Raw genomic sequence first — 72089 nt, 5'->3', positions numbered from 1 at the left:
ACACATATGCGATTACCCATAGGCAATCAACTAGATGGATACCTAGCCAAGCAAAGGGGTACTGGGCCTGGCGTCAGACTGCTCCATCCAGTCTGACTGGCGGGGGTGCAGGAAGACATTCAACTAGGGTTTGTTGTATGAGGAACTTACTGGAAGAGAAGGTAGGCACTCACATCCCTGTTAGGGGTATGGTGCAGCAAATGTGAAACCGCCCAGCTCTTTCCACCAATTACCTGTTACTCAACACACGTGAAGAGACTGGCTTAACACGGAGACTGTAAAATCTTGTGAAGGTATTCGGTGTCGCCCAGCCCACAGCTCTACAAATGTCTGCCAGAGAGAGCGCCATGAGTCATCCCCAGGGGCATGGCTCGCCTTGGGCCTGGTACGCCAAGATGATGGCATCCACTATCCAGTGAACCAACTTCTGCTCGGAATCAGCCTTCCTTTCTGCTGACCTCTATAACAAATTGCTTCAGTCTGCTTCTTAACTGCCGAGAACTCCTGGGCAAAGTTCTCAACAGAGTCGAATAGCTCAGCCCTGGAAACAGGGGTGTCAAACTTCATAGCGTTCTCCATCTCAGTCAGGCTGAGCCATAGATGGCACTCTTGGCCCTCAAGTATGGACATAGCCATTATGAGGGGACTGTGACTGTGACTTTCATCACCCCTAAGGCGATGTCAGTCTACGAGCATCAACCTCGGGTTGGGACTACCCTCCTGCATCTTAGCACCTTGGTTCAGTATTCTTGCAGGACAGTCAGGCATGCAGGGCAGAGGCGGACCAGACACTCAAGACAATGAACGTGGCTGTCGACGGGATAGGAAGCGACTGCAACCAAGAGAGCATAATTGAAATGGCCTCTTTAAGAAGTTGATCGTGCACAAAAATTGCTCTTTTAGATGATACACTTAGGAAATCGCTGAACATCTCGTAACGCCACCAAGAACAACTTCTGTTTCCAGTTTTTTCTCATTTCTGAAAAAGGTGAGCTTTTGCGTAGCAGCATGCAGAAGTTCATCTCCAAAGCAAAAATCTGATGAGTGGTTACACCTGTCGCCTACTACACTCGTGTGATGGGAGTGGCTCCAGATTAGTTAACCACTTGCCAAATTTCATTGGCATTTTCTCTTAATCAGAGCGAATCAGAGCTCCAAGCAAGACCCCAGCCTGTCGACATAACTCGTGGCGACTGACAGACAGGAACTACTGTATTGTAAACATACTGAAATATTCCTTCAAGTCTAGTTTTTTTCTTATCTTGTCAGACGTGTCTCTTCTAGAGTTTCAGAAAAGATCTCAACAATATCAAGCTGTGCTTAGATTTGCCAAGATACCAAAGTCTGCAATGAAAGGACAGTTTGTTTCAATTATCTCCAATTTTTTGTCTAAAGAGTTTCAGACCTTATTTCCTATATTACTATTACAGTAAATGAAAAAGAGGGTAATTGGACTCTCAGTTCAACATCCCAAAAGCAAGTGAAAACATTAATAGGCAGGAGAATAGCTGGGTTATTATTATTATTTTCTTCATCTACTGAGGCAGCATGGGAAAAATAAAGCTCATGTTACACCAAATCCCCAGACGTAACTCCATCCGTAACTCTCCATGCCTGAATAATGTCTTCAAGATTGTTTTATAGAGTAATTGTAACTTTATCATTTCCTGTCATGTCAGCACAGGATTGAGGATGATAGAAAACAGCACCGATTACACATCGGTCCGTGTGAGTTTGTGTATGAGCATGAGTGATGTCCAGATATCCCGATTATTACCGTGATAAATGATCACAGATGGAAAGCCACGATCACCATCATTCGTTATGAGTCAGCGTGGTAAACAGTGTGGTTGTGAAGTAAACATATCCAAAGAAGCCATGAAGTGGTTGACAAACATCATTTTCTGTCCTGTGTGACATATTTGTTGTTTTGGACATCTCTAATTAATTGTCACGCTGTACGCTAGTGAGCATTAGTTTATAAAAATACAACAATGTGATTAGGGACAATATATTAGCCATTCACAGGATGATAAGATACAGATTAGTTTACTAGTTTAACTAGTAATGAGGTACGGTAGGACAAGCTGAAAAGGTGCCCATTTCCCACTGGATTACACAAGTACTTGATGTACGAGTAGAACAGGCCATTAGTCTAAGCATTTCAGACTTGTTTTTTTCATATTCACGGTTCTGAAAGCATTTTTCCCAAACCAAATATTCATAGGCATTTCTTCCACAGGTATTTCAAAACATTCTGCAATAAAGAGTTCTGAGCCGTCAACCAAACCAAGCAGCTGAAATCAATCACAGCTTTATAAACGCACATCTCCAAAAGGGGAAAACAGGGAACAAACTACACTGAAAGAAATACAACAGTGAACTTAAAAAAAAAATATATATATACTGTCATTTGTTACTGACAAATTTACATTAATACATTTGAAGTGTGGATCAAACATTAAAATTTAGATATATGTTTTTTTTCTCTAAGACAATTTTTTTTATGCTGTACTTCATAAATAAGTTGTTAACAAATACCTATAATATCAAAGTAGAAAGTTCTCTAATGACAAACTAAAAGCGTTTTGTTAATCAAGGTTTAATTTATTTGTTTCCATACTAAATAAAAAAAAATCATACAAATAACTAATAGGGATCATATTTTGTCTATTTTATCTGCAAAAAGAAATCTTTAATTTATTTTTATTATAATTTAATGGGTGGATTTATTTACTTATTCATTTTTATGTTACACTTACAGACATGACATTATTTCATGAAATATATTTTATGTTTATTGCTATTTAGACTTAATTATATGATATAAGTGGGTTTTTGTGGAAAATGAATGGGATTTTTACTTAGAACCCTACTAAAAAACTGTTGCAGTTTTCTAAATAAAAAACTAAGTACAGATTTGGTGTAAGAAAAAATATATGCATGATAAAGCTGTATTTTAATATTTTTCCAATGCAGTAGTATTTGTATTGTTTTTGAAGTGCTCACCTTCTCTCGTGCGTAATGTGCTTTCCAGAAGAGAGGTGAATGTCACATGACTGAGCTCTTTATACCAGCAAACCATGATTACATAATTCGGTTGCGTAAGTCTCTGGATTCGAGGGGTTATGGAATGGCTGAGGCTGAAAGCTTGGTCAGAAAGTTGGCCTGGTGTGAGTTTTGTATTCCAGGCGTCAATCAATCAATCACATGTTCGCACCTTAAAGCCGGCTGTCGTCAGAAAGACTGCTCCAACAAGGCCTTGTGGGCCTGTGACAATAAAACTGAATGGGATCCAGATTTGCCGGAGGTCAGCATGCCAACAAATCCGTCTGTACTGCAATATGTTGTTGAACAGCCACTGGAACCTAAAGACCTCATTTGTCCTTCCTTTATTAACTCGTTAATAATGACCAAAATACTCGAGCTCCATTGGCATTAATCACAATGTTCAATTTTTATATATATATAATTTTAAGTATGTTTAATTTTGAATAACACCCTTATAATCCAGTGTTTCACATTGAATGTGTTATGGTAATACCACATCAAAATAAATGTAGTTCACAAAAGATTCATTACATTTAAAAGTAAAATGAAATAGCAATTATTACTATACTTGCGTGTGTTAAGAAAAACAGTCAAAAATGTCTTTGGCGCACATAGGTGGCCTTTTACTTCATTTTGCCATATTTCATTCATGTATAAAGAGAGAGAAAGGGCTGTTTTGGAATCTGTGTGGAATAAAGCACTGTATGAATAAAGAAGACTTGACTTGGCATGAGTTATTTTAAATTGAGACGCTGTACCTTTAAATGAATACCTTCACACATTCACTGATGTACGGGGAGTGTTTGTGACCATGGCTATTATATAATGACATAATGACACATAATTACCTTAATTAAATAATGAGAGAGTTATTATTTTTCGTAGGAGGGACAAAGAAACATCTAACTTGGTATTTAACAAATATTGCCATTTCCCTCCACGCAAGTTATTATTTTGAGCTCAATAGATGTATTAAAATCGAAAGGAAAGTAGCAGAAAGGGTTCTTCGGATGGACTGGATAATACAAGCCCGACTCCTTCGGTCTCTGCTCAGGGGCCCCTGTAAGATTAGGCCTTATTAATATTCAGAAGGCATTCGCTGCATATGGGGCCCGAGAGAGACGGACAGAACGAGCTTTCAGAGAGGCCGTGTTTAGATAGCGGCACACAGGATGCTGGGAAGACAGGGTCCCCGTCCTTCAGACCAACACGCTTTCACACATGCTGCGGACATTCGCGGGTTTTCTGTATTTCAAATTTGATTTAAACTGTTTTTCATTTTCGTTTTTGGTACGTACCTTGAGCTACGCGTGTAATTGGTTCGAATGCACAGAAAAGCGTTTAGCGGTATGTGAGCGTGCGAGTCTGTTTTGTGCGTGTGCGGTTGTAACTTCATACGAGCGTGAAATCAGTCGACCGGTCGTCACGCTTCTGAACTGCCTGCATCCGCAAAATGACAAACATGTGAGTGGATTGTGTGCATGAATCCATATTCATAGCTCAAGCCACTGAACACGGAAAAGCTCATACAGTATTAATTGTCTAATAAATGAAACCAATCTGGCTGTTTTAAGCAGGGAAATAAGAGAGTTCAGTTTATAGCACTTATACGGCTCATTATGCAATATGAAGACTAAAAAGTTTAGCGCTCAAAAATATCGATATGCCTGTATTGCATGTAAAAGTACAGAGAATCATGTGTCTGTGTTTGACCGCCTCTTTATTGATCGATAGATGCATGCGTTACTTATCAACTGGCAGGCAGATTTTCTGTTATTAATTTCTTGTATAGGTTTTTGAATAAAAGGCCGTATTTTAAAAGGGCATGGTGATTATGCCGGCTCTGAATCAGTGCTGACCTTTACTTCTATATGTCATAGTCTTAAAGGGATATTCATGCTAAAATATATTACTTAGCAGAACACAAACTAGGAAAAGCACAAAATGTAGGTAAGCAAGCTGTTTGTGTTTTTAATTATATATATTTTATTTTTATTTTTTTAAACACACTGTAATGTCTTTTAAAAGTAGTGTAGAAATAAATAAAACATTTTATCTTACAGATTTTTTTTTAATAAGGGGCCTTTAGAATTCATTTTAAAATAGTTATGGACCTATAAACATGCATTTTTCTTATTTTTTATAGACTTAATTTATTACTTTTTATTATTATTACTTTACAGATATGAATTTTAGAGTGCACAAAATTGCAAAGTAGTAATTAACTTGCAATCTAAATGTTTTTTTTACTAATTCCACTTCATGCATTTTATGTTAAATTGCCATTTGAATACTTCACAGTGTTTTACATTTCAGACTGTTTTTAGTTAATAATTAAATACGTTTTGGTTCAGTGATCTTGCTGTAACTATAAATATATCGAGATCAGATTCGCTTTATCAAATGGAAATAAGAGGAGCTGGCATATCACATCAGTCTCCTCATTTAACATTATAGTCCGTTATTAGAAAATAAAGAGGTGTATCATGTTGCAATTTGTTGTCTTTACATTTCGTTCAGACGATTTCTTTCTGTTAACCGGTGGTTCTTGGGCAGAAAAAGTTCAGAAGTGAACAAGACTTGAAGAAGGTACTGAGGTCAAAAGTTTAAACGGGAGCGCTTGGACTTCCTTACATTTTTTTTCTCTCGCTTAACGCCAATGCGCTAAACGTCAACAAACACCTGTGAACTTTGACCTTAAAAACAGAAATCATAATGACAGGCATAGTGCTCATCAAAGTACGTTTAAAGAAGGCAAGAAGGTGCTAGCAGCCCGTAGCGTGTTTGAAGCTCGACTTGAGTTTTGGTGTTGTTTAGTCTGTGTTTGTTAATTTGTTTTATTTGTTTTCCTCGGTTACCCTGGCAACCGCTTCAAGAGTTCTAAAGCCGGATGAGGGGCGAGCACCGAAACGGTTTAGTTCTCGTTGCCGTGGGAACGAAGATTCCTCTTCACACACACACACACACACACATCTGGGAATTCCTCTACATGTCATCACAGGTGGCTTTCCTCACGGAATGAGTGGAAAAGTCATTAAACTCCACATTCCCCAGAGAATGAATGTTTTTCACCATTAAACACACACACACACACACACACAGGCATGTGTCAGTGACACTGACTGCAAAAAGTGACACTGCAGATCAACAGCTGATACGCCGTGGTAGAAGTCGCCCACCCAAGTGGCTACAGAAATTGCTTCCTCCTTTTTTTGTACAGGGCTGCTTTTCCCAAAGTCTTCTTAACGCTCTCCTGTTCTTAAGTTATACCTTAAGCTGAACCTTAAATATAGTATGTGTTTCCCAAAATGTTCTTAGTAAAGCATACCTTTTGAACCACTCTTAGCTATGCATTATCACTGTTCACAGTTCTTCGCATCTCAAGTCTATATGAATATAAATCTTAAGTCGTATATTATATCATAAAATAAGGGACATATTAATGCCTTGTTCTACGTGACCTTATTCTATATCCCTAATCCTACCTAATACCTAAACTTAACAACTACATTACACAACTATTAATAAGCAGCAAATTAGGAATTTATTGAGAAAAATATGCAGTTAATAGGTGTTACCTATTCTAAAGTGTTACCAAAAGAATATCTAATTTTATTAATGCATTGTTTTTTGAAATACTGTTGGTATACATGAGGCAATTTGGATGATTTAGGGCAAACATAACATTTTGCGACTGCACATTACTTTAGGAAGAGCTTATGTCCTACTAGCTATGTCCTGCATTGTTCACAATGTTGTAGAATTGCTCATAACGTTACACATTTTAGATAATTCAGTCAAATTACTTTTTGATTACCTGGAAGATACTCTGCCACATCTACGCCATGGAAATCATCCCTTGAAGACTATGTGGAGGAGTTTTGTGGGAATTTTTGGAAAAGATTAAGCGACTTCCTGCATTGCTTGATGCCTGATTTAAATCTTTGGAGGAATATATTGCCTTGAAAGCTATGTGGAGAAATACAGCTCCTGAACACCGATAGCTGCTGAGCTTGGTCTATCTTACTGTTCACTGCCATCTTGGTCCATGCGCTCCCTATTCTGGTGGCCGGAGGTCATTCCACTGTCCACAGTGTTCCTGGTAATGACCACCGCTATTCTTTGTGTTTGGGTTCTACTATAACTCTACCACGTGGGACGTCTGCTTGCTCTGTAACGCCATGGAGGCCACCCATTAACTCCCTGTGCTCCATGTAATGGTCGTGGAGGCCATCCTTGAACTCTCCTTTGACCTCAGAGGCTCTCCACACCCACACCTGTTAAAGCAGGGCTCACACTACAGGTGTTTTAAGCCGATTTATCCCTTACGTTCCCCCTCCTGTGAATAAAAACCAATCTTGTTGAAGACCTCGTTTGGTTCCCATGTTTTCACCATGATTTTCTGGTAATGCGTGGCATTCACAGATTAAACCTTGCACTTTCCAGACTGCTCTAGCACAAATCGGTTTAGCCCAATCATATCACCTGATCAACAGACCAGGTCTTTTGGATAGTGAAGATAGAGGAAACTGCTTGTGGAAGTTTAACAGTAACATGACTGTTTGTATATTGTGCCGAAAGCGCACCAAAACTATAAAGACTAAGAGAAGCGATGGCTAAATCCAATTGAACAAAAGTTTGATTGTTCTGGATGAGTGTAGAAAGCTGCTAGCACACTGCTGACGTAACATTTGTAAACATTAAGTTTGTTCGAGCTGCTTCAACTCTGCACAGACCGATATATGACGTCCCTTATGAAAATTAATCATGGATTTATTCTATTAAAAGTGGCTATGTTTTTTCTGCATATTCAATTCCACTTTTATATGCATAGTTGTACTATAAATATGATGGTAAAACTATGGTTAGTGTAGAAAAACCATGATTATTTTGTGTGTGTATATAAATATATATACTGTGCCGCTCACTGATATTGGCATCCTTGGTAAATATGATCAAAGACGGCTGTGAAAATCTTTTATTTATAACTAATAACTGTTAATAACAGTTTTTTCTCAAATACACATTGGGCACAATTATTGGCACCCTTAGAAATTCTTATGAGTAAAATATCTCTGAAGTATATTCTCATTCATATTCACAGTTGTGAGCCATGGATTACCAATGCAGATTCATTTTCACAGCCTTCTTTAATCATATTTTCCAAGGGTGCCAATATCAGTGAGCGGCACAGTATATATATATATTGGACTTGATATCATACATCAGTCTGACTGCAAGCCCCAATGCATCCCAAAGACTATTAAGTTGCTGAAACATCAATGGAATTATTTAACCCAAAAAGCAAACTACACTCCCTCTCGACCTGGTTGTCTTTAAAATACAAATCTTGCGTAATATCTATAATCAGAAGCACATTTAAAACCGAAATACAATTCAATTTCATCCACATGTGTTTCATAAAGACATAATCCTTTTTGGATTACATTCTGGCATCAAAATGATACATTTAATTATTCTAGCTGCTGTGAGAAAAGTCACTTGCAGGATCCTCGCATGCTTTAGTCTGGTAGCCAGGACAGCTTCTTTGTGTTTAGAGACGTAGCGTAATGATGCAGTGCCACGCTCGAATTTCCAGCGAACATGTACCGCTCAAAAGAGAGAATACATCATTATAAACCAACTCGTTTTGAACACTGGCTGGTTATGCACTTGCTCAAATATTGATTTTTAGCCAAAAAGCGAGAGCTCAACCTCACTAATTAGACTATCTCATCAGTTGCACTTAGGGCTGGGCGATATGGCAAAAAAATTATCACGATAATTTTTTCCTTATCAGTCGATATCGATAATTATCACGATAAATGTCAAATCTTTATATCTAGCGATTTTAAAGGCAGGTTTTTTCTCCTGAATAAAAGAAAAACCAGACAATTAATTATTATTTATAGTTTATTGTCAGAACATGACAAATAATTTTCAAACAATGATCAATTGAGGTAGATACAGATTTGAATATTACTAGTTACATCAACATCAATAGAATAATATTATTAATATTAATAGAATATATAAAACGTTTTTATAAAAAAATAAGAACTGTAAAATTATACAACATTTGTAACATGGCTCTGACTGTAAATGTAGAGTTAAAGTGATTAAGTATATTTATCTTCCAACAAAAAATGAGAATAGACAAATCTTTTCAGCATGCCAATCCCTTTGTGCAGCTGATTTAACACATTTTGTAAAATGTTTGAGCTGTCTGACAATATAAATAAAAAAATAATAAACAAAAGAACAATCTTAACCATTTTTCAGCATTTACTGCTCAAGTTTTCAACAGCCAAAGACATTTCCCTACAAGTTACGTGCAAGAAAGACAAGTCTGTCTACAGTCTCAGGTTTTAAAGCTGCTCTATGACAGGTCACAATGTTTCCTCCAGTACTAAAAAGCCTCTCGGAAGGGAGCTGGTAGCAGGGATACACAAGTAACGCCTTGCTAGTTGGCTTACTTTTGGAAATTTTTTGTCATACATCTTCCACCAATCCAGGGTTCTGTTTCACTGTCTGCATCTGGAGCCATGAGGTAGTGCTCCAGCTCCATCTCCACTACCTGCATGTCAGTGAGTCCTGTGTTGCTGGGGGATGGCCTCTTAAAAAACTGCCAAGTGACTTCCTCTGCTTCTTGGCAGGAACAGCTGCAGCAGCTCCCCTCTGCCTCCATTTCTTCTGTTCTGTATGAAGCCTGTGAAGTGGATGGACCTTGGTCTCCTTCCATATTCAGAATCTCAGAAACTGCTCTTTGTTTGATTCCCTCAATTTTCTCTGGCCTGATATATTGAGTCTTGAAGCGCGGATCAACCAAGGATGCCATATCAAGCAGTTCATCTGTTATCTCCTCATCATACTTCTCACTGAGATAGTCTATGACTACTGTCTTTATGTCCTTTGTGAGCTGTGTGTCATCATCAGAATGTTTCAGGACCTCTGTTTTGAAGAGGTGCAGCACAGGCTTAAGGTAGGACACACTCACATAAGATTCACCAGACAGTGAATCTGTGAACTCAAGAAGTGGTTTCAAGCCCTCATTTATTGACTCCAAAACGTCAATGTCCTGCCAGGTAGGCACCAAGTGTCTGGTTTTCTTGTCAGCAGTGAGTACCTGACTGATAGCCTTGTGCTGTTCAATCACCCTGGCCACCATCTTTTGACGTGAGCCCCACCTGGTAGGTGATTCTGTCACCATCTTGTGTCTGGGCAGTTTAAGTTCTTCCTGAGCAGTCACAAGGTCTCTTTTCTTTTTCAAGAGAAAGAGAAGGCAGCCACTACTTTTTACACAGCCCGACAGCTCGTTCCACCCTCTTGTCCTTCCCGCTTTCTCTGAGGAAGGAATGGAAATAGATACTTACTTTGTCTTTTTCAACACAATATTTTTTCAAATGTATCCACAATATGTAAAGAAAAAAATATATATAATATACTGTAGCAACAATTGAGCAGCACAAGGCCATCAGCACTATATAAATTAGCTTTTATATCAGCATCATTACTACTACTACTCCACATTAAATATTTAGGCTAAATTATGCATTTCAGTTTTAAATATGGCTTCTTTCTTGTAATCATTAACATTTAAGAACACATCAATAATACAACTGGGGCTGCAACTAACAATTATTCTAATAATCGATTAGTCAGTCGATTATTTTTTGGTTAATCGATCAATTGGATAAAAACAAAAAAACAATTAAAGCATTAATTCTTTATTCAAACAGAACTAAAATCTTTAGAAAGTGCACTCCAAAAAAGAATTTAAAGCATCTCAAACAGAAGTTTTAAGCATCTCTTAATTTTCTCATGCCATTTTTTCTTGTCTAGTAATCTTGATTTAAGATTTTTTTAATATATTTGGACTGGAAACGAGACAAAATTACTAAGTAAAAAAGCTTTTTGCAGTGTAGGAGTGAATTTTTTTAGGCGACCGTAATTTTAGAACGTTCACCTTTAATGTTTCCATGGCTACGCGTCATGTTTGTCACGTGACACACGCAGCCACAATAACGCTGTATGACAGATGTATCCCTTTTATTTTATTTTTCCGTTTTAATTCAAAATTTTAACACACAACGCAAGATTCAGCACGTAAATTCATAAGTTAACGTTACTCCCAAAAGTTACTACTTTTAGTAATCAATTTTAATCGATTTAATCGATTCGTTGTTGCAGCCCTAAATACAATATTGATTTAAAATTCATCATCATTATTATTATTTCTATAACTTTTTGTTATTAGATGGAATACGGAGACTAATGCTTACCAATAGCCAAGTGTAGTCGATGTCCAAAACACTGAAGTCGTGTCCATTTATTGAGCGATGCAGCTTTTACCATGTTTGCACCACTATCAGTTGTGATACATACTTGTCTGGTTTCACTCAGCCCCCAGGAGGTGAGTGCTTCAGTCATTCCTTGGGCAATAACTTCACCTGTATGATCTTCAGGACAATAAGCTGTTTGAAGGCATTTGCTCTGAAGATTCCAGTCTTCGTCTATAAAATGAACTGTAAGGCTCAGATAAGGCTCCGATGTGCGACTGGACCATATATCCGAAGTAGTAGCGAAGAATTGTACATTTTGCAGATGCCGCTCTACCGTCTCCCTACACTCAGTATATAGCCGTGGAAGCGCTGTCTGCGAGAAATGTTTTCGGCCGGTAGTTCGTATCTGGGGTCAAGAAGCGTGGATAAGATTCTTAAATCCTTCATTTTCGACAAGACTAATGGGAAGCATGTCTTTTGCAATGCAATATGCAACTGCTTTTGTGATGTCTCCATGTCTTTTTGTTTTTTTCTCATAAGGCACGGCTTTCGAAAATGACGACATGAGACTCTGCTGGGTAGTTGCGCTGATGCTTGTAGATGGTCCACGACGTTTACCAACACTTGTTTGGGTCTGTAATTTCTTTGCATCTTCGTATTCTGAAGGGTGACGTTGTTTTAAATGATGAAAGAGGTTTGTGGTGTTGCCTGTTTTTGATGGCACGAGTCGTCTGCACAGTTTGCAGTGCACGTCGCTCTGTTTTGTGTCGGATTGCAAAAAACCAAAATAGCTCCAGACTACTGAAGTTGAGTGACCTTTCTTGTCAACTAAGTCTGTGACCTGCGAGCTAGTCGTGGACGGTGCATTTTCTTCACTGTCGCTCATTTTTCTTACTCCTCCAACACGTGCAACTGACACTGTATGGCTGTATAGTACTAACACTGCGTGTGGCATCCAGAAGCGCAGGCTGCAAAATGCGTCGGCGCAGCGTTATTATAGTGCGTAAACATTATCGGCGCTTATCGAACTGTCATTATCGTGTTATCGAGAAAATTTATATCGTGAAAATTATCGTTATCGAATTATCGCCCAGCCCTAGTTGCACTCTTATAAGTCTTCACAAAGTGCATTTAATTGGATGAAACTAAAAATCTCCATAAACACCTCCTTATGGAGAAGAAAGTCAAACAGGTTTTAAACCGTGATGAGGGTGATTTGTGTAAATGATTTGAAATAAACAAAGCTGATGTATCTCCGCTCTTGGACCGGTTTTGACTACAGTAGGTTTTTGCTGGTCTAGTTGGCCAAAACACCCCAAAAAAACACATATGCTGATCTTTTTAACATCTCTGTCACTCTGGGAGGGTTTCCCATATTTGCTTAAAACTATGAATCATGTTCTGACCCAATTAGTCTCCAGTTCCAGACAGAGTAAGAGGAAGATGAAAAGAGAAGCACACACACGAACGGAAAAGATGATAGGCTGATGACAAAAGTTGCATGATTATTTTATATATTTTTTTTTTACCTCAGGCTTAGACATTAACCAGATGCCTCTTCGCAATCTTATTTACACCACTTGCAGAAAACGGCAGTGAGCATGTAAACAATATTCTGAACTGCAAAGCATATGGTCCTCCATCTCAGCCTGGCTCCCTCGAGGGCCCGCTTTGTTTCCACAAACAGTCAGTTTCATGATTTACGTCACGATTCCAGCGCTTATGAACAGCTCTGAACAGAAATATTTGGACCGAGTTATCAAAATAAGCTTCAATCCGATCATTGGAGAATCAGTAATCAAGCGTTTGTCACAGCAGGCCATGCTTCATGGTACACATGCACGGCTGTCTGAATCTGACATCAATCTGACAGCGAGCTGTATTCATGCTTCCCATAAGAGTCTTAAATTAATATCACAGGGAACGATCTGTCACACTCGAACGGTCGAGGCGCCCTGCTAGCCATAGTTTTTTCACCAAGTGGTTTTTACCGTTCCTCTATTAATTACAATTCCATATTCTATAACTCATGCTTTGCTATTACAGTGAGTCAAGAAGACAAGGCCTTTGCTGCCCAGAAATCATTAACTTGTTTGAGAACTAAGATATTTTCTGTCTAGCGCACCGGTCTGTCTTTCCTTTTATTTATTTTTATGTGACACTCTCAATTTTAATGGATGATTCCAGGCCAGAGTTTCGCATTACTGTATTACTAAGGGTGAGATGATTTCAAATGTTCAATAAAATTAAGAGCTTAAAAACTTTTAAGACTTAAGAATTAAGACAGAGTTTCAATTGTGGATTTTTTTGAAATCTTTGACTCTTTTGTGATTTCACGTAAAAACAGCTTTAAAAAAATCGCTTCCAAAGCAGGTAGTAATCTAATACACATTAATTCCATCTTTTCTTGAATGTTTTACAATGTTAATCTTAAACTGGGAAATTAGTATTTACATTTACATTTGTAAAGGCACAGCTAAGTCAATTAATAGAAGAATTTGAAAAGAAGCAGATTGTTCATTCAGTGTCTGCCATCCCCAAAAGTATATAAAATTTTTACTTATTACTTTCAAAGAATATACTTTGAATATACTAGCCAATTGTGTTGATTTTAAACACTTAATGGCAAAATGTATGGAGGTTCACAAAGCTCAAAAATGTCTTAAAGCGATAGCTCATCCAAAAATGAATTTTCTGACATTAATTACTCATCCTCATTTCATTCATTCATCTTCGGAACACAAATTAAGACATTTTTAAGAAACATTTCAGTTCCATTGCTGTCTATAGAGAGTCAGAAAGCTCTCTGATTTCATCAAAAATATCTTAATTTGTGTTTCAGTGATGCACAAACGTCTTATGCATTTAGAACAGGGGGTGAATAATTAATCACAGAATTTACATTTTTGTGTGAACTATCCTTCAGGAATCATAACCATGAACTCTCTTTAAGCAAACGCAAATGGCCTTTTATTTAATCATCGTTATATTTTCTTTCTTTTTTCAATATCCTCTACATTCGTCGTATTTCTTTTTCACAAGGGTTAGAAGCAGTAAGCGTCCATTCTGAGCTGAACACATGTGCTGCACACACCTGATATCTCGGTTTAAGAACAGCCCGTGGCCCAGCTTCCTGTTTGTCGCACCGAATGATATTATTAGTCAGTGGTACATTAGGTACCATGACGCCAGTGCTTGAACGATGGCCTGTAGCATATACACAGAGTACAACATGTGGAGCGTCTGTTTCTAAACTGCATATTCAGCAAGCAGCACATTCGCCGCTCTCCTAACAGCTGTTCATCAGCTGTGTCCTCAGCGACAATGAGCACAGCACGGCCAACACAAGCACAGCCTGCCCACAGACCTACATCAAGAGTATTTAGACATTCAAATATCGGAATTTAGTCACTGATTTGAAGACATCTGTACTCAAATGCTATCAAAAACTATTTTCCAGAGCCATTTTTAAACATTTGGCAAACATTCTTTCAATCAACTAAATTTTTAGTGGATATGTGAAGGAAGTTCTCGGCAAATTCACAGAGGTGTCCTATAGAGCAGGACGGGTTCGTGACATTTGCATTGAATTATTTCATTAGTGTCATAATACTTCACTTTTTTATCTGGTTTGCAAGGGAACTAAATTAGTAATTAAGTGTCCAAATACATATAGTAAAAATAGCACCCACTGTAAATTGTTATACACACATAAGTTATGATTATTTTGTAACATTCAACGAATACGATTATTCTCCTTTGTTTTGATACGTGTGCATTGTGAATATAGACAAAAAGACTAAGAGCAATTTTAGCTATATTTCTTTTTTAATGATTTGGAAAGGAAATGCCCTTACCCTGAAAATAAAAATACTGTACTATACAGTAGCCTGGAGAACGAAACAATAAACATTTTTAATTTACATACACGTCAGTTTGTAGTTGGTTTCAGGCACTTGAAGTCACAGAAGTAACATACCACTTAAACTGCTACAACTAAAATCTTTGGTCCTCAGTTTTTCAAATAACGAAAATAACGACAGTCAGAACTGAAAGGTTTCCCAGCTTTACCGTTTTCTTGATTTTGTTTTTTTCTTTTTTTTTCATAACTTCAACAAAAGGCGTTTCATAACTTAAAAATGTTTCACTTATAAAACAAGAATGGGTTACACGTACATAGAGTAGAGAAGTGCTTTAGACATTTTCCCACCTTCCTCCCAATGTTCATCCTTGTCGTTTCATCCGCACTGGACAAAATCTTCCAAAAAGTCTTGAGAGCAATCTGAAATATTCGAGTCTTCCAGTATGGTAGAGTTCAGTGAAACTGCGGTGGATTGGTGGCATTCACATAAAGACGCAAGATCTCGTATTTGGTCTCTATCCAATTTTGCACAAAATAAAAAAAAGGTAAACCGAGATAGTGAATCTCATGACACCTTACCAACAAAATGTCTGGGTCATATTTCAGCCCAAAATCACAAGGAAAAAATAAACAATATTATGCATAAAGAAATTTAAGCCTACTTGTAAATCCATTCAAATTTTTTTTGTCATCGTAAAATGATTTTAAGGAAAATCTAAGTACATTTTTCAAATTCTAAAATGCGTAGTCTTGATTTTCACTTCAATTCTCATAAAAAATGTGAAAGTATAACAAGAATCACAACCGACAAATGGAAATTTCTTTACACAAAATATACATTCTTTTTCTGTGAATTGTAACGTCAACATGTTTTAAAGATATCCCCCCTGGAAAGGATTTTAACCAAACGTCATCTGAAAACTGCAAATATTCCCCGGCAATGTTTTCGTCCATTTATGGCTCAGCTACACGGCAGCCATGTCTGATAGGAGTTGTTACAGGTGGAAATTGGCGAATGCACATGTGCTACATAGTAGTTGCTGAAGTTGACGTCTCTGACGTAGGGCGCCGGCTGGTAGTAACACGTAATGTTAGACAGTGCAGGAATGGCGTTCTGTTCGGCTAACACACGTAGAGCCAGAGACGAGATGAGCGCAAGCGTCTGCCTCCGCTCGTGGCCCATGAGACACACGGTGCTTTCATCCACCACACGATGGAGAGTCACCAGGCAATCGTAGCGCTTGTGCTCCATGCCGTTAAAGTGGTTCTGCAGGTAGGCCTCCAGCTTCCTCTGCTGCTCATTGATGTCGGGGAAGTCGATGAAGAAGCGCGAGCACATGTAGCGCTGGAGCGTCTTCATCTGTGCCTCGGACGCTGGACGGAAACCTCTTACCAGCAAGTGGCAGTACTTCAAGAGCCCGCCGCCGCGGATCTCTTCCGGACTGTGCGTGGCGATGATTTTGGCGTGCAGGTGTCCCAGCGCTTCTTCAAAGTCTCCGTACATGCTCTCTCCGAGCACAGTGGGATGGAAACTCTCGGACATGGGCGTCTCGGAGCAGCGGTCGAAAAGGAGCAGCGAGTCCAAGCCGATCTGAAAAGAGTCCACGCTGAACTCAAACTGCCGCCGCAGGGAGTCCACAAACTTCAGCTCCACGTTTTTGCCAGTGTTGTTGGAAAGTGAGATGAGGCTCCAGCGGTCCGTGTCGTTGCAAACCTTTACCAGCTTCTGCACGTAAGCTTCCTTCAGGGTCAGGGCGGTGATGCGGTCGCGGCTTACGCCGATGGGCAGGAACTCCAGGAGGCTGTCCAGGACCACGTCCTTCACCAGACGGAAGGTCCTGTCATCAGTCAGGCTCAGGCCGAAGATCAGGTCCAGGTCTTTGTAGCCCAGGCCAGTGTCCTGGTGGAGCACGTAACTGGCAGCTGAGCCGTTGAGCTTCACATCCCGCACCGCTACGCCTCGCTCCTCCAGACGAGCACGCACCACCTATAGGTGGAGAGACACAGAAAGAGACACTGTTAAAAGCAATTCTCATTAAATGCCCTGCAGTTCTTAAAGGGACAGTACTAAATATGTGCCAATTGTCATTAAAGGGATACTTCATCTAAAAATAAAATGTTATTATTTAATAACTGTCATGTTGTACCATATATAATGTGGGTAACCAAAATATGGGAGAATGTCTGTAAGTGGTCCCCACTGACTTTGATGGTAGAAAAAAAATAAATGCGGACAGTAGAACCTGTTTGGTTTCCCACATTCTTCAAAATAATTAAGTTCAACAGAAAAATAAATGCATTCAGGTTAAAAACAACTTGTGAGTGATAAATGATGACACAAATTTAACTTTTGGGTGAACTACCTATTCGTTTAATGTTAAGAGAGAGAAATAAGAGAGAAACATCTCACTCTTGTCTGAAGAACTTTGATAAAGTCGCTTAAAGACAGCAAATAATCATATCTTTTTGCACCAAATAGTATTGATAACTGTATCAATAAGTACAGGTATTGTTAAGCAGTATCAGTATTGATAAAATGTAAGCGATACCCATCCCTAGGCACAGGGCATCAATATAACGTCAAACTGACATTGATATGGGACAGATGTAGTATTTTGGCTGAGAATGAAAATCTAATCAAATCAAATGAAAATCTAATCAAATGAACCTTTACATTAGACACTGATCTGATACTGAACTTTGGCCACCCAACGTTGCAACTAAATATCAATGTCTTATAGGGCCTGCTGGATTGACTGAAACTATGCAGACCATTCTGTGGTATTTAATGACTACATTTGTGCTATTACGTATCTCTGGACCAAAGTACCCTGTGTGAAGAGGCTTGTGTGACACTGGCACAAAACCAGGCTTTATATACACAGAAAGGATATTTACACTGTCTGAATCATTCAGACCCTCTGCTGGTCTGTCTTTGGACCTTTATCTAAGTCAAAACCTAGAACAGAAGAGGCTTGAGTCCATTATTCAACCCTCTTCTGGTCTCAGTCTTGACTCGGCTTACTTGGGTCCTGACCTGGACTCTTGACACAACTGGTCTTGACACAAACCTACTAAAGCCTCACGGACTGCACGGTTTTAGCAGTCCTATAAGATCATTGCAAATCACACACTAGATCTAATAAACTTGGGTAAGGAAGGGAGGAAGGGAAGAGCTTGAAGTAAGCAGTTTTATGTTTTTATGACATGTTGATTTCACGTCACATTTTTACCGGCTGTTCAGTAAATGTGGGATGTAGCAGCACTGTTCACTACACGATCATTATGAATTTCCCACACGTCAGAAATATATCATAGGCTGTGTTTGATTGCAAGACAGTGACAATGGATGTCTTTGAACCAAAGGGTTCAAAAGTACGACGTGGGGCCACCACCACAATAACAGAAATCACCACAATGATCGTTTCACAATGTCAATGTGAAAGGAAAAACTATTTTGCATGGGGTGATTTTGTGAATTGTAAATAATGGGCTTACAACTTTGTAATGCTACAAAAACTGTGAGGATCAATGCAACCCTGGTCTCTCCTTATTTGAAATGTTTTGCCGCATCAAAATTGTGCATCCACAAAGCACAAGCATACAGTTTCACCACTAAATGCACTACAAGTCTAGATGTTCCAGAGGAATCACGTCGGTTTCAGCTACAATAGAAGGAAGTGGCAACCTTCCTTTCTGAGGTTCATGCAGTGCAGTCCTGTAATCTTAGTAAGCTTCTGTTCTCAGAAACAAACACACACCTCTATCAGACTGGACACAGGTGAGACCTGAGATGTAACTCTTCACTAGAGAAAGGATTCTGTTTTCCTTGGGAAACTGATTAGCCCTGGGAAATGACAAGTCACTGCTGGTCTTGGCAGCTTCCTTACTTTTTTGTCCTTATAATCTGTACATCCTTCTCTGCACACACACGCCAGAAGGCCTCCATGAAGACCCCAAAGCCAGCTGACACCAGCTAATGAACGTTTTTTAAAACAACTGACATTCTCAGTGATTAGACAGAAACAGCTATAAAAAATAAATGGATTGAGAGTGACCCACATATTTAACAAACCCAGTATTGCATCCAAGAGCTCTGAAGAAATGGAGAATCTCCACTCAACTTGACATTTGAAAGTCAAAGATGTGATTTAGTCTGGATGAAAGACCAAGAAAACTGAGAATCTGTGAAAGTCTTTAGTTTAGTACTCTAGTCTGTTGGCTGGTCAGAAAAGAAAAGTAAGTGGATCCAGTGGAGAAAACGTCACTGCCATGATTCTTAGCATGTTGTGGGTGCTTGTGAGAGCATTGATATGAGGTTTCTAAAGAAATTCAAGTGGCTTTCAGAGCATTGCTATATGGTTGCATTCTGGGTGGTTACCAGAGTATTGTTATTCAGTGAATAAGGTGTTAACGTGTGTTTTTATATGTTGTGAGTACCCTCACACCACATGATGCTGGTTGACCTATTTGTCTGCAGAGTTACATAATCCCAGCAGTGTCTGTACCTTTCAGAAACTAAATGCCAAACTTTTAATTTCATCAGCAGATATCCGTCTGACCACTTCTGACAACCAGTCTAAAAAACAACCAGGTGAAGAATCAGAGTTAAAAAACGAACTACTAGAAACTGGAAAAGTGCTCAAGATGAAAAACGACACAGTGCTCCAGAACAAATGTTGGTTTTGTGGGATATAGCAAAGGTCGGGACATAAAATGAAGCTTTAAGATCCTTTTCCACAATGGAATTATACATTTGAATGATCGTGAAAAAGAGCTGCAGGAAAATCTTTTTTTTCCAACGTGGAGAACTAGTTAATGTCATAGGAAACCAAACACTTTCAGACAGATAGCTAACTAAACTAACATAAATCTGAGACACAAATAGGGATTTTTCTAAAAAATTATTTAAATCCCTTAATCCCCACCATACCTTAACTCAACAACTACTTTACTAATTGTTAATAAACAGCAAAGGAGTCTACAGAGAGTCATAGTTAATAGTTAAAAACAAGAACTAAAGAGTGTTCATACACAGGACATTTTCAGACGCAGAATTTTAAATTAACTATTTAAAATGCATGGCACAATAAACAGGCAACGGTGATTGCTGAACCCCCATCAAGCCATTGACGACAAAAATAGTGCATACATATTGTGATTACAATCTATATAATACATCTACCTAATTAAATCAATAAGAAGAATTGCATTAGGAAGTTGGAAACAAGACCTCATTTGTGATCTGTACAGTTCTGACCATTAAAATAAGAGGTGCCCAATCTTGTCTCTGGAGGTCTACCTACCTCCAAAGTTCAGCTCCAATCCCAAGCACCTCAAACACCTTCACTGGATAAACACAGACAGGTGTTGGAACTGCAGGTAGGTACTGTAGACCTCCACAAGTAGGATTGGGCATCCCTGGTTTAAACCAAAAGATCTGGTATTCAGTACAAAGTAAAACCACAAGGCTACTTCCTATGACCTTACGTAAAAGACTTGTAAAAAAGCCACAAATGCACTGGTCTGACTACAGCTGACAACACCTTGGTGACACGTAAACTCACGTCCTGTTTTGTTTTCCAACCTAGCCAAAAAGAGATCCTCTGTTTTATATTTGTGGGATGACTGTAAGGCACATTTCCACACTGCATTTTACAGGTTCAGGCTGGGGAACAGGCCAGCAGAACAGCATCATTGCCCCTGGACACCGACAACCGCTGTGAGCACAGTGAACTGCCAAATGTAAAGGGATGAATGAACCACTTACGAGTCTCTGACACTGGCCAGGACATGAGTCAGTGAATCCACTGTACTAGAATAGACTATGAAGAGTTTTGCCCTTTAAATCTTTCCCAAAAATTCGCTTAATGGAATCTTTGAAATTCTAGCTATTGGATGGCCATGTGGATAATCCTAGGTGTTACATGAAGCTTGGATAAAGCTTTAAGCACTTACTCATACGTAACTTCCATTACACCATTTCTGTGCTCCATTAGTAAAGGCTTTGTTTAAAGAATAATTCATCTGATTTTCCAAACAACAACCCAAAATGAAAAGTGTGTCATCATTTGCCCACCCTTGTGCTATTCCATACCAAGACATTTTTTAATGTGGATGACAAAAAGTCCAGTAACACATTAGAACAAGTAACACTTGTTAACTATTAACTATAACTTTTCCTTCAGTAAATGTTTAATGTGCTGCCAATCAATAGTTATTTAAGTAGTTGTTAAGTTTAGGTAATGGGTAGGATTAGGGATGTAGAATAGGGTCATGTAGAATAAGGCGTTAACATCTGCTTAATTAACACCAATAAATGGCTAATATTTTAGTAATAAATATGCGAATAAGCAACTAATAGGTGTAACTGTACTATAAAGTGTTATCAAAAATCCCAGTGCACACAAAGTATTGGGGATAATGCATCACAAGCAACCTGAGTTACATAATGAGATTACTTTTTCAAGTAGTGCATTACTTTTAAATTTAATTGCTGAACAGTTTTGAACTTTCTTTTTGTGCATTCTGGGGTTTTTTTACAGAATAATGCAATATTGCAATAACTCATTACTTTTAAGCAACTTTCCCCAACACTGCAAAAGATGGCTTTATTTAAGGAACAGATTGAAGCTGTTTTATAAACCATACACATCAGAGAAACAAGTGCTCAGCCATCTCTGAATCTTGTCTTAGAACTTATTTTTTTCAGTAGCACTACAGCATCCCTGTTGAAGCTTGTGAAGTGGACGTGCTTATTGTAGATGATGACAAAACTTAAACTAGCCCTTTTAGATTCTAACATTTCTTGAAACTGAATTTCTCTGGAGGTCAGTATTGCCACTATTTTCCCAAAAAGCTGTGTTGGTTAGCTCCCCCTGGAGGTAAGGATGTATGGTGTAATCCAGTGGTCTCAAACTCCACGGAGGGCCACCGCTCTACACAGATTCGCTCCAGCCCTAATCAAACACACCTGATCCAGGTCTTCAGGATCACTGGAAACTTCCAAGCAGGTGTGACTTGAAGCTGGTTGGAGCTAAACTCTGCAGAGCTGTGGCCCTTCCAGGAATTGAGTTTGAGACCAATGGTGTAATTTATACCTCACATTGATTCCAGCCCCTGGTTTTAACCAGGTTTATGTTACATGCTGGAGGGATGAATTCCTTTAAGAAATCCATTCACATACTCAGAAAAGCACCTGTTCTAAGACAGGAACAATGAGAATGGCTTAGATGTAGAGTCTATGTATCCTTTCAGATAGAAAAAAATGTAATCCTGAGGATTTGGTTTACACTCTGGCCAAACAGAAAGACTTACCAGGCTCTTCTTTACCACACGGATGCCATGTCAGCTCTGGCCCACAAGTCTACTGTTTCCAACAGGATTAATCCACTGTTAACCTTATGTGCCACAAACAAGCCAACTTTGTCTGCTAAACAGGCCAGTGTAAGCCAAGCAACACTGCAGTAATGATACCAATGAGAAAAATGAAATAGTGGTGATTTGTGTCAAGAGAGTTCTTTCTGCACTTGGTTATAAGGATGCTTTACAACAACACCAAATACTGATACCAGGACACAAGCAACCTCCTGGTGGGCTGATGGCCCGTAAATTTGAGAGATCACCTCCTGGTGGTTGTACATGTGTTATATTGTAAACAAAACTACAAAATTTGGCAGATTGCCAGAGGGCTACTTAACAGTCGAGATACACTGATATCTAACACTCTTTCAGGAAACAAAATTATGTTTTCACTGTAAAAAACAAAAATGATATGATCGTGGCAACCTGTGTTTTTCCATTTACTCAACACATTTCAGCTCTACTTTTTAAGTCAGTTTAATATAAATGAAGCTGAAATGTCTTGAATACCTAAATTTGTTGTACTTAATTTAATGCAGCACCTGAACTTTAGTTTTTAAGTCAAAATAATAGGTGTATTCTGTGTAATATAAAGGTATAAGGAGTAGCAGTGATAACGGCATGAGAGTTTTTGAGGCAGTTGCAAGCAAACTATATATAATTATATACATGAGCAGAACTGTATATTGTTTGTCTTCTGTCTGAGAAATAATCTGTACTTATCACATTTGGATGGATGGCCATTCTGTGATTGGATGGGAAGTAATAAAGGTGTTTTGGGCACAGAATATTCAAGGTTTTGATGAACCCTCTACGAAACTGCGGTCGGTTGCTTTGATGTCAGTCAAACTGTCTCATTCAGTCCTTTTGACCAATGCAAAGCGTACCAGATTTGGCAAATGAGACGTCTGGCTAATGCAAGAGTAACTGAATGACTGTTAAATGGCCTCATTGAAAGGGTCTTATTTAGACTAAAAGTGGATAGTTTTCATAAAAACGATCAAAAACTGCTTACTGCAAGACCTTAAAGCTTCTGGGCATTTCTGTGGTTCTCACATTAGATACACCCAGATGCTAGAGTAATGAGCGCTTTCATTTGAAAGGTCAGTGATGTCATCAGAGAGTGGCCTAATTTCGAGCAGCCCATTTAATACGGCTGGGTAAAACATACTATATATCTCGTTTCACTCTTAATTGTGTGAACTGGCTTCCTTGCAACAGCGAGGCGCGATTAAAATAAGCTAAATAAAGGGAAACACTCCATTTCTTTAAAGAGGGCTTTTTAATTACTCGCACAGAATGTTGACGCGTACATAGGAATGAGAACTATAAAGATCTCTGTTAGTAAAAATTATAAAATACAGTATACTCAAAACTTCATTCTAGTTTATGAATCTGTTATACACTATACACTATACTTTTGTATGGAATAATATCATAAATAATATGAAGAGTCTCTCTGGATGTTAAATAGATTAAAGGGGAGAAGTGACCTGTGATTGCACAAACACCTGCTGATATCTGCTGAAATTCAGCACGGAAGAAAAGCTGCTGCACATAAACATTTTCCAGTAAGACTGCAAAAGTCATGACGGACTGCAAAGAATGTATCCATTACTGAATAATCGTGAAAGATAATCTTCTTGGCAACTCGTTGTGAAACTGACAAATTGTAAATGTAAAATGAAGATGGGACGCTTAAAAAAAAAGGAAATTCTTACGTGGAGACGCTGAAAAAACTACCACATAAATTTAAACACTAGTATTTTAACATTTTTAACAATACATCAGTGTAACAAACTTTGCATCTGTCAAAGAAAAACATTAGAAAATTAATATTACAATCTTTACTGAAACATGAGCTGAATACTGTATCATTTCCCTTTGGCTGATAATGTTAGATTCATTATCCAGTTATCTTCCTGAATGACACAGGAGAAATAGCACGGATTAATAAGTCGTTTTTTAATAACCAATGATCCTTATCTAAATGTGATTTTAAAAATCCAATAATTCCTGCTCTACATGGATGAGGTTGAAACAGTATAAAATTGTCAATAAACTTTGTAATATATATAATATACCTATGACCGAGCACTCGTTTTCTACATCGCTTGCAAACAACGAACAGCCCACAGTTCTGGTAATAAACTTTAAAATTATTTTCCATTCTAATCCTATCTGTTTGGTACACATAATATGAATTGGGAAACAGACCTTTTTGAATCTTAAATAATTAACACAATGTAAACATTGTATTTGATGATAGTGACTGAGAACACTAATTTATGCTAATGTGGCGTAATAAAATAATGATATTGTGTGTGTGTGTGTGTGTGTGTGTGAAGAAAATATTGTAATAGTTATAATAACCGTAGTCGTAGTGTTAATGCCTTGTTTTCTGTCTAGAATAATTCTTCAGGAATGTACCAAGTTATTGTAACCCTGGGAACTGGAGTTCTATCCCATTTCTTACTGGATTCTGGATATTTCAGAGTTCAGCCGAGGTTTCGTAGTGTTTTGTGTGTTCGTACGAGCTCCTGTACCTGCACGATGTGCCGCGGCTGAACGGAGAGCGTAGGGAAGTTTCCTCGGCCGTGGATCGGACGCATTCTCCAAGGATGGAGTCCAGACGCTGCACCTGCTCCCACGACAAAACGCAGCAGCGTCGGCTCTGCTCCGACACATCCGCGGAGGACATGGCGAGATGAGTCCGGTGAAGACTCGCGTCTGCTCGGTGGATGTCAGCTGGATGCCCCCGCGACTATATGACCTCCGGTTATCTCGCTTTAGGAGTAGAGCCTCGATTCGGTTTCAAAGCGTGTTTTTTAAAAGGTTATTTTATCGGCGCAACAGAATCCAGATAATTATCGATGCGCGGACGAACAGTTCCTCGCAGTCGCGCTACTCCGTCCAGTCTAGCGTTCATTCACTGAGTCTGAATATAAGCCTACAAATACATTTAAAAGGCGCTCATTTACATACGCCGCTCGATTGGCCAGCTTTATGAATAATTAGAACGTACATAAGAACCGAAGTCCGTGCGCCCGCCCACCTCGCCTACGTCACCTTCCCCGCTGCGCTCATTGGCTGTGGGAGGAGCCTGCGCTTGTGTAGGAGCATGTGTTCGCTTTTTTGTAAACACAAACCAGGATTCTCGAAGTTAGTGAGTTTACGACGTAGCTTGTTCGATAGTACGTCTGTGATAACGTATTCAAAGTGTGTTCTCGAGTCGAGCAAACCCTTAAGCGTTTGACTTGCAATAGATTTCGCATAAGTAAATACAACAAAGGTGTCACTGGGGTGGGTTTCGCATAGCATGAGAACTCAGCTCAAAGTCATTTGTACACATATGCTGGAAATCTGATATATATTTAGCCTACGTGACGTTGGAGCGCTCCTCTGGGTGGTGTCAAGCAGTCTGAACTGAAAATGGTATCATTTTGTATACACAGCATTTATTACAAGCCGGTACCACAGAACTACATTCTATAAACATTATGAAAGGCAGTTTGGAGAATGACATACAGGCACAAGCTGAACGGAGCAATAAAGTGACGAATGTGAATGATAAGCAGAAAAAATAAGGCACCTTGAATGAACTAAACGGGAGATAATGAGACAATTTTACTGCTGCGGTGAAAACTGTTTTTGATCTGAACTGTAATGGTATTTTGTTATGTAACCCAATCTGTGGTCAGATTCAAATAAAATGGTTTTATACAAATGTATAGATAGATAGATAGCCTGTTATGACTTAATTAGCAGCCAAATGAAACATAAATGAAATTTATTGCAATATTTTATACTTATACAGTTTATTTCCTTGTTAATTTGGCTCCTGGAAGTCTTACATTTTGGGTCTGGTATTGTATTCGATAAGTTCCAAAGTATAGGCCTTTTATAACCTGATCAAACAGTAAAGCCTTACCTCTGCAAACATCCTTTATTTTCCCAGGCTCCTTAGAGCAAACAGAGAATGTCTTGAGCATGAAACGCTGCATGTATACGACTTTAATCCTGCTTCTATTCCGTCATAGAAATGTGATCTATAGCCGCTGGCCATTTAAAAGACGTCATCAAGTCGAGGGTTAAGTGTAAAGTGTCATGTGAGGGAGCAGAAACTGAATACAAAAAAGAAGCCTTTTAGAATGGTCTCATTGTGATGATCTCTGTGTGCTCGTGAGGAACAGGTTAAGAAAGTGAACGGATGTGACAAATGCTAGTCAGCCAGGCTGTCACAACACATTCAGGTATACATGATTGATTGATTCTCTATCATTTTGTGCTATTTTCATGTTGTGCTGAATCACACAGTTATACAAAATCATAGTTTAAGTCTTAAAGCATTTGTCGTTTGGATAAAGAGGAGTCTGTGGTTGTGTTTGACGTTTGCTTCATAAATCTGCCTGAGAGATGATGTTGGAAAACATGCAGAATTGCCAATTTGTCTTTTTATTCTTAAACAAAACATACAGATGTTATGTTTACGGAAGTACCCTTTACGAACTGTACAAAAGTGATTTGTTAAACTTTTCCATTTACACTTGGTCACATAAATGCGTCGTCGCAAAATGGATATGAATAGCTATATTTCACAAGTTCATTTTTCATAATTATCAGCTCATTTCAAGATCAAAGATGGCAAGCACGCAGCATCAGCACTGGAAAAGTAAGTTTGTCTTGTTGAGAACCTGAATCTTACTTTCAGTTTCGTTGGCAGTTTGAAAGTGGACTTGAGAGATAGAGATGCTCAGCTACTCTTCCGAAGAGATGCGTGTTGAAGTAGTGCAGTCATATCCGACCATAACATGCCATATAGCCTATAGCACTCATTTTGGGAAAAGTAAAATGTATATAATTTCAACAACCAGATGCATTTACGCTTGTCCAGTTTTGCCTGGAATGCGGCCCAGACCACCTCCTGAAGTGGTTTGAGACGTTGGAATTATATCCATCTCAACTGTGTTTCGGAGTGCATTTACACCCGGTCTTTTCATGATCGGATTGATCTGTCAAAACGCATAAAGTGACCGGGTGTAAAAAGCCCTTTAAAGGCAGAGTCTCTTGGAACAATGGCTTGAAGCATGCTTGTTCGATGCACAGCATGGCTGACCATAAAATATTTGATGATGTGAAGTAATTGTGCACTCTCAGAAATAAAGGTACAAGAGCTGTCACTTTGGCGGTACCTTTTCAAAGGTATGTTTGTACCTAAAGGATTAATTTTGGTACCTAAAAGGTACATATTAGTACTTAACGTGTACATATTTGAACCTAATAGGTACAAAAGTGTATCCTTTGAAAAGGCACTGCCCCAGTGACAGCTTTATTTCTGAGAGTGTCTAAAAACACCTGATTTTATGGCATTGCCACATGCAGAAAATGTGGCACAAGTGAAACATACACAAATGAAAAGTCACATTTTAGTGGAAAATTCCAAAATGATTACAACAGCAGCAAGAGATGTATCAGCCTGTCATGAATTAAGACTATAAACCAGTAGAAAAAACTCAAGCAAGATCGTTTCTTACATGTTGCACTGTTGTCGGTTCACTTTAAACATGTCTTATTACAAAGTATACATGTACTTAATTATTTTACTGATCTGCTCGTGTATTATATAATCCTTTGTTCCTTATTCATGTAATGGACAATGCTTTGGCGATACTGTGCAAGTCATGCCAGTAAAGCTCTTTTCAATTTGAGCGTGTCTCTTCAATGCACGTAGATTAGACTGCTGGATTGGATTACTTTTAGCATGTGTGTGTCAAACCCACACACATTTCTGTTTTAAATTCCACTGTATGTCAGCTATGTTACACGGAAACTGGCTATTTCAGAAAATACAATATAAATACAAGGTGTCGTGCAAAAGAAAACCGTCATGGTACATTTTTTTTACAGTTGACTCCAAAACACTGATCATTTCCTCCTCTGCACTTCCTTGTTCTCACAATGTGTGAGTGTGTGCACACATTCAACAAGGCAATGACAGGCAGTGATGAGACGCCAAACAGATGTTTTCACTAAACAAAGAACCTGTGTGACCCAGACAGGTTTTTGAGGTGGCTGTATAATTTTTAGATAATAATGTTGGTACAGACAGGGGATGTCCAATCCTACTTCTGAGTGGGCGGTGTCCTGCGAGTCTAGCTCCAACCCAAGTCAAACACACCTGAACCAGTTAATAAAGGTTTTACCAGGCAAACTAGAAACTTCTATGAAGGTAGAAGATATAGATATAGTAGAAGGTATAGATATAGAGCAAGTGGTTCACCTTCATTCTTACTTTTTTTTAGTATAGTGTGTTTTTGTAATATTCAAATAGTTTTTATCCACACGAAATGTCCACTTTGTAAAATAGTTATGCATTCAGTTGGGTTGGAAATGTTGCCTAGAAAAACGTAGTTTACAGTAAGAGACCTCCGTCGGTGGGCTCTCTTACAGGCAGACTTTGTTAAATCGTTCAGATCGGTCTCTGGAGAGTTACCATACTGTTGTTCCTGGAATGAGCTGCTTCCCAGCCCTCAGATCTGCTATTTACATTCACTACAACTCTTACACAAGACCATACACACCTACTCACGTCAACATGACAAATGGACATGCCAGCCAGCCTGTGTGTGTACGGTATGGAAAAATGTGGTTGCTGTCATTACTGTGAAAATGTGGACTGGGATATCGGTAGCACTGGACGATTAGCCAGGGGTTTGGGATTCAGTTCGACCAGCTGGGAATTGAAATTTGGCTTCATGAGTGAAAACAACTCTCTTAAAAAGAGGGAAAGAAAGCCAAGAACGAATGGGAGAAGATAAAGAGGAGAAGCAGAGACACGTGTGACACGTGTGTTTGGGGTTTTGCAAATAACACGTCTTGGAAACAACCCAATCAAACCTTAAACAGTATACTGATGTGTGTGTGTGCGTGTGTTTGTGTGTGCATACATACACGCAAACACACACACACACACATATACACTGTATATACGGTTATACTATATGTATTTTATCAACTACACTGTCAGAAATAAAACTGTCACTGGGACGGAACCTTTTCAAATGGTACACTTTAAGGTACAAAACCGCCCTAGTGACAGCTTTATTTCTGAGAGTGTAGCTGATAAAATACACCTTTCTGAGCATAGAATTCACATCTAAATTACCTTTATTTGCATATTACCTAGTGCTCAGTAAACAGACAAACAGCTTTACAAGCAGTGTTATAGAAATACAGACAAATTGCACCAGGACCTGAACTGAGAACCACTGATATAAAGTTTTCACAATGTTAAACCTGCCATAAAGCAATATAAGCATGCAAATGCATCGACATCTTGACTCAATAACAAGTTAGTTGAGAATCTCTTGGTTATGATGGAGGGGAAAGAAACATGGTCAACTGTGACATAATCATGTGCATTCAGCTCTCTTATTGTTATATGACCACACGTCCAAGGCGTGTTCTGCTTTTCATAAATGTTCACTGAAAGCAAAAAGCCACCTGTTTAAATGTCTTGGAACTGGATTTCTATCATGCGACTTTGAAGTCAAAGGTCTCATTGACGTGTAGGAGAATAGAGTGATTTTTTTTCCTCTTTTTACTATTTGTTCACATATTTTCTTTTAGTCTCCAGAACAAACATACAACAGCATGAATAAATGGCAAATGGACAAACCTTGGAAAGATTTCTTTCCAGCTATACAGTTTTCTGAAGACTACAAATTTATTGCATAAATTGTACAGCGGCCCTAGACAGTACAGGAGCTTTTAAAAAAATAATCATATATTGTGAAAAAGTTCATTTATTTTTGTAACTTATTGTACATGGTGAAACTTTGAGATTCATTCAGCTCACGCTTGTCAAAAATCTGGTATGTCTGGTATGAGGAATATCTCTGAGACTGTACATTTTAAGTGTGAAGTGCTAAAACTAAAAATGTATTTGTAATTTTAAAAAATCTGTTGTTTTGCCTATGGCAAGCCAACTAAATGTAAGGGAATCCTGTTACAATGCTCACTGTTTGTGAATCAACAACCCGCTCTATATCCCACAGACTCAAGCAGGATCGGTTTTGTATGCTCACTGCGCACCGGGAAGACGCTGGATTGGGCAACGGCTGTGTGGAGAGTGGATGGATCGGCATTCCCCAGTTTAGACATCTTCCAGTCCCGCTTCTGGGAAGTCTTCAAACACCCAGCTGGAGAAAAAAATGCCGGGGGAACAACTCCTTAACGTGAGTCAGGGAAGAGAAATGGCTGCGGAATTCGCTCTCACCTTTCGTTCGCTCGCTGCTCAAACTGATTGGATCGAGAATACACTGAAGATTGAGTCTGGAGCTGCAATTGGAACTAGCCTGTCGTGACAAGTGAAGAACGCTGAGTGATTCCGTGGAACTTGCCTTCAAAATCGACAATCTCATCCAATCGCGACAATCGGCTTGCACCACCCAGAGCTCAAATCCTCCTGTCTGCTTTGACCCACTTCTGAGAACCCGCGCACAGTGAGTCCAGATGCCCAGTACCAATACCTGAATTCATGTGTAAAGATTCCAGTAAAGCTGTTGATCAACCACCAACACGTAAATGTAGAGGCCTTGATAGACTCAGGAGCGGCAGGAAATTACATATCTAAGGAGTTTGTTAAAGAACATCACCCCTTTCTAACCTTTCTCGTTTGGTAGTGAAGGCACTAGATGACCGCTGGGAGAGGGGAGAATCACAAGAACCACAGAGGAGTTAAGAATGCAGATCAGTGTACTTTACTACAAAAACATCCACTTCTATGTGATTCACTCTCCCAATCACCATTTAATCCTCGGACTACAATGGCTGCGACAACACAACCCTCACCTTTCCTGGAAGGAAGATGAAATTCTCCAGTGGAGCTCAGCCTGTCACCACCGCTGCCTCAATCACTACCTCATATAACACTATCGCCATCACCAAGGAGAATTCCACCATTCCTTGTACTTCCTCCAGAATATTCTGACCTGTCTGAAGCCTTTAACAAGCAGAAAGCTTCTCAACTTTGTCCTCTTTGCTCTAGTGACTGTGCTATTGATTTGATACCGAGCAGCATACCTCCCACAGGCCAAATCTTTCCACTGTCACAACCGGAAGCTGAGGCCATGAAAAAATACAGGAGCTAGCAAAGGTAGCAGAGCTAGCATTTGACCGTCCATTTCATCAGCCGTGTCTGTTTCTTTGTCAAGAAAAAGGATGGCAATCTAAGATCCTCCTTCGATTACCGTGGACTGAACGACATCACAATCAATTCAGATATCCACTTCCACTGGTACTGGCTGCTTTGGAACAGCTTTGCCAAGCCAAGTACTTCACCAAACTTGACCTCCACTCAGCTTATAATCTAATTCGCAACCGGGAAGGTGATGAGCTGAAGACTATATTCTCAACAGCTACTGTGTACTGTGAATATTGTGTTATGCCATTCGGGCTTTCCAAGAGTCCATATGTTCATCTGGACCTCATTTCTAAAACGTGTGTACATTCAGATTTGATCGTAGAGTCCATGAGAAGTGCTCATGTTTATAAAAACTGTCTTTGATGTGGAAAAGGTCTTGCAGCTCACTGCTCTAAATTATGATGACTGGGGATATTTCTGATCATACGGTTATTCTATGAATCACACATACGCATATCAGAGAAATGATCATAAGATCTGAGATGATTTGGGCTGCAGTTTTTTATCAAGTCAGTGCAGCCATCTAGCATGAGATTTTGAACACTTTATGTTTTAATCTGCTGACAAACCTTATGAAAATCCTGATTTCCTTTTCTATCAGGACTTTAGCACCTGCCCACAGAGCCAAGACCACTTTCAAGTGCTCTGCTGACCATGATATTACTGTGCTTGACTGGCCTGTCAACTTGTCCTAAATCCCATGTGGAACCTATGAGATATTTTGAAGAAAAAAATGAGAGACAACAACACAGAAGCTCAATAGTGTTTTAGCAGAGCCACAGACTGATCATTCACTCATCGCTGATGCTGGAGCCTGTCTGAAGGAGCCCGAACAAGTACTGAGTGCAGAAATTAATTTAATTAAATTTAACTTTTCTGCTTTGCAAAACTTTACATTTCATTACTAGCATGCCATTGCATTAGATAATAAAATGCTGCTAAGTCTCCACACATATGCACATTTTTTACAGGTTTAATATAGCTCTTGACTGCATTTGTTAAAGAGGTGTTGGTTCATTTTCTGCATAATCTTGGGCTTTCTTTTTTCCTTCATTGTCCATTGTGGTAAAATTGATTGCACTTAATGACGTGTCAGTTCAGCTCAATTGTATTCTTAAATCATATAACTGTGTAATCCGTACCTTAACAACATCCATATTCAAACACAGTGAGTATAAAGAGCGTATAGTCACATTAGTTGCGCAAGCAAACTAAACATAAATCATTTGATCTTCCTTGTTTTGGCTTTGACTGCGCAGTGACTTGTGGACCGGAGAGGGACGAGTGAATAAAATCTGATCAGGACATGTGAGTCTGAAGGTTGTTTTGCTGAAGCTCAAATAAGACAAAAAAATCAAAAATCACTGAATATGACTAAGGCTGGATGCGAAAAGATGTACTCAAAATGGCGAGTCAACAAAAGCGACTAATCCATCAGACGTCCACCGTTCGAGCATTTCGGGTGACACAGGTCAGGACACATCTGACATGTGAAAATTTATTCAGGATTTAGCATTTATTGCGGAATAGCAGTGACCTGCCATGATGCAACCTGTGCTTCAGGTCATCTGTCAAAGAAACAAAAATTTATTACAAAACACTTTCATTAATATTCACGTCACATGGAAGACAAGTTCAAAGACAGCAGAACTGATAAGCAGAATAACAGCTCTGCCCTGCAGGCCGGCGCATTTCAACTAATCTCAAGATCCATACACATGAGCATTTTCTGCAGATTTCTGTTTAGACTGAGATTATCCTGCAATGCTTAATAAACGCTGTGTGCTCTACGCCTCTCAATTCTGAAACGGTTCTTCTTTGGATAAATAAAAAACTTCATTGTTACAGTGTTATTTCCATTTCAGATGCTGACCTTAAACAAATGGGTGAGGCTCGCTTTGGAATGGAAAAGGGCTTGCCAAAGATTCACATGTTTATGTGAACACCTGGATTCTTGCTTCTTCTTGTTTCCTCTGCTTAGGGTACATCTGCTCAGCTACAATTTGACTCAAAGTGAGTTTATTTGGCAGACTGTAACCAGTGCTACCTAAGCCAAAGTTTACACCTGGATTTAAAATGATAGTAGAGGACACATGCCTTTGCAAATTCAAGTCATATCTCAACAAGCACCTGAAAAGTTCTTCAAAAACTAGACGGTCTGAAGAAAATAGTAGTGGCTGCATGTGTAAAACTTCTTACCATGAAGTTGACCAGCTGCATAAAAACAGTCATCGCGACTGCGTCTTAAAGGGACAGATCAGCCAAATAAAAATCTGCTGCTGATCGCCATCCAAGATGTAGGTAACTTTTTCCTTCTGTAGAACAGTAAAGCTGATTTTTAACTGAAACCAGTGTCCTCTGTGATTCATAAAATACAAGTCAGAAGCTGCCCAGAAACAAAAGCATATCAGAGAGCAGAAAATTAATACCCATGACTCCTGATGATATATTGAGGTCTTGTAAAATGAAATGATCGCTCTTTGCAAGAAACTGAACATATTTACAACTGTATTCCAGAGCTTCAGGTAAATCGCGCAATCCATTCTTTTCCACAAACTGAATCTTTCCGACAGTTTGTTTCAATTAACTGGTTCAGTCCATAAGTTTTTTTACATAACTGTGCAGTGATGTCACATATATGCCATTTTATTAAAGAACCCAATGATTTACATTTACACATAGAGTGAATAAACTAGACCTTCTAGTGTTTCATTCTGACTGGGAGTGACTGTCAGATCAGTCTGATTTAGTGAGCCGCTCCACTAAAAAGAAGCAGTTTAAAAGAATGATTTGTGAACTGGACACTTTTGACTGTTTGTCTGAGGCTCTGGATTACAGGTAACACACTGTAACAAATTGCTGTAGTTTTTACAGCAAAATTCTACAAAAAAGTGCTGTTTTCCTATTTTACAATCTATTACTGTAATTGTAATTTGCAATGCATTATGGGTTACGCAGAGGTTTTACACTGGTTCACTGTTAGCTGTAATAAATGTACACTTTCACTGTAACTTTAATGTTTTTACAGGAACGTACTGTGCTGTTGCATTATGGGATTGCGCGGCTGATAAGGTCTGAAATCTGCTGGACTGAAACACGACAACGGCTGAAGATAAACGGCATTATTTAATCGATTTTTCTGGTAAGTTCACTTAAATTTACGTACAGTTATTGATTGTTTTAGTGAATGTTGTTTAATTCATATTTTGAACAGAACTGCGTAACAAATAAGCCTACGCGTTTATCAGGACATTTATCTTAGAGGATGTAATGTAAAAAGTTCTTGATTACAGTGACATTCCCCTAAACGTTATGTTTTGTAAAGGACGTCGTTAACTAAATGTACAATATAGTTACGTTGTGTTATATTTTTTCAGGCGAGGAGATATGTTGGGCGCCATTTCAGGTGGAGAAAGTAGCCAAAGCTAAAGGGCAAATAAATCGTTATCATCATGCTAATGCTAACGCCTTTGGTTTATAAAACTAGTTCTGTAAGACTGTATTTTGAATGAATTAAAGAGAGAGATAGAGAGAGAGAGAACGTATGTGAGTAAACTAATAGTGAAGCAGCTGAAGCTTCAAACAGCTACGTAATCACCTCATTGGTGAGAAACACAGCCTAATGTAGGTTTTAGTAGCAAACTATTGTAGTTATGAAACCACAATTTGAAAATTAGCTCCTGAATGTTGCACAGTTTTTTACATATAAAGTTCTGTTATCGATTTAGAGAGAGAGAGAGTATCTTTGTAGTTTGGTAGGCATAGCATAAAGATCTAAGCACGTCTGAGACAAAACTATAACGTTAGACGAAGTGCTCAGTTGTCTTTGCTGATGAAAAACGTGAATGTTAACATCTTTGGATGGGTTCTCCTGAAACATTACGTTTATTTTAAATGTGATGTTACCTTAACTAACCTGAAACACTCATTCTTTAGACACATGCAAGTCATGTGCACTGCCTTTTTATTCCAATTTTTTGTTATGGGGTTATATTTCAAATGTAATTCCCTTTTTTCCCCAATTGTATTGTATTTTTTTTTTTTTTTTTTTTAGGGTGTCAGTAACAGTGGCCGATGTGGTAAAGAATCTGTAAATTATTTAATAAACTTTTTTTTTATGACATGTTCCTGATGTTGTTCATTTAGGTGAAATTCTCACTGCAACCCACTGGATGCTGATTATCAAGGGCCAAGTGGTCGTGAATCCAAACCCCGACTTTGTGGCAGGATCATCATACTACATCTTCAATCTGGTGTACCAGCATGAGGCATCCTGCACACTTGAATTTATCCAAAGGTACAAATGTACTTAAATATGCACATGCGTTTTATTTTACTTGAAGGGATAGTTTAAATTCAGTCACTAATCTCCCTTATGTCATTCAAAAGACCGTTGTTCATCTTTGGAATACAAATAAATATTTTTAAAGATGATTGTTCCCTTCCATAGACTGCAATGCAACCAACATTTTTTGTCGGTTTGATCATAACGTTATGAAGAACGAAGAATACTTTTTGTATGGAAAGAACATAGAACATTTCTTAGAACATTAGAATATTTTCTAAACTTAATGACACCGTAGCACCATTTTGGAGAGCATCCGGTGGAAGCACAAACTGTACGTTCTTCTGTTCCAGCTCCAATGGAAAGATACGTCTTTTTAAACGCAAACAGCGTATTCCTTCCATTGCAGCTGACACAGAAGAACATACGGTATCTGCTTCCAGCGGATGCTCTCCAAAGTGACTTTACAATACATTTCCATTTTGGGGTGGAGTCCCTCTTTAATTTATGTCAGTCTCTGATGCCCTAGCCCTAATTGTTCGTCTGACTGATGTTTGTGCAAGGTTGGAACAAAAAAAAGTGGGAAGGTCTTAGAGGAACAACACAGTCAATCCTCGTGTGTGTTCTCTTAATGGACTTTAAGTGGCTAAGCACGTAAGTTTAGACATGTATCAAAACTACACCTACAGGAGTTGCAGTTTGCAGTTCATAGTAAAAATGTCACAGCAGCATCTTGGCTTTTGTTGAATTTACAGGATTTTATTGGCAACTTTTGTTGCCAGGTAAGTACCGTAATTTAGCTTAATTACCAGAAAAAACTGTAATGCATTTTTACAAGTTTAATTTTATAATCCTGTAATAAAAACAAGAAAATTCTGAAATACTGTATTCTGAAAATATTAATTTATTGTAAATTTCTTGACAGCTGTGACCGTATTATACTGTAATCAATTTTACAGCAGCTATTTTACAGGTGTTTAATGGCAACTTTTTTTTTGCCAGTAAATTATTGTAAAATCTACAGTGCATTTTTTACAGTGCACTGTTATAATTATATTATGATCATTTGTATGCATTTTACTTTTTCTATAAAACGTACATTTACAATACGTAAAAATTTGTAGCGACTTGTACATTTTACACTTTGAAATATATTGTCTATATTGTACTTTTTAGCATCAGTAAAAACATTTTTACCAATATGTTATGATACAGATTTAGGCTATGTTTTACGGATTTAAGCGCCCTTTTGACAGCTGACCAATGACCAAATAGAATAGAATAGAATAGAAGCTGCCGAATTGATCGCACTCGTATAATGTCGTGCACCCACAAACTTTCTGGAGCCAACACTTTCTTGGCATTTCTGCAGCACACTGCGCTAGGCTACTGTTGCCATAGCAACAAAAAATGCTTTCGGCTTGTTTTTTGTTACAGACGCTGCCAGCGTTTCATTTTTCTAACAAAGCCTTCGTCAACTTTTTCTTGTCAGAAAAGACGCCAAGCGTGAACATGGCCTTACTCTCTTTCTTTATGCTATAAAATGTTTACAGTAGGGATAGAAAAACCTCCACGTCCAAAACAGAAGCGGATCCAGCTAAACAGTACTGAAAGTTTGAAAGAGGGAGCTAGCTGTGGGCTACACCTCCAGATCAGGCCCCTTCTGCTCTGCTGGGACCCCCGCCTGACACCCCTCGGGAGAACAAAGGCCTGCTGCAGCCTTATATACGCTATGCTAGAAATTAGGCACAGATGTCAAACAGTTTGAGAGAAGCCCAAAATCCTCTTTTATGGCCACATAAATTTATCACGACCCATGTGTTTGAAGTAACGTCGAGAAGCATGTGCGCTATATTGCCGACATAAGCCTGCGCTTTGAAGTTGATCTGAGATGATCCTGATATCTTTAAAAGCATATCTGATGACATCACTATCTTGATTGATGCCCCAGAGTTTGGATTCTCCACAGAATGAAGGCTCTGGTCCGAACTAACATGAGATAAGACTACTGTTTGGAGCCGGTCAGTGGCTTTCTCTAAGACAAGCTCCTGATACCTAGGGTCAAGGATTTCAACAGACGTCTAAACCTAAACTAACTAAATCACGAGAGCAAGACTTAATAAACAAATATTTTTGTAGTTAAGTGTAGTATACTAATCCTAAAAATGTTGCAGATTATATTATTAAAATTGCATATAAATGTACATAAAATGCACTTTCTGTAAATATATTTTTTTAGTTTCTAAATGTTTTTTGCACTAAAGTAAATGTAACTGTTGAAATAAATTGTAATTTAATTGTCAGAAATTGATTTTTATAAATATATTATTTCTGTAATAATTACTTTTGAAACTAAAAAGTAAAAGTGTAAAATTAAAGTGTATCTTAGCAACAATCCAGAACAAAATTGCATATAAATATTGATTTATTTTTAGAAGAATACTGAACATTGTTGCATTTTATTGATTTAAGGATTTTTATTTATTTTTGGAAAATGCCCCAGTGACTACGACGAGCCTATAACAACATAACAACAAATAACAACATAAAATACAGGTTGAAATCTTAGGTTAGACGCTGTAATGCCTCTTGGCAGTGAGTTTTGTAATTACAATATAAGCACAGGCATAAATCTCATTAATGTGCTGAAATTGAAATGGAGACTGTGGTTTGTCGAGGGTGGTCTCGCCCCTGCAGGGGGACACTTTCACATTAAACGGCCTGTAATCTCTGCAACAAGGCTTTGAGTTCCTCATTCATCATCTCTACCTGCCAACACACATCAAAACAGCAAGAGGATGGCAACAACGTGCGTTTATTACTAAATCATAGCATCATAGCAGGGCTTTGGAGCTTATTACTTTCATCTCTGACTTGTGCTGGCTGTGTGATGAACTGAACAACCCAAATGCTTATATTATATCATTTGGCATTTGTTCCTTTAAAATAATACGTAAGAAGTGGATTGCCTCTACAGTTATATCTGCACATAAAGCTTTGTACAGACTCTTTTGATTAATGGCTGAAGAATACTCGAAAAGATCAAGTCATATAGCAATGTTTATGATACGTCGTCTTTTGTGGGAGCTTGATTATACACTTTATTTTAAATCCGTGGTAACCATTTCCAGAGCACATTAAAGTAGCGATGGTATGTTGCCATGGACAGCAGAGAATTATCCAAGTTATTATACTAAGTAACTAAATAAAAAATAATAATAAATGCACAGTGGTTGAACTGACTAATCATGATCATGTATTCCAGAGATTTTCAGATCAAGATCCATTACTAACCTTCGTGCCGTGTCCTGATTGCTATGATTGGGAGAGGATTTCGTATTTTTCCCCAAAGTGCAATTTTATTGAGTTTTACTGCATTGGAATAAACCGTACTGACTTTGCTTACACAGGGTAGAACGACTTTCCAAAAAAATTAGCCTTTTTTTTTTTACTTTTCTGGGTTTTTAACCTTGTTAGACCTCTGGCGTTTCCAGTCAAAAATTAACGGCCTACAAAAAATGGCCTACACATTTCTCGGCCTACACATTACTCCAATATTGTTACCAAGCATTGGGGGGAAAAAAGTTTTTTTTCGCTGAAAACACATTAACAAACGACTGGATCCAAGATTAGGCACTAACGAAACATTTACAGCTGATTTTTAAATGGCAGGTCTTTTTTAAACAACATTAGGTAAAGCATTTTAGCACGAGAGATAAAAACGAGAAAATGCTGCATAGACTTCAATTACTCGCGCAACTAATACGACTGATTATATCACTAAATGCCAATCCATGTATCTTGTAATTGGCAGACGGACCTGAAAATTAAAACTGAAAGTGCTAACAGCATTAATGACTTGGTAAATGTTTGCACAATTATACAGGGTGAAGCTCAGCCATGCGATCTTTAATCGAACACAAACGCTGAGTTTTTGAAAAAGACACCAAGGCTTCTGTAATTACAATGCGTTGAGCAACAAACAAAAAGCGCACCGAGCCAGAAATGAGGATCTTAAACGTAACACATTGTCGCGTTTCTGCCAAATAAATGTTTTGTTTAGTTTTTTCAACGTTCTGCTGCGTGACCAGACTCTGGAAGCAATTACTAACAGTCCCCTGACGGACGAAAAGTGATGTTTTGACCGGCGGTAAACCACATTCTTACCGCCACCATAACTCGCCACAGATATAACGACCTTGCTCGAGAAGCTGATTCAGAGGTTTTCCGTGCGGATCTGCTGGAGACCCCCTCTCTCAGGGCTTCCCTCGGGGCACGGGGACCTTCTCTGGAGCTTGTGGGAGAGAAGGAGCTTTATGTGTCTCATGGTGAGTCATTTGAGTGTAAAACCTTCCACTGCTGGAGACCACAGTCTGCTGACAGCTCACTTTTCAGCCTGTAATGAAGCCACTTTCTCCGCACATGTAGAACAATTTGGACCGTAAGCTTAAAGGAAAAGTTCACCCAAAAATGAAGACTGTCACCAGTTACTCCATCTCATGTTATTCCAAACCTGTATTGCTATTTTCCGTCTCAATGTAATACAGAAAGGTTCTGAAGAACGTTCACTTCTCTTTTCCAAACAGTGAAAACAGAACCTTCAAAAAGGTACTAGAAACACAAAAATCTTTGTGCTACTTAATATTTCCAGAATCCTATAGTAGTTATGTTGCTTTGTGAATGTATTTTTCCTATTGTGGGTTCATCTTTTTTTGTTGTGGGAAGCGTTGAGGGTATTTAATTTTTTTCTTCCAATAATTTATGCAAATGACTTTGTTTTCCCATTAACTCACTGACATCCTTTCCCCATGTTGAGTGAATGCTGAAGCACTTGCTATAGTCTTTTAATTTCACTTTTGGTGTAAAAGGGCCTTTTTGTTATTAAAAAACAAATAAGTAAGCCCAAGCCAGGTAACAAAAGTAAAACAAGACATTACTTTCCAAAAAACGGTAACTAAATAACGCAATTAGTTACTTTTCATGGAGTAATTTTCTTCTTCTTCTTCTTCCAGAAGATGAGCTGTTTTGTTATGGGGTTTTTTGAAAGATCTACACCACTTTCAATCCAAGCTCACTTGGGTCAATTAAGGTGTTTACATGCAAGCCTATTCAATTAAGAATCAATAATTATTTAGGTGAATCTAACCACAGCCACTGTCCTCTTTTTCACTGCGTGCCCAACTTTTCCTCAGGCTAGCGCATGGCCTCGCTCTTCTCCATATTTTTTTTTTTTTTTTTAGTGTGACTTCACACAAAAGGTAACAAAACAAAGAAAAGAAACAAAAAAAAAAAAACACGGAACAAAAGCAAGCAATATAAGATGCCACCTTTCACAGCGACTGAAACTTTAGTTCCCACTCTGCAGTGCAACACGACAAAGGAGAATCGCTTCAATGGATGTTATCAAGACTATAGACAGAGGATCGAATTAAACCTCTGTCAGAAACCTGTGGAGCCTGGAGAGCAGGCAGGTGGGGTTCCCTCGGGCGCTTGCTGACGTCACACGCGTCCTTCATGAACAAGCTGACACTAACCAACAAGCTAGAAAATAGGTCTGGAGACTACATTACGGTGTCATTTGTCTCTTCGCCAAATTCTCTGAACTTCAAACAGCTCTGAAACCAAGAGACTGTGAAACAAGTTAGTTTTAAGGTATTATTTAACCTGAGATGTTATATTATGATTATTTGCTCAATGGTAAAATGGAAATACCCTCTCAGTATTTTGCAGCTCATAGGAGAAACTGATTGTCCAATAAAAAAAGAGGCTTCCAGTATAACACATTCAGCTCAGCTTCACCTTTCTATGGACCACTGCACAAGACCACCCACATTCTTCACATATACCTGACGCTGAACAGTGATGCAGGCAGGAGGCCTTTAACTAAACGCCAGGAGGCTACTGAGATCCTTGTAATGAATTTGTAGAGGCTTAAAATGGGTAATCTAATGCAAAGACCTAAAGAAAAAAAAAGAGTGTGCCAGCTTGAGTTGAAGGGGTTCAAGCCAGTAAAAAAAAAACCTCACCCACTATTACACTGGACTATACAATCTGCCAGTGGTGCATTCTGGGTATTTGTTGGGTACCTGACTATGCTGAAAATATTGCATAGCTGAATGTTTTTGACTGAGGGACCGAGAAGTCAAGGACAAGGAACACCAGCAGTTACTAGAAAAGACCTTTAATTAAACTTTAAAAAAAGTAACTTTACAAAAACAAACCAGGCAGACAGGGACGAACCAACAAACAAAAGAAGACCCCAAAATGGGCAACACAACAGCTTATAAAAGAGAAAGATGGGCCCATTACAAATTAAGAGAAATCAATGAAACTTTACATTCAACAAAAGAAATAAAATCAAAAAGATAAACCGGACAAAAAAAGAAACATTAAATCAACCCCAAAGAACCCAACCCATAACCAAACAACATAAATGTATAACTAAATACAATTAAAAAAATCAGCAACTTTTCCTTTCTTCCCCCCCGACCATCTCTCCGAATGGTATGTCCAGGGAGAACCATTGCCTCTTAAATTCTCGGTTCCCACCCGGACTCTAGTATTCGTCACACCAGGAAGCTGCAGTGCCCGGGCCTGACAATCATCGTCACCCACCACCGGTAAACTTAACTCAAAATAGAAACAAATGTAAGTAACAGATACAACGCAACTAATTTGTGTGCACTCCAAATCAGCGACCATGTATATTATGTGTTATAAATGAAACGTGGAAAATAAATTACAAACCATGTATTGCTTGTGTGATTAACAAATGCAGCTGACAAGGAACAGTTAAACTAAACATGATTTACACGTGTGTGTGTGTGTGTGTGTGTGTGTGTGTGTGTGTGTGTGTGTGTGTGTGTGTGTAAAGGTGAAACAGCCATGTTACCGCTTATGTGCTTCGGAGTTCAAACTTGAATATGTTTTGAATATTAACGAGGGGGAAATAATACGTGTTTGTGTTTACATGCTTTCATACTGGTATTTTAAATAATATCCAAAGTACTAAAACTTACACACTAATGCAAGTTATTTTATTTTTCTCTCAATGCAATATTGACACACTACAGAAATAAGCACAATACCGACTTTAAATGAAAAACAAATACAGAAAAATGCGTAGTCAGCCGATTGAGTAGTTTATTACACCGAAGTAGAGCCACTGGCGTCACACGGACTTTGATGTATTTGCTACGTTTCTGTAGCACCTCTGAGAAATGCTGGTTCGTGGGTTTGTTTACAGGAGCGAAACAAACGAGCTTTCCTTACTTTTAGCAAAGAAAAACTAGTCCTCTCTTGGCTTATATTGAAATCAACTTAGTTTGTACTTTTAATTCGTGAACTGCATTTTTTGTTCTCTCCATGTTTCACAATGCCAGCTTCACACGCAATCCTTCAGAACTGTTCCACATAGTATAAGCGATCGAAAAGTGTATTACTTTTGAAATATGGATACTTTTCATACAAAAATACATGGATTCATAATAGAGCTTAGAAACTATCTTTGTTCTATCTCTCCGATTAGATTTGTCTGAAAGAAGAAAGTCATATACACCTAGGATGGCTTGAGAGTGAGTAAAAAGGCTAATTTTCTTTTTGTGTGAACTAACTCTTTAACTATTGCATGCATTTCATGTACCTTAGCACAAATCAATGTGTGTGTGTGTGTGTGATTGTATCCTTGATGTTAATATATTGATGCAATATATTCACCTTAGTATTATATAATACCAACTCTGGCCAATGGTAACTTGAGCAAGGCCTCCAGTGTTTTTTGTGAAATGAAAACCGTTCATTATGCTGCTTGATTTACAAACTGGTGTTATAAAATAAAAAGGATTTTTACTTATGATCATATTTATAAACACATTTACTGCACGTTGTTATATATCAGCTATCTGATCATAATCTGACACATTCAAAGAAAATTGCTTGCTTCTGAATTAAAAGGCAGATAAGTGGCGGTATGTTATCTGTTTCATAATCTGGACAATACTCTATTTCCTCCTCGGAGAAATCACCGTATGAGTTTTGGGAGATTGTCAGACTGGTATTGGCTCTTTCTGCCTGTTACTCTATATGTTGTAAGCAATAAAGATCACATAGTCAGTGAAAGGTCTGTGGTTAAAACGATGTCCTGTATTACGTACTATACAGCTTCATCAAGTCAGAGCGGTTGCTTTATGGTAGTTTTAAATCATGAAGAAAAAATCTAAACAGAAGTCCAAAAGAAAATAAGGCACAGTAGTAAGTGAGAGAGCGTAGTAGCAGAGATCGCGCCGGTTGATTTTTGTCAGTCCCGTCACACACTACCACAAGCATCTGCTGGAATTCCATCACAACAGAAGCTCTGAAGCCCGAGGTACGAAAATCACAGGGTGTGCATGAGAGCCCAGAGGAAAAGCTTAATCTCTTTTCCTGCCTCCCTTTCTCGGGTTTGCAATTCTGAGAAGAGACGCGCACACACGTGCCGACCAGGCCTGCCATCACAGTTTCCATTCACATGCTATCTGGGAGCTGGCCACTGAATACTTACAAGAATGAGGAAAAAAAGAAATGACAGGAAAACCGGAAAGTACTTATCTCGAGGGACAGAATGGGTGCTATTGCCTTTTAACTGGTTACAGAGACCTTGCCTGAGCCATGAAGTATCAGTCTGCCTTCAGAAAATGTTAGAAAGCAACTCCAGTGGCAGTGTTAAGGATTAGCAGAGCTGTCACAGGCAGGCAAATGAATCCAACGTTGGTGTGATTTGCGAAGCAGGAGATTGTCAGTCACGTGCATATGGAGAAGCAATCACATGAATACGACACAGACGACCCATTAAACTTTATCATGGATGGAAACTATACTGTAACATTTATACATCGCACGGCATCTAAGACCTATAGAGCTTATAATGTGTTTTCATTCATTCGGAATTGGGGGAGATTTAATAAAATCACAATCGATTGAACACATGCTTAAAACGACGCTGTAGCTTGAATACTGTGCATCATTTTACATTGCAACATAAAATACGGTTCATGACGTTGAATTAGTGGAAAATGTGCGATGCACCGAGTTGTTACAGTAAATGGTATTACATTAATTAACAAAAGAATTTCACTGTAACGGGTATAGAGTTGTTTTAAATTTATCTAATGTTAAAAAATGTCCATGAGTACTTGACACCATCAATCTGGACCACTTGCCTGCCAAGGTATGTTACTATTGCCTTCCAGACTGGTATTTGGCAGTTTGAGATAAGCCAGGTATTTTCATAGTGATACACCCATGCCTGTGGGTTCAGCCCAGTTAACTTAAATATCCCTCACAATGTGCAGCATCCAAAGAAACCCTTCTCCAATTTCACTTCATTCTGAATTCATTTTCAGTAAGTAAGTACCACTAATGACAAGCAAGATCTATCATTATATTAACTGAATGAAATGATTTTATTGACCTTGAATTTTCTAATTGACTCAGTATGCTACACTTGGCATATTAGATAGATTTCCACGCATTTACCAGACCTGTTTATCATGTGTAGGGTCACACGGGATACTTGAGTCTGTTGTGTTGCATCTATTTTAACAAATTCTGAAATTCTTCTTAATTTTGCTGTTAAACCTTTTGCAACGTGAGTGGAACCTTGCGCCTGGATTGACGATACAGCAGCTGTCTTATAGGCAGCAACTTAAATTCTGACAACGATTTTGTACACCAAACTGACATTTATGAAGCTTTGCTCATGTGAAATGCTGAATATAACTGTGATGCAACACAATGGACTATTTATCCAAATGAGCTCGTTTCAAATTTAATGCCTGCTACAGGTTTAAAACAAGTTGGCACAGGGGCAACAGAGAGCTGAAAATGCAAAGAAAAAGAAGAAAATATTCAGCTGGGAGAACATCTAGCAGCTATTTGTTGACTGACATCGTGTATCTAATACAATTAGCTATAAAAGGGATGTTTTAGAAAGGCAAAGTCTCTCAGAAGTGAAGATGGGCAGAGGCTCTTCAGTCTGTGATAGACTGCATTAAAAGAGTACTTTAAAAAGCAACGTTCTTCAAAGTTCAAATCGCAAAGCTTTTGTAAATCTTATCTGCAGTGCATAACATTATCAAAAGATTTAGAGAACCAGAAAATCACTCATCGCCATGATTCTGTTATTGACATTGCTAAATGGGCTCAGGAATACTTCCAGAAACCACTGTCGGTAAACACAATCCTCCGTTGATATCTGCAGATGAAAATTAATGCCATATCATTAAAAAAGGAAGTTGTGCGTATTTCAGAAAAGTCATTGTGTCCTGTGGGCCAAGAAAAGAGTTGAGGGAGCGCGTTATGAGCGTTCAGCTCTAAAGCAGCATCTCTGATGGGGGTGCATAAGTGCATAAGCTATGGGTAGCTTCATGTTTTGGAAGGTACTATGAATGCTGAAAGGTATATAGTTTTAGAGCAAACTACATACTGCAGCTATTACAACATAAAGCTTCACAGTAGAAGAGTCTGGTGCTGAATTGACCTGCTGCAGTCCTGGGCCTGTATTTTTCAAGCCTCTAAGAATTACTCTCAAGAACACTACTTGGGTGTAAAAACAACTCTTGGCTCAAAGCTGCTTTTAAACTTAAGTAGGAAAGTAGGAGTAAGTTGAATGAAATCTCAGCACTTTCAAAATGGCACTTTGAGATGCTTGATAAATAAGGGGCCAAAATCTTTCACCTGTAGAGAACATTTGGCACATCATTAAATGAAAAATATATAAGATGACCATGAACTCTTCAACAGCTAGGAAACCTGTATCAGTCAAGAGTGGGACCAAATTTAACACCAAAAACTGTAGAAACGTATAACCTCGATGGTCAGACATCTTCTAACTGTTTTGAAAAGAAATTATTTTATGCATACATTTTTTCATATTTTAAGCCAGGAAAGTTCAATAAGGATACTTAATTAATTTTAATTCACATGCCCTTAAATTACTGGTGTGCATCTTGAGGAAAAACAAAGTCAGTCAGATCTTTCTTTCCAGCACCTCCATCAACAAACCCATTAATCACAGCTTTTCCAGTCAGGAACGAGTCAGAATGAGGTAAACACAGATCATTTAGTCTGATTATGTGGTCTTTTGTTTGAGTACTTTATTTGATGTCAATCTCTAAATATGATGGAAAACACCAAATCAGCTCAATAAAAGACGTCATATGACTCATATACTACATTCCAAGTCTTCTGAAGTCATAGAATAGCTCATTGTTTTTACTCACTGATAATAATTCCCTCTCTTTATCTCTCTAGAACAACTGCAATTATATAATTGGGTCTCTGATTTGTGAATGAATCGGTTTGACAATAAACCAGATAAACTAGTTCACGGAAATGAACAACTCACTGACTTGATACCAAATATTTGGCCCCATTGCACAGAAGAAAGACAGGTTTGGAACAACATAAGGGTGAGCAAATGATGACAGAAATATCATTTTTGGGTGAACCCTTAAGCTTCCCTAAGCTATATTTTATCAGCACAGCACCTCTCAAAGGGATTTCTTTTTCTCTAGCAAACTCGATAAATGCTTGGCGTTCATACCTCCTGTGTGTCCTGAATTTTTCCTTTAAGCTTCTGGAACTAACTCAGAACTCATGCAATGTGCCCGTCCCTTCACGTATTACTCACACTGCTTTGATCACACGGTTGATCGATTGCTCCCCTGTCTGCTGAGGCTCGATTGCTCCTGTCTGCTGAGAGGTTGGTTTGTTTGTAGCTGCGCAGGCTTCGCTTTTCAATTTATCACCTCTTCTCTAACGATCAAATATAATTTAACTGTGTACATATCGCTGATACTATTAAATTAATCTAACTAATTAGACTGCTGTTAGTTCGTTCGCTTTAATCTAAAACTCGGCGTGAGTTAGTACTGTTAGCCAATTCACTTTCGCTTCCCACCCATTTCATGCTGCCGATTGTGGGCTTTTTCCCCGCTCCTGTTCATTTGTTCCTCGCGCTTCATTCGCCCCATTTTCACAAGCTCATCAAAACAGAGTGGTAAGTGAATCCCTTACGGTGAGTAAATGGCTTCTCCTGCATCGTCACTTGCACTGTCTGTCACATGTATAGCTTGTCCTTCTCTGTTAGCGATCAGGATTCACGTGTGATAAATGCAGGGAAATAGCTAGGCTGACAGAGAAGGTTTTAGAATTAGAGACACGATCCAAACTTTTTAATTGAGGACAGTAAGAATGCGAGGGGCTGTAGATACTGCTTTGGATGCGACTTTCAGTACAGTGAATCATGTACATTGTTCGGTTCCAGCTTCAGAGCCCGTGCAGCAGGGCAATTGGGTGACCGTGAGGGCGGGCTAGTCGCGGGTCAAAACACCGCTCATCCGTTCCGATCAGAACATCAAACAGGTTCTCCCACTCAGTGACGCACCCACTGAGAAACCTGATCAAAGTGCCCTAGTAATTGGCGATTCTATTGTACGGAACGTGAAAAATAGAGACACCAGCCACCATAGTCCAATGCTTACCGAGCCAGAGCGTCTGACATCTTGTCAAATTTAAAAGTGCTGGCTAATGCTAAACGTAAATTTCGTAAGATTGTTATTCACGCCGGCGCTTAATGATGTTCGACTTCGCCAGTCGGAGATCACTAAAAATAATATTAAAGAGGTGTGTGAATTTGCAAGCACGATGTCGGACAATGTAATCTGCTCTGGTCCTCCCCTGCTTACCGGGTGATGAGATTCACAGCAGATTGCTGGTCTCAATGGCTGGATGTCTAAGTGGTGCCCGCAGAACAACATAGGCTTTATAGACAATTGATGAGTTTCTGGGGCAGACCTGACCTGTTGAAAAGAGATGGTCTTCACCCCTCTGGGGTGGTGCCGCTTTCTATCTAGAAATATGGCATATAGTCTTATAGCTCCAACATGACCAACTAGTGCCCAGGTCAGGAAGCAGACAGACCGGCTAAACCGACTGGCTGCTAGCTGCCTCACGTCACAGAAGGCAGTTAATTCTCAGCACATAGAGACTCTTTCACCTAGATATCACACTATAGAGACTGTGTCTGTTCCCGAATTAGAATATGCAGAGAACGCCCAAACCTAATCAAAAGCAATAATTTAATTAATGTCCAACAAATTAAAACTACCTATAATTCAAATAAGCAAACGATAAAACTTGGCTCGCTAAATATTAGATCACTTTCCACAAAAGCACTTTATGTATATGATTTGATCAATGATCAGAAGCTAGATTTGCTTTGTTTGACAGAAACCTGGCTAAACCAGATGATTATATTACTCTAAATGAATCTACCCCCAAAATTATTTCTATAAAAATGAGCCACGTTTAAAAGGTAGAGGGGGTGTTGCTACAATTTATAACAATATTCTTAGTACTTCTCAGAGGGCAGGCTTTAAATATAACTCATTTGAAGTTTTGGTGCTGCATATAACATTATCTACAGAATCATGTGCTAGTGATAAATCTTCTGTCATGTTTGTACTGGCTACTGTATACAGGCCACCAGGACACAGCACAGATTTCATTAAAGAATTTGCTGATTTTCTAACTGAGTTAGTACTGGCCGCAGATAAAGTCTTAATTGTTGGCGATTTTAATATCCATGTTGATAATGAAAAGACTCATTAGGATCAGCTTTCTAGACATTTTAAACTCCATTGGGGTTAGACAACACGTCTCTGGACCTACTCATTGTCAAAATCATACTCTAGATCTAATACTGTCACATGGAATAGATGTTAAAATGGTTGAAGTACTGCAGCAAAGTGATGACATTTCAGATCACTATCTAGTCTTGTGTGAACTCTGTATAGTTAAACCTGTAAACTCTGCACCTTATTACAAGTATGGTAGAACCATCACTTCCACCACAAAAAGAAAGCTTTCTAAATAACCTTCCTGACTTATCTCAATTCCTTAGTTCATCCAATACGATGCAAAACTTGATGATGTAACAGAAACTATGCACTCTCTTTTTCTAGCACTTTAGATACAGTTGCTCCTTTGCACTTAAAAAGATAAAAGAAAACAATCTGACTCCATGGTATAATGACAACACACGCACCCTAAAGAGAGCAGCCCGGAAAATGGAGCGCAGGTGGAGAAAAACCAAATTAGAAGTATTTCGTATTGCCTGGCGGGAGAGTATGCTGTCATACAGAAAAGCATTAAAAATAGCAAGATCTGATTATTTTTCATCCCTTTTTAGAAGAAAACAAACACAACCCCGGTATTTATTCAGTACAGTGACTAAATTAACAAAAAATAAAGCATCAGCAGGTGCTAATATGCCCCAAGAGTATAGCTGCAATGAGTTCATGAATTTCTTTACTTCTAAGATTGATACCATCAGAGATAAAATTGTAACTATGCAGCCACAACTACAGTTTCACATCAGATAATGAGCTTTAGATCCCTAAGGAAAATTACACTCTTTCTCTATTATAGGAGAAGAAGACTTGTACAAACTTGTTAAATCATCTAAACCAGCAACATGTATGTTAGACCCTATTCCATCTAAACTATTAAAAGATCTGCTTCCAGAAGTCATAGATCCTATTTTGAACATTATTAATTCATCATTGTCATTAGGATATGTTCCCAAAACCTTTAAACTGGCTGTAGTTAAACCTCTCATTAAGAAACCACATCTTGATCCCAAAGACTTAGTAAATTACAGACCAATCTCTAATCTCCCTTTTCTGTCAAAGATACTAGAAAAGGTAGTATCCTCACAACTGTATTCCTTTTTAGAAAAAATGGTGTCTGTGAGGATTTCAATCAGGTTTTAGACCGTACCATAGTACTGAGACTGCTCTCATTAGAGTTACTAATGACCTGCTTCTATCATCTGATCGTGGTTTTATCTCGTTATTAGTGCTATTAGATCTTAGCGCAGCATTCGATACTATCGATCACAACATTCTCTTGGATAGACTAGAAAACTATGTTGGCATTAGAGGAAGCGCCTTAGCATGGTTTACATCATATCTATCTGACCGCTATCAGTTTGTGGCATTAAATGAGGAGGTATCATATCGATCAAAAGTGAAATATGGAGTTCCTCAAGGCTCAGTGCTAGAGACCGTTATTTTCAACCTTACATGTTACCTCTGGGAGATATTATCAGAGTCATGGTGTTAGCTTTCACTGCTATGCTGATGATACTCAGCTCTATATTTCAGCGCAGCCTGGTGATACACACCAAATTGAGAATCTAACAGAATGCATAGTCGATATAAAAAGCTGGATGATGAGTAACTTCTAATGTTAAATTCTGAAAAACAGAGGTGCTAATAATTGGACCTAAAACCCCACACATATAATAATCTAGAACACAGCCTATCACTTGATGGCTGCTCTGTTAATTCTTCATCATCAGTTAGGAACCTAGGTGTGCTGTTTGACATGCAATCTTTCCTTTGAAAATCATGTTTCTAGCATCTGTAAAACTACGTTTTTCCATCTTAAAATATATCTAAATTCACGCACTCTATGCTTTCAACCTCTAATGCAGAAATATTAATTCATGGCGTTTATGACCTCAAGGTTAGATTATTGCAATGCTTTATTGGGTGGTTGTTCTGCACGCTTAATAAACAAACTTCAGCTAGTCCAAAACGCAGCAGCCAGAGTCCTACTAGAACTAGGAAGTATGATCACATTAGCCCAGTTCTGTCAACACTGCACTGGCTCCCTATCAAACATCGAATAGATTTTAAAATCCTATTAATTACCTATAAAGCCCTGAATGGTTTAGCTCCACAATACTTGAGCGAGCTCTTATCACATTATAGTCCTGCACGTCCGCTATGCGTTCTCAAAACTCTGGCCATTTGATAATACCTAGAATATCAAAAATCAACTGCGGGCGGCAGATCATTTTCCCTATCTAGCACCTAAACTCTGGAACAATCTCCCTAACTCTGTTCGGGAAGCAGACACACTCTGCCAGTTTAAATCTAGATTAAAGACACATCTTTTTAACTTAGCCTACACATAACACACCAACACACCTTTTATTATTCAAATCCGTTAAAGGATTTTTAGGCTGCATTACTTAGATTTGCTGGAACCGGGAACACTACTCTAAAATACGATGTACTTGTGACATCGTAAAAGAATAAGCATCTACGCTAATATTAGTCCTGTTTCTTTCTCAATCTGTTTCACAGTTTGTATCCAGACTAGATGGTGGATCAGCACCCAGAGATTATGTTCATCAGAGACCAGAAAACCTAGATGCGCCACGCGTCGACAGATCACCAGATCCTGATGCACACACACACGCACACTAAGTCATTTACACTACCTGACACAGCTGCTGCGTTTAAATTGAACTGGAGGTTAAGTGCTGGGCGTCCGGTCAGAGGAGAACTGACCCCAACTGAGTCTAGTTTCTCCCAAGGTTTTTTTCTCCATTCTATATGCATGGGGTTTTGTTTCCTTGCACGCTGTCGCCTCTGGCTTGCTTGGTTGGGGACACTTAACTTCTAGTGACTATCGTTGAATTGACTACAGAGACCGTCTCTGCATTTAATAAGAAATTGGTCACTCTCGTCACTATATATCCCTGTCATTATACTGTACAGTGCTTTGATGCAACCTGTGTTGTTAAAAGCGCTATATAAATAAAAAAATGAAAAATGAATAATAGATGCTTTGTTAACTTTTGAGCTCTAACCTCTTTAACTCCAGCAACGCCTGTCCCTCATATACTTTTCACTTAAAATCCTGTTAGCTTCTGTTAGCTTCACTCATAAACCGAGTGTCTTTAAGTGAACTGAAGCTGGAGCCACGTATGGATGATGGGGGGAAGTCTTTGCATGAATGGATGTTTAGACTGAAATAATTTCAATACAGCATATGAAGAGCTTGATTTTGTTTGGAGATAGGTTCAGGGTCAAATGTCATGGAGTCATGATATGTCTTCTCACCTGAGTGATGTTGAAGTGTTTCACGTGATGTCAGAGTAAACAGACGTGCATTTCTGAAGCATTTCCAAACACAGCGCCGCTCCCAGATAAAATTATTGGAAAATACCAGTCAAGGTCAAAGATAGGGTAGCAGGTGGAACAACTGTGATTTTGCTTGGAGCTGACTGATCTTCCAGACATGAAGAGCTGTGAGAAGAGTGGCCTTCAGGAGACGCATTGTGCGCGCCACGACTGGCACAGTGAGGGTTGGTGGTGACAGCGTCACGCTTTGAATCCTCTCTGTGACAGGAACTGGGAAACCCATAAAGAAGGAAGAATGGATGAAGCTGGGTGCAGAAAAATCAATAAAAATGTGCAGAATTCCACAGGAGCACTGGGACCTGGAAGATGATTTGTTTTCCAACAGGACAGTGACCCGTGATGCTTTAAAAACATCACGTTAGTGACCTGGAACAGTCCTGTTCAAATACAGATCACTCAAATTGAGCATCTGTGGAATGATTTTTGCTATTGCAGTTTCCATTCGACCGAAAAGTGCTTGAGCAGCTTGGAAGCAAATATTCCAGTGAAAAATGCTTAAAAGGCTTAAAGGTAAGATTGATGCTAACCATCTTTTGCACTACTAATATATAATAATTAAATATCAAATATCATTTTTGTATTTAATCCCATTTTATAAAGAAATTCTTTGCTACTGACCATCGATGATCCGATTCAACTATACTAAACAAAAATAACAAATTTGTGTTAAAAAGTCACATTCTTCATGCAATTTGTTTGCTCTGTGCTTACTGCTGTACAAACATGAATTTACATATCTTCAGTGTGAAGATTTTACATATAAATTTACATATCTTCAATGAAGTGTGTTCATTTCATTTTAGTGTGAAAGGGCATTTACATTTGTACAAATAATAAAAAAAAAAAAAAACAAGCAAGCAAGCCCGTTAATTTAGTTTCTTGAATAGAATAAATGTGAAGCGTTTATTTTCTGCAACCATAGACGCACCACACGGAATTGCACAAACCTTAAATAAATCAACTAACACCGAACCTTGTTGTTCTCGCCCTCACATGACCCAACATCATGCTATTCAGGGTTTGTCACCATATTTCATATCTCTAGTAGACTTCCCAGAGTTTTACTGATTAGATTGTTCCCTTTGACTACTTTGTTGCTGATATAAGCTAATATTTGCACTTTTTATCGAATTATCGACATCGGTAAAATGCGTTTTTGTTTGGCTGATAAGTGCTGGTAGCTGGACTTTTATTTTGATAGCGCTTGAGTGCAGCCATTCAGTAGCTTCCATTGCTGTTAGTTTGCTAAAGAAGATTCATTATTTAAAGAAACGTTATACAAAAAAGCAAATAGTATATTTGAATATTAATATCTAATCACATGAGCCAACACAACATAATAGAACTGAACTGAACTGTGAAATGTTACAAATTCATGCACGAAATTAGCTCATTTCAAATTTGAGGCCTGCTACAGGTTGGTTTACCATGATGTAGCTGTACAGGTGAAAGATCTGGACAGCAGCAGGTCACATTCAGCTCAGGACTCTTCTACTATGAAGCCATGACGTTGTTGCAGTATGTGTTTAGTATTGTTCTGCTGAAATACACAAGACCTTCCCTGAAATAGATGTCATCTGGAGGGGAGCATATGTTGCTCTAAAACCTTTATATACCCTTCAGGATTCATAGTGCCTTCCAAAACATGAAGCTATGCATATTATGAACACTTCAGCAGCCACATACCATCAGAGATGCTGCTTTTGAATCGAAGGCTGAAAACATGCTGGAAAATCTCCCTCTTCTTCAGCCCGGAGGACATAGCATCCATATAACACTTTTCCATTTTGAAACTGTCCATGGCTCGTGTTTACCGACAGTGGTTTCTGGAAGTATTCCTGAGCCCATTTAGTAATAATGACAGAATGATGTGATGAGTGATGGAGTGTCGCCTGAGGACCTCCACGGGCATCCAATAAAGATGTTTTTTCCTGTCCCTTGTGAATCCATTACAATCATTAGAAGTAAACCCCTAATTTTGAAGGCATGGCAACAACTCTTCCTCTTCTCTAAAGCAGATCAATAAGGTGGGGTTTATCTTAATTTCAGGGTTTGTGATGTCACCAACGCGGAAAGTAGCTTGTTGTAGTCCCTAGCCATAATAAAAAAAAGCAATATCTCCGTTTCCATTGAACTTTCAGCTGCAGATATCGCTTATGCTCAGAGAACAACATTACACATTAACTAAATATGAGAAGTGAAATTACGATCAACAACCCATTCAAAAAAACTACTGCTAGCAATATTAATAATAACTCAGAAAAAACTATTTCAGCAGCAATATTTTTATAAAATGAAAACCTTTATCGCTGTAATATATGACATTTATGTGTATGTATGTAATATAAGTCATTTTTTGGTCAACTTGTGCAGCCCTCCAACCTAAGTAAACAAATTTAAAATAGTAATAAAAATAAAAGATTACCTGCAAAAAGGATTAAATATGTTGTCTGTTGACCATTAGCCAACACCAAACTCATATATTTAACATCTAAGGGTTCTAGCTGACAAAAGTTAGGAAACTGCTGCCCCAAAATAATGGCATCTGTTATAAATCAATAAAACCACCTCACAAGGATGTTAGATAATTTCCTTGATTTCCCCCACAATAGCACCAATTTTGAAATTCCCAGATTAATCAGGAGTATTCAGCGCAGCGCAGGAATGCCGAATAGTAAGACGACCGCGACACACACTTTCACACAGCTTTCACTGCAGCCACAGGCAGCCAGACAGGAAGGGCAGTTCACACACACTGTCCAGCCCTGGAGAGACATAATGTACCACATCTCCAAACACACACACCCCAGATACATGTGACTGTTTCGCTGGCCCTCTGAGGCTCTGAGCGCCCACCCCGTGAACAAGCGGCGTGCTTACGACACGCACCACTTCCCATTTCATCTTCTCAGACGCGCACGTGCTCCTCAAAGACACTTTATCTCTCGCATCAAAAGCGTGTATTGTTTGATCGATTTTTTTTTTTGGGAACATGCTCGGGCAAGACCGGAGTAACGTGAGCCCTGCCGAGGAGCGCAGAGTAAATTGTGTTGAAAAGCTGTGACCCGGAGCTCCGTCGCCCAGACAAAGGTGCCTCTCATGTGCCCCAGACGTGGGATATCCCTCTCATCTCATACCAGCCAGCCGCACGAGCGCAACCCCCCGCCTGGCTGCTCTCCAAACCCATATTTATTTTTCTAAAGAGCTCATAAATGCTTCAGAGTTGCTTTTCTCCTCTTCCGCTGTCCCTCATCTGATCTGACAAACAGCAGGAGAATTTATGGCATGCGGACTGGAGAGAAGGTTAGCAGTGCTGGGTCTGTTACTGATGAAAACTGTAATCTAGATTACTTGATGCCTTCTGACTGCTGCAAATAAATTGATGTGACATTCACACGGCCATATGATATAGTGGATATATACTGTATTCAAAATGACACACAGTAGTTTTTGTAATCGATAAAAATACCTATAAATTTAAAACAAGGAAAATCTAATGTTCATAATGAAGAACCATTTTTGCGCAAATTCAGTCAAAGTTTCTTTAAAGAACCATCCCTTTCTTACCTTTTAATAATCTGAAGAAGCTTCTTTCACCACAAAGAACAGAGAACAGAACGTTCTTCAGATGTTAAGTCCTCCTTTATGGAACCATTTACACAAATGTCTGCAAAAACCAGAGCCAGTCAATAAACAGCAACAGGAATTGTTGGGGATATTACTTTTTTTTTTTAGTAATGCACTATAATGTCTCTAAAAAGTAACAAATTGCGTTAATCTTTATGGAAAGTAATGCTCTGCGTTACTATTGTGTTTGTTATGTTTTTCGTCTGAACTGTTCCTTGTTTGTTTTTAACATAGAAAGTGAAGTATTTGGCAAAGGCACCAAGAGTGAAAGGAATAAGTTCTCAGGCTGAAGGGAAATGTAAATTCAAAAGCTCAAAGAAACCTTTCAGCTGTGCTGCCATTCTGGATTCCACGAAGAAAAGGTAAAGAAAGTTCAACACTTTCTCTCTCGATCCACAACACTAAGTGAAGCACACATGCTACGCTCAACTAAAATCGTTTTTAGTTTTGTTAGTATAGTTGAATTGGAAAATGAATGGTCGGTAGCAAAAAAAATGTTATTTATGTTTGCATTTCACTCTTTTATGCATTGTGAGTGATGCATGTTCATATATACTGTATATAGTACTAGATGTACAGTAAGATCATGTTCTACACGGAGCACAAAACACAAGAGTTGTCAGACGATACACGGGAACAAAATAACTATAGTCATTCATCAGAAAAGATAATTCTTGTGAATTAAGAAGCGACCTGTTCTCATAAAAATATGCACCTGTGCACTTTTAGTGCAGCACACGTTTTTACGTGCCTTACTGCACGCGTTATGATGCAGTTTCAAACAGAAACGTCCACCGAGTGTTCAATATGTGCACCTGGCACCTTTTTACTACATTGATACCGGTATGAATTGCGGCGTTTCAGAATTGAAATATCAGTGGACTGTCGCTAAAAGTTAATCTTTCAAATATGCCCTACACCAAATCCAACCTAAACCTAGCAGATAGTGTTAACAAATGAAAAACTGATATGAAAACACATTTGTCAGTACGCAACTGTGTCATTTCAACTTCCTCTTACACGGATCTGTTTTGTCGAACCATACTTACCAAATACATCTCTGTACTCCGTGAGCCACTGAAACACATCGGTGAAGATGGATATATCATGACCTTCAACGTTAAAAAGCTTTACTTTTTCAAATCTCCCAGCATATTATTCACAGCGTTTTCAAATTTGATATTTTTTACTAATAAAAAAAATCATATTTTTACTGTGTATGCCCCAAATCCTTTATATTAGGCTGCTTAAACTTACACTTAAATTAATAATTTGTTACAATGCACTTATTGTGTACATACATGTTCTACTTATATTTTTAAAGATGTAGTTACATCTAGTTAACTTCTATAATTACATTTATATCTACACTTCACCACTTTAACCTACCCATACCAGTGAACGTGTTCCTAAACTTACCCAAAGCCACCCCAATAGCAACAGAACTGGTTGGAGTACAATACGAACACAATAAGTACATTGTACTTCGACACGGTAAAAATATCATATCTGTTCATCAAAATTGAGAATAAATTTATGGGGATCTTGCCTTTTTTTTTACCTTGTACTGTGTGGTAAACAGTATGCTAGTGTTGTATTCTGATTATTCTGATTAATTCATCTCTTTAAATCACTCGCTGCATGGTGTTTCTTCAAACTTAATGCATTTCCATTTTGGTTTAATTTCATGATATAAGTGAACAAAATACGGCCGGCAAATGTAAAGTGCCTGGAGCAGCTCAAATCACATGATAATATGCTTGAATAATCTGCCTTGCCTTGTTTCTGCTCCACAGTTTCATGTCACAGATGATATAATTGAAAAAAATGTGTTTGCTCGCTCAGCTGTGTGATGATCATGAAGTGGCAATAAATGCTTTTTAAAACTCAGTGCAACTTTTGGTCGAAATAATACACATTTTATCATCACGTGACCTCATTAAATGCGGTTATTAATCCAATTTTGCAATCGAATTACCTTTCAAACAACGAGTCAGAGGTATTAAAAGCCACATATGCAATTGCTCTGACTTATTTTTTACACTGGAACTGGTTGCATTGCATTCGTTATTCTGTTATGACCTAGAAGGCTTTTCATTGCATATACAGAAAACTGTAGACAGAATAAATTCTGGAGAAGCATATCACCATGCCGTTGTGAGTAATACTTAAAAACCACTTTTCCAAATTCGGTGTATCAGATCTGTGGGCACACTGGAAAAACATGAAAATGTCTCAGATCCGTTCCAGAAGAAGCTAATAAAACATTTTAATGATTTGAAGAACTATTAGTGGGGAGTTATTATTTATTATTATATGCAGTGCTTTAATTATATAAATAACATAAAATGCGTCCTCACTCGTCGCTGCTGATATGAGATAAGCAAACAGGGCGACTATAAATAAACATTTGGGTATGCATTCCAGCAGAGCAGTGTCCAGAGAAGCTGCACGGGTCGGTTTTCTTGGCGCTCAGGCGTCACGAACTCAATCCACGTCCTCCTGCTGGATGTGGAAGAGAGTAGCGCCATCTAGCGGTGCGCAATATAATAGTCGAGATCGTGTTTAAAAAGAAAAAAGGATAAAGGATGCTAAAAAGGATTAGTCACTGGCAAATATTAGAGAAATGTCGCTTGCATTTTTGTATTTTCTTCAGAATACGCAGGTATTGTTGAAGTGTTGTTGATGGACGCCAGGTGGTGCTGTTTCGCTAAACTTTTTTTTTTTTTTTTTTTTTTTCAGTCGCGTGACACTTTATGGTTGGACTATTATTAAAATGAAATGTTTTAAATCACATTTCGATAATATTTTTTGCACTCACTTTGATGTGCTGACTAACAGTGTACTTGAGGTCACGCAGACTGGGCACGGGGACATGATTGTCCAATCAGCAGTGAGCTAGAGGACGCTACTCATACTGCGCATGCTCAGTTAGCCCCCTCCAGTCTGAAAGAAATCAGCTATATTTGACCAGCGGAAAGAAATTGCGGTAAAGTTTTTCTTAATGTTAAGAATATTTCTCATACTGTCTAAATGTTTTTTTGTGAAGCATTGTACATTCGTATAATTTCAATCTGTGTTTTTTTTTAGCTTCTAGCAGGCATAGCTATCAAGTGTAGCTAACAAACAAGTTTCACCACGGGTAACAATAGGGACGTCACAAAATTGATGTACCACCTTGTTAACATTATACAGTTATAATTTCATGGATTAATTAATAACCCTTTCAATATCCAGGTTTCCCTCCTTTTAAGTACATACTTTAAAACTAGGTCTCAATGTAGTGCTTTTTCTTTTCCCTTAACTTCTCACTGACACACACACACACAGTTAAGGTGTTCACAGAAGTACATTTTTTCATTCTGTTCACATTTTGTTGATCAAATGTTTTGTAGACCTAATTAACTTAAAACGTGGTTGTTACTTGTATGTAACAATTTAACCAATTTACATTTTGTAATGTTCACAAATAAAGTGACGATGTGACGTTATATGTTTTTATTATTACGTGGGCAGGTGACGTCTGAGGAGTGAAATTACTTAATGAAGGGGGTGTGGTTAGCTAGGTAGAAAAACAAAAATCAATGGTAGGAACGAGAACGGCAGGTGTTTGTTTCCGGCCGCGAAAGCGACTGATACTTCGCCTGTTTGTTTGGCGCGTGGTTCGCAGGTGGATCTCTTCGGGTCCAGGAGACGGGTATGACTCGATTTGAGATTGAGTGTTTTCAAATGTGGTGTGTTTTAGCAAGAATGAAGGCATTCTGCGTTTCAGGTCTACTAAAACTTACGGCTCATGGGCGAGGATCTGTATATGCCGTTTGGATTCCATACAAGGGTAGGACGTATTTCATGGTTTAATAGCGGATGGTTGTTTAACTTTAAATAAAGGCGTTGTATTATGTGTTACAAATGGAGTCCATTTGTTGCTCTCGGTTTACTTTGGGTTTTTTTTTTTTTTGTTTGTTTGTTTTTAGTTTGAATGTTTGGTTTGTTTTTAGTTCACTGGGTATTTAAACTGGTAGTAGGCCAAATAAATTTTTCGTGTTTGGCATGGTTTGATGCTCAACTCTTGCTGGATAAACTTGCTGCCTCCTTGTGATTCAAAACCTTTGTGAATCTGTCAATAAATCTTACTTATCAGATTCAGTGATGTTTATCTGAAGGGGTGACCTCTGTTACAAATTGGCATAGTCACGAACAATTAATACATAAAAACTTCCCCATGATTATTGGTGGAAAAATAGAATTGTGAGTGGGGGAACATTGTTTTATTTTTTTGGTTTACAAGAGGAACATTGGTCTGTTGGTTGGTACGGTAGACGAGTTCTGGTGCCATGTCTTTGGAAGGAGCTGTTGGAAGCACCATGGATGTGGAGCAGCATTCACAAGAACTTTAGTCACCAATTGCCCCATCTGGGCCTTCGAGTAGTAGCATGGACAATGGGAGTTCAGCTGCAATTGATGTGGAGAGGGGCGACAAGTGGTGTTCTTTCAACAAACTGAGATGGTACCAGAGAGTTTGCATAGGTCAGATTCTCTTACCATAGAAGAATGGATTGAACTGGTTCAGATCCATATTCAAACAAAAACAGCTAAGAAAGAAAAAGCATTGTGGTATGAAACCATCTGGAGGGTGCTGCTCGAATAGAGGTGAAATATCTTCCAAGGGAAGAAAAAGAATGTGTACATGGTGTATTTAGAGTGTTAAGAGAAATTTATGGGTGTTCACGTTCTCATATTTCACTGCAACGTCGTAAACAACAAGGAGAGTCTCTGTTGGACTACTCTCATGCTTTAATGATGTTAATGGATCAAATTGTAAAATCAAATGAATTGGTTCATGCTAAATCTCAAAGAGATCTCCATGACCAGTTTTGTGATGGGGTTAGAGGCCGTGAGATTAAGAGATAAAGTACGTTCACATGCTAATTGGACAATTCGTGATGTACGTAGGGAAGCTGTCCAGTGGATGGCACAATGTGAAGGACAATCTGTTACACACAAAAAGACCCCTTGTATCTTTCTAATGAGGCTCAAGTTAAGGTGTATAGTGAGTCCAAACAGGTTAATAAGTCAGAATATTCAGAACTTGGAGCTCTTATTGAAGCACAGTCATTGGACTCCTTGGTGAAGGCTTTGAGCCCTTTGAGTATTGGAGCTAATGTTCCTACTTCACTTCTGACTTTTAGAAGTAAGAAAAAGGCAGAACGTGAGATGTTTTCGATGTGATCAGCTGGGACACATTGTCCTAGACCTGCACAATTAGAAAAGGAGCCTGTAATTCAATCGGAAAACTAGAACCCACCGGTGTGCAGAGCCACACACTGGTAGGGGTATCATCAGACTCTAATGCAGGCATGACATCTACTCTGGTGAACAATTGTCCAGTTATAGAAGTAAAGTTTGAGGATGTAGTAGTTTCATCATTATTGGATACAGGTTCTTCACAGATTCTTCACTGCCCGTCCCTCGAGTAGGACGTGTTTTTCCTCCCTCTCTCCTACCCCGTGACCTTGCCTGCTTGTGCTTCTTAGTCTCTGTCTTTGTGTCTACTTTTCTCCACTTGAGAGACTCTCTACTGCCCTGCTCTCCAGCTGAAAACATGGATTTGATCAACTGGTCTCTCAACGCAATTGACACCATCTTCTCGAAGCGTAGCTGGTTCTGGGAACCCGACTGTCCTGCCGGGACGATGGCGGCGGGTATTCGATGGACGCGTGGGAGAAGTGGCGTCTCGTGTGCTTGGAGCCTCTTTCCGTGGAGGATATTGAAGATATCTTTCTTTCGAACCTTGATTACGGGGCTATTGCTGATCGGATTGGGCATAGCCCTGCTTTATCGACAAATTGAGAGAGCGAGGGCAGCTGTCCATAGCCCCACAATGCTGCCTGGATTGAGTGAAGCGGTGGGCAGAGCTGTCGGGACTCAGACTGTGGTTGTGAACCGCACTTTGGATAACATCATGGGGAAGCTCGAGGCTGTCGGGACTCAGACTGTGGTTGTGAACCGCACTTTGATAACATCGTGGGAAGCTCGAGGCTCTGTTTCGGAAAATGGACCAGGATGGACAATAGAGTAGTTCGGTAAATTGTCTATGACTACTGCACTAAGCCTAAACAAATTCCATTCTTATCTGGTTTTGACTCCTGTACCATGCACTGGCCTCGCCAAGGCCACTGCTGGAAAAAACAACTCCCCGGCAGATCACGGCAGTGAAGACGCCTCGCGACTCCTCACCCCCACCTTTCCGCCTGCCTGGCAGACGGGTCTGGATCAAGCGCTGCATTGACGGCTGCCAGAGAAGGATGACTGCTCGCTAGTGGAGGATCCCAATAACCCAGACCTTTACCTCGTCTTACATGTTGTCAAAAGTGTCTAAACTATGTGCTTCTATTGCTGAGGTGTTTTTTCCGTTACCACACTGTGGTCCCTTAGAGCACAGTCTGGGTTTGGCTTATTTTTTTCGCCTCACCTCTCCTCATGTAATGCTGTACTTCTTTATTTCTGTCATCCCGTCATGTCTCCCCCCCATCTTGTATCTGTATGTGGATGGGATGATGGCTAAAGCATTTCACTACATGTCGCATTTACGTATGTCTGTGTATGTGACAAATAAAATTTGAATTTGAATTTGAATTTGAATTTGAATTTGAGGTTCAGTGGTTACTACTATAACTGAGAGCTGTTATAATAAATATTTTGCTCATCTTGAAAGCATTCCATTGTAGGATTGCTCATGGTTGAATCTTCGAGCAGGAAATGGTCTAGAATGGTCTTATCTGGAACTGGATATTACAGTTCTTGGTAATTGTATGCCATCTATGGGCATTCTGGTAGTGAGAGATCCTAGGGATCTTCAAATGCAGTTAAAAAATTAAAACCATTGGTGTATTGGGCATGAATGTCATTTAAAGGGTTTTTAGGAGTTGTTCCAACAGCATGGACCTAGTTTGTTTGCTATTCCTTCTGTGCAGGATTTAGCCCCAGGATGGAGGCAAGCCTTGAGACATTGTCAAGTTGAGGAAGCTATGTTAAATTCATCAGAAACCTATAAGGTAAAAAGTACAAGTACGGGGTGGGGCCCCAGTATGTGTGACCGCAGGTGTTTTAACATTCATACCTGTTACCTGTCCTAAGGTTCCCTCACAAGAACAATTAATATTTTTAGTTGAACCATTAGATTTTGAAGAAGGCAGTTTGCCTTGAAGAGTTGTTGAGTATCTCCAGATTTTATCTCATTTGAGAGGGAGTTGCTTATGTAACAGTAACCAATGCATCGCAGGGGTTATTGCAACTGTTTGTGTGGCTAAGGTAGTTGCTGAACAGGACCCTGAAGCTAAGGGCTTCTGCAATTTTCCAATCACTAGAAGTGTCCCCAACAAAGCAAGACAGAGCGACAGCGGCAAGGAACCAAAACCCCATCCATACAGAATGGAGAAAAAAAAACCTTGGGAGAAACCAGACTCAGCTTTGGCCAGTTCTCCTCTGACTGGTCGCCCAGCACTTAACTTCCAGTTCAATTTTAAACGCAGCTGTGTCAGATAGTGTAAATGACTGTGTGTGTGTATGTGTGTGTGCGCATCAGGATCTGGTGATCTGTCCACAGAGCGCATCTAGGTGTTCTGGTCTCCTGATGAACGTAATCTCTGGGTGCTGATCCACCATCTAGTCTGGATACAAACTGCAAAACAGATTAAGAAACAAGACCAATATTAGCGTAGATGCCATTCTTTTTACGATGTAACAAATACATTGTGTTTTATGAGTAGTGTTCTCGGTTCCAGCTGATCTAATCAATGCAGCCTAAAAATCCTTTAATGAAATTGAATAATAAAAGTGTGTTGGTGTGTTGTGTAGGCTAGGTTAAAAAGGTGTGTCTTGAATCTAGATTTAAACTGGCAGAGTGTGTCTGCTTCCCGAGCAGAGTTAGGGAGAGCTTACATTTACACTATCTGACAATTTACACTACCTGACACAGTTGCGTTTAAAATTGAACTGGAAGTTAAGTGCTGGGCGTCCGGTCAGAGGAGAACTGACCCCAACTGAGTCTGTTTTTTTTTTTTTTCTCCATTCTGTATGCATGGGGTTTTGTTTCCTTGCCGCTGTCGCCTCTGTCTTGCTTGGTTGGGGACACTTAACTTCTAGTGATTTAACGTCGAGTTGATTCCAGAGACCGTCTCTGCATTTAATAAGAAATTGGTCACTCTCGTCATTATACATCCCTGTCATTGTACTCTTCTACATTATACTGTACAGTGCTTTGATGCAACCTGTGTTGTTAAAAGCGCTATATAAATAAAAATGATTGATTGATTGAGTTTAGGTGCTAGATGGGAAAAGGATCTGCCGCCCGAGGATCTGTCAAACAGCACACCTAGGTTCCTAACTGATGATGAAGAATTAACAGAGCAGCCATCAAGTGTTAGACTGTGTTCTAGAACATTACATGTGGGGGTTTTAGGCAGAATTATTAGCACCTCAGTTTTTTTAAGAAGTTACTCATCATCCAGTTTTTCATATTGACTATGCATTCTGTTAGATTCTCAATTTGTTGTGTATCACCAGGCTGCGCTGAAATATAAAGTTGAATATCATCAGCATAGCAGTTAAAGGTAACACCATGTCTCCTGATAATGTCTCCCAGAGGTAGCATGTATAGGTTGAAAAGTAACAGTCCTAGCACCTGAGCCTTGAGGAACTTAGTATTTCACTTGTGAGCGATATGATACCTCCTCATTTACTGCTACAAACTGATAGCGGTCAGATAGATATGATTTAAACCATGCTAAGGTGCTTCCTCTAATGTCAACATAGTTTTCTAGTCTATCAAAGAAAATGTTGTGATCGATTAGTATTGCTGCGCTAAGATGTAATCCGATGATAGAAAGCAGGTCATTAGTAAGGTCATTAGTAACTCTAATGAGAGCAGTCTCAGTACTATGGTATTGGTCTAAATCCTGAAATCTACTCGCAGATACCATTTTTTTCTAAAAATGAATATAGTTGTGAGGATACTACCTTTACTATTATCTTTGACACAAAAGGGAGATTAGAGATTGGTCTGTAATTTACTAAGTGTTTGGGATCAAGATGTGGTTTCTTAATAAGAAGCTTAACTACAGCCAGCTTGAATGTTTTGGGGAACATATCCTAAATGACAATGATGAATTAATAATGTTCAAAATAGGATCTATGACTTCTGGAAGCAAATCTTTTAATAGTTTAGATGGAATAGGGTCTAACATGTTGCTGGTTTTAGTTGATTTAACAAGTTTGTACAAGTCTTCTTCTCCTATAATAGAGAATGAGTGTAATTTTTCCTCAGGGGATCTATAGTTCACTAACTGATGTGAAACTGTAGCTGACAGCTGCATAGTTACAATTTTATCTCTGATGGTACCAGTCTTAGAAGTAAAGAAATTCATGAAGTCATTATTACTACACTTAGCACCTGTTGACGTTTTATTTTTTGTTAATTTAGTCACTGTATTGAATAAATACTGGGAGTTGTTTGTTTCTTCTAAAAGAGATGAAAAATAATCAGATCTAGCAGTTTTAAATGCTTTTCTGTATGAAAAGATTCTCCTCCGGCAATACTGAATTTACTTCTAATTTTGTTTTTCTCCACCTGCGCTCCATTTTCCAGGCTGCTCTCTTTAGGGTGCGAGTGTTTTCATTATACCATGCAGTCAGATTGTTTTCTTTCATCTGCAACTGTATCTAAAGTACAAGAAAAAAGAGAGTGCATAGTTTCTGTTATATCATCAAGTTTTTGCGCCATATTGGATGTGCTAATCAATTGAGATAAGTCAAGAAGATTACGTAGAAAGCTTTCTTTTGTGGTGGAAGTGATGGTTCTACCATACTTGTAATAAGGTGCAGAATTTACAGGTTTAGCTATACAGAGTTCACACAAGACTAGATAGTGATCTGAAATATCATCACTTTGCTGCAGAATTTCAAAATATATTAATATCAATTCCATTTGACAGTATTAGGTCAAGAGTGTGAATCGCCAACAATTAAGACTTTTTATCTGCGGCCAGTACTAACTCAGTTAGAAAATCAGCAAATTCTTTAATGAAATCTGTGCTGTGGCCTGTATACAGTAGCCAGTACAAACATGACAGGGTTTATCACTAGCACATGATTCTATAGATAAATCATGTGCTCATATGTAGCACCAAAACTTTAAATTTAAAACTTAAATCCTACCCTCTGATAAGTACAGAGAACATTGTTATAAATTGTATAACACCTCCTCCTTTACCTTTTTGAGGGAGGAGGAAGTTAAGTGCTGGTAGTCCGGTCAGAGGAGAACTGACCCCCAACTGAGTCTGGTTTCTCCCAGGTTTTTTCTCCATTCTGTATGCATGGGGTTTTGTTTCTTGCAGCTGTCGCCTGTGGCTTGCTTGGTTGGGGACACTTTCCAACTATAGTGACTATCGTTGGATGACTACAGAGACCGTCTCTGCATTTAATAAGAAATTGAGGTCTCTCACTATACATCCCTGTCATTATACTGTACAGTGCTTTGATGCAACCTGTGTTGTTAAAAGCGCTATATAAATAAAAATGATTGATTGATTGATTAAACGTGGCTCATTTTTATAGCAGTAATTTTGGGGGTAGATTCATTTAAAGTAATGAGTTCATCTGGTTTTAGTCAGGTTTCTGTCAAACAGTGCAAATCTAGGTTCTGATCTTTGATCAAATCATTTATATAAAGTTATACCAATGTCAGTTATTCCAACGTTTGGTTGACTCCACGAGGGGTTATAGTAACTGTTTGTGTGGCTAAGGTAGTTGCTGAACAGGACCCACAAAGCTAAGGCTTCTGCGAGTTTAATGGTAATAAAAACACATGGATTATGTTACTACTCAGCAAGTTGAGCATGTGGGGGAAGAGGGTATAAATTTTCCATCTTTTGAGGGTTTAGATGAGATCTGGATGTTGGGTGTGCTAATCTGATATCCAAAAGAGGAATCTCATGAGTTGAAACTCCAGTCCGTCAGCCTGGAGTATCGTCGTATTCCCCCTTCCCAATATGAGGTAGAGAGCCCATATTAAATAATTAGGGAAAGTATTAGCCCCTATTTGTCTCTGATTGTATTAGTACAAAAAAAGGATGGTGGACTTTGTGTGTGGATTATCGGCAGTTAAATTAAAAAACTAGAAAAGATGCTTTTCCCCTGCATCATTGAAGAATCTTTTGATGGTCTTTTTCAGCGCCTCATGGAGCGCATGTTTAGGAACTGTTGATACCAATCAGTTTTGTTGTACTTGGATGATTTAATTGTCTTCTCTTCTTCTGTTCAACAACTTTAGAAAGAGTTGGAGATGTTTTCCGTCTTCAAAGTTAAAATGTCTAAGTGAAGGTTAAAACTGTCTCCTTTTTTTTTTTTTTTCTCTCTCCCAAGAGCCAGGTTCGAGGTATCTCAGACATGTTGTTTCAACAGAGAGGGGGTTACTACAGACCCAGATAAAGGTGGCAGCAGTATGAGACTGGAGAACTCCAGGTAATTTGGCAGAGTTAAGATCGCTTTCTTAGGTTTTGCTAGTTATTACCGTAGGTTTTAAGTACAGGTTTTGTGATAGATGGCAGCACCACTGCATCGGGTGGTGGCACAAATAAATGTAGCAGAAAAAAGAGGTAAGACCCCATGAAAGCTTCTTGCTTCATCTTTGGAATGCAGAATGTGGTGGTTTCTTTTTCCATTTAAAACAAGCTCTGATTTCAGCTCCAGTTTTGGCATATGCTGACTTCCAGAAGCCGTTTGTTTTAGAAATAGATGCTAGCCATACAGGCCTGGGAGCAGTGTTGTCACAAGAGAATGAGGGCACGTTGCATCCAGTTGCTTTTGTTAGTAGGGTACTAAATATGCAAGTACAGCTCTATGAAGCTCCTACGTGGGCAGTCTCAGAAAAGTTCAGGGAATATTTGTTTGGGTTGCACAGTGTATACTGACAATAATCTCACGATATTTGGATACAGCCAAACTTGTTGCAGTGGAGGCAGAGGTGGGATGCCCACCTTGACTGCATTTAATTTGACTTAGAGGTACCAACCCAGGGTTCTGAATGTGGGAATGCAGACGCATTGTTGTCCCGTCAGTATATAGAACTGCAGTTAGCAGAAGCCAAGGGTGGAAGTATTGTGGAGTGGTCTGTACGTTAAATGTGTACGCTCTATCAGTTCTTTTTCAGGGTAGATCTAGCATTATTGCAGAAACAGGATGCGAGTTATTGGGCCTTTTTGGTTTAGTTGGAAGTAAGATAAATTTCAGGCCTGAAGGATGAGAGATGGACTTTGGGGTAGGTACTAAAGAGCTTGTTTGTTAGGGGAGAGGCTTAAGGAAAAGGATGCTGTATTGTATTGCTGTAAGGATGCTCCCTTACATAAATGCTTTGCCCAGACGGAGTATCCTTCAATTTGTTTATTATGCCTCAGTGTTTGTGAGCGGAATGTGCTTGTCTCCATGACAAACCATGGACACCAAGTGGTGTCGGGAGTGTGGAAGGTGCATTCTGGCTAAGGCCGTTCAACCTAAGGTTAAGCCTTTTATTAGTAGTATTCAGGCTGGGGTCAGTCCACATGAGGTAGTGGCGTATAGATTTTACTGTGCTGGAGCCACTTTCGGATTGGTAGAGAAAATGTATTTATATTAACAGATGTTTTCTAAGGCATACTCAAGCTATCCCTACAAAGGACTAATGAACGAGTACAGTAGCAGAGGTACTTGGTGAAACTTTGGTTTAATTTGTTTGGTCCACCTAATAGGATTCATTCAGATCAGGAGAGAAGTTTTGAGAGTAGTCTGATAAAGCAACTCTGTAACCTTTTATAATGTACAGAAAAGTCGCACGGGCACCATACCATCCACAAAGTATGGTCAATGTGAACGGTTTAACTGCTCACTACATGATCTAACTGATTCTATCTGCTGACCAAAAGAGATATTGGCCACGTGTTCTTTCTCCTCTAGCTAGTTTACTTCGCATAATACAACAGTTCATCAGTCAACTGGTATTATTTGATGTTTGGATGAGAGCCTGGTTTACTTCTATTGATTTTTTTGTTGGGTGTTGAGGCAGGGGAGGAAGAGAGAAGAATGGGTGAAAGAGTATCAGGAGTTATTAAGAGTCTTATGGCATTATGTGAGGTATGTGGAATCTAGGCGAAAGCAACTTAGAGACCGTCAGATTCGGGTGAGCCTAAAGTTACGAATACAGGTATTGAGAAGGAGCTCTAGTTTATACCCATGTCGTGCAGTGAAAGGTCGTGAATAAGATTCAGAATATGTTAGGACTCTACTCCTGTACAGAGTAGTACAACAGCCTAAGGAGTGGGGTTCCCAGTGAATCAGTGATGGCCCAGCATGACAGGTACATCGAGTTGAGCTTAGAGGTGCTGCTGATGGCCATATGTGGAGTTGGCACCTGGGCTGATGCACAGGGCAACTTACGCTTTATGGGCAAGGGGTCTGTATATACCATTAAAAGGGTAGAGTTTGACGATTTTTATGTTTTAATAGATGGCTATTAACTTTAAATAAAGGCATTAGTAGCATGTGTTTGAGCTCTACTGGAGCTTCCACTTGTTGGGTTTTTTTTTTGGTTTGAATGTTTGTTTTGCTTTTCTTTTGAGTCCGCCCTTGATATTTAAAACTGGTAATAGGCCAGATTAGTTTGGAACGTACTTTTTGGACAGACTAAGTTTCTTTTTTGTATTTTGTTTGTCTCCTACTGCTTATTCCGGTGAGGACACTACATTTCTTTTGCTGATGTAGAGTTGAGCTAGGGTTTTAAGTGTTATTTACAAAGTTAATGAATTGTGTGAATCATCTTTCCTTTTTTAGAAATTCATTTGATGGCTTTGTGATTTTTCATGTTGCATGGTTTGATGCTCAACCTTACGGATTAAACTTGAGTGTCCACCTTTGTGAAGCTTCACTGAAAATCTTGGGGATTAACCGTCATCGAACCGGATTCAGCAGTGATGTTTATCTGGAAGGGTGACCTCTGTTACATACGTTTTAATGAATGCTGCAACGCTTGGATGTTTGTCGTTCAAGCTTTCCAATTGTACACACGATTTCACACCGCAGTTATGTTACAGCAGTATGGGTTTAATGTATTGCAAATTTTGCCTTTCTGGGCAAAAATCATCTCCGAGAAAACCAAGCAAATGCAAGTGTTGCAAACTGTCCTCAGTCTCTCCTAACTGCCCGTAGTGTGAGCTGTAGTGTTATTTAAAATTACATTAACTCTAATGTTAATTACTTTAAATGTCCTATATTGTAAATCCATTACAAATGTATAATTACACAATATTTCAAAGACAATAGAATGACTAAGTTACATACTAAGATGTACTCTCATATGGGTAAAAACTATAATACATTTCCTAAAGCCACGGCAGCTATATGACGTTTGGTCTGTATTTCTGTATATAATACTTCCTTTAAAAGCTCCGTCAAGTGCACTTTCTCTTTTTCACAAGGGTTAGTATGCAGCAGCCAAGTATTCTACTACATAGCTCTGAAAGCACATTTGTAAATCCATCAGTCCTGCAAGCATCAGAAATACTAAGTGACATTTCTCTGCAGGGTAATAAAATACTCAACCTTCACGCGCTTTCCGGCAGCCAGAAGCACACCCAGAAATATGTCTACCACACGAGGGGAGCAGTAAATGCATGAAGAACTCCTGCTTGTTAGCATTTTAGATTTATTTGTGCAAATGCTGCAGAGGTCTTAAGAAACAGAGGATCGATTTCAGCATTCATAAATAACATTCAGTTTGGCATAGCTAAGCCTAAACTCCTGATAACAATACAACACCCATATTCCCCATTCGAACAATTAAGTGTCCATGCATACACAATAATGAACGCAACGATGAAGAATAACTAAAACATTACAGCATTGCTGCATCGCAGAGTTAGTGCATTAAGACTGTTCCTTTACTAATTACTGATAGATACAGTGGGGCAGGATCATGTGTGTGAAGAGGTTTAGATAGAAACACTGTGAACTTTTCAACCAGAGCTTCCAACACTGTGATCAGGGAACTTTATCTCATTCACATTAGTAGGTACTTGAGCACACTTAATTACCGCGTTCAAACACAATACGTTGTTAAAACATGTTGAAGTCCTTTGGGAAAATAATGAATTACTGGGTGAGAAGATTCTTGTACATCATGATGATCGTAGGCTGCATGATAATGGCGAAATGGTTGATCGCATGATCATTTCCAATTAAAAACAAATCTAGTTTTTTTTATATCATTAGAATTATTGCACCTCATTAAAGAGAATGTCAACTCGCAGATTTAGTTGCTGCAACAGCACAATCACATAAAACAGATTGC

At 38.8% G+C, this 72089-nt stretch overlaps 1 pseudogene; it reads right to left on the bottom strand.

Annotated features, from left to right (window-relative positions):
• Positions 1 to 15163: 15163 nt before the first annotated feature.
• Positions 15164 to 25520, bottom strand: LOC122323343 (annotated as a pseudogene).
• Between the last annotated feature and the right edge of the window lie 46569 nt (positions 25521 to 72089).

The sequence above is a fragment of the Puntigrus tetrazona genome, chromosome 19 (assembly GCF_018831695.1).
Source record: "Puntigrus tetrazona isolate hp1 chromosome 19, ASM1883169v1, whole genome shotgun sequence".
NCBI classification, from domain to species: domain Eukaryota; kingdom Metazoa; phylum Chordata; class Actinopteri; order Cypriniformes; family Cyprinidae; genus Puntigrus; species Puntigrus tetrazona.
This window is presented reverse-complemented; position numbering and strand designations above follow the sequence as displayed.